Source organism: Amblyomma mixtum, chromosome 10, assembly GCF_055824585.1.
Source record: "Amblyomma mixtum isolate Tamu chromosome 10, ASM5582458v1, whole genome shotgun sequence".
Lineage (NCBI taxonomy): Eukaryota > Metazoa > Arthropoda > Arachnida > Ixodida > Ixodidae > Amblyomma > Amblyomma mixtum.
In genome coordinates this window covers 24,170,493-24,226,489 of record NC_143021.1, presented here as the reverse complement: position 1 = coordinate 24,226,489, position 55,997 = coordinate 24,170,493, and the positions used below count along the sequence as shown (strand labels likewise).

Below are 55,997 nucleotides of genomic sequence, written 5' to 3'. Positions count from 1 at the left end.
CTCCAAGCAAGGGTGAGCACAGATACAAGTAAAAAACAAGATACGCACGAGCGTCATGCAAGAGCAAACAGATTATGCTAAAAAGGAAGCCAAAAAGACAAAGGGTTTCACATACAAAAGGCTCTCAAATTATCAACAAACATTTCTGCATTTGGGCTATTCACTACACACTTCGGCAATTCATTCCATTCTGTAATCGATTTGACAAAAAATTAGTGTTTAACTGCATTAGAGTATGCACGAAACTCTCTCAGCATTTTTCCATGGCTATAATTTGTACTTGCTCATAAAACAAGAGTAATATAATCATGGGTGTTTATTCTAATCAGGTTATATTATATAATAGGTACAAAAATTTCAACCTTGCTTCAGTGTGCCTTATCTGGAGAGGTTCTAGGCCAATAGAATTGATCATTGCTGTTACACTATCTGTTCGTTTGTATCTATTGCAAATGAAACCGACCGCTGTCCTTTGCACTCTTTCTAATGAATTGCCGAAGTGTGTAGTGAATAGCGCGGATGTAGAAACGTTTGTTGATAATTTGAGAACCTCAGTGAATGTCTGAACGTAAACAAAGAGCGGTATAAAACAGAGTGTTAGCATTGAAAATCAAGGTCGAAGCTGTAAGACGCTCAGTGGTGGGGCCCTCTGGCTATAATTTTCACTCAGCATGAACTACTTTTTAAGCACGGATGGGGTCAGAGTGGTTTACTTTACCAGCTGCATATCATACCACCATATGTCATTATTGCTTTTCGAAGTCTCGGAACGAGTCATAGGACAAAAATGTGCCAAGAGGTAGAACAAAGTTCAGGAAGTTGCCAGTCAGGGCAGTTAAGATTTGTCACACTGAGATATGCCTGTGTTCACTTTAGCTGTATGGTGAACTACTTTTTGGGCGCGGACTTAGCCGGCACCTACAGGTGCGCTAGCTTTTGCAATGTTCGCTGCTATGTATGAAACAGAATATAGAGACTGGGGAGCCGTTGTATGGCACCACCGTTGCCTCAGCGGAACAGCTCCGCCCATGGCAAAATGCTCGTCAGAGGAATGAGGAGGGAGCGGCGTAGCCGGTTGTGCTCAGCGAGAATGCCTCTACCCGTCGTTCTGCGGTGCGGCTTTCAAAGCTTAAATAATTGCACGCAGTTTTTTCAATCAGGCAATCTCGAAAAAAGGAAGAGCCTTTACAAGACAAGCCATGTGTACGACATGCGCAAGTGTCAAGGTGTGGTCATGCACATATTTGGTAAGTGCACACCACAGACAAAGCTGAATGCGCCCAGCTAAGATATGGACTTGGAAGTAAGTGCAACTGCATTCCTTTGGGTTACCACTGTAATACACAAAACGGATTTCACATGCTGCATTACTTCCTGCATGCAGTTGGAGGCGTCAAGGAACATAATTGCACCAATATGCTCCTGCAATGCCGGCGTGGATGACCGATGCAAGCATGCTGTGGGGCTCCATTTCGCCGTTAATAAAGAAACTGCGTCGTGCACAAGCACCAGTTGATGTTGGGGGGCGCCTTCTAAGAATATTTACCTGTAAAGGAAAAAGGCTGTGCTCATGGGACGATGGTACATAACCTCATTACTTATGGCAGAATCAAGGTGAGTTTCACGGTAATGCAAGGGTGTTCACAACAGCCACCAGAATGCGTTTCTAGAATAAACACCGCTTGGCAGTGAACAATTGCTTCATGCAGAAAGGCAGTGCTTCATGGCTGAATTGGAGGAGAGAAGCGCGTTGCCAAACTTCTCTTGCTGTTCCTTGAACAAAAATTCCTATTGGGCGCACTCAAGTCTGCTTAGGTGTAGTAATGCGAAAGCATTTCTCTTACTGCTGCCGATTATGTTTCTGCGTGTTCGTCACTTCATGCCTTTGCCATTTCTAAATCGTGTTTTCGCGTTAACTTCGGTTCTACCACATCCGAAGACGTGGGTCCCGTTGCTAGAGCGTCTAGTAAGCACACCAAAGTACTAATTAATTAGTTAAATTGGATGTATAATTAACAAATTCATTAATTAAACCAGCAGTTAGATTAAACTCAATGAATGTGAGTAATTTGGTAATTAAGATAATTTGGTCAATTTAAATGCCAAGTTAATTACTATTTTGTGACTCAATGTAATGTAATGCAACTCAGTTTATTTAATTGAGAAATTAAACAATTTATAAGTTCAGTTAAATTACCACTTGATTTGTTGAGTAACTGATTAATTCGACTAATTAATTTTTGCCAAATTAATTATTTAGCATTTTAATTATCTTACTGGCCTAATTGTTCATGGCTGATAAGAAATAGTTAATTAATAAACTACTTTATTAATCCAATAATGTATGATTGATAGTTCGTGCGGACATGCTCTGATGACGCACTCTGCCGACAGGTCCTGTACACACCACTAATGAGACAAGAATTGCTTTCGCATTAATAATGCGTGGAGGTCCTCTGCTAGCATCCGAAGAGTTTCCCTCAGTTCCACACCCGAATGGTGCCATCGCAATTTTTGTTGCAAAGTTTTGAGATTTTTGCTGCTCACATTATGACTTCCTCGAGAACGTGAGCATTGAGGACCTGGAGTGCACATACTTGCAACTTTTTATTAGAGGAAAAAAAAAAGTGTAGCTTGCATTTTAATCAGTCAGCGTTTCGCAAGCAAAAGGGATATATTGTATTTAAATGTGTATGCAAAATGTGCCAAAATGGGGAACAAATGAATCGGTTTAGAAGCGTCTGACAAGTTTGCGTAGCTCTTAGTGCAGCCAACAACATAACACATCTGCCTAGACTTCGTTTCACCGGACAAACTCACGCACAACACCACCTAAATTAAGAGCACTGAAGCAAACTCCACAGAAACCAACGACGGACTGCGCACTCAAATGTGCTGCCTGGCACCGTGGCCCATTCCGGCGACGAGGAAAGTGCCGAAAGGTGGCGCCACCCGTCCAGCTGTCTGGTTCCTGTAAGTATGCCTACCCGCTGACTTACAAATAAAATGAGCAACCTTCTGGTGCTGCGCGCCTACATTTTGGTCAGACTGGTGTCTCTTGTGGCACTGCAGATGAAGGCATGTTCAGGTGAAATGAGCAAGTCTGCAAGCAAGCTTGCATTCACCTCTGTGAAAGTTTCTCATTTCGTTTGTTGTTCATGTTGTTCATGGCTCCTTCCACTCGAACCACAATCATTTTCAGCTCTCCCACAGTTACTGCTCGTTGCAGTGTAGTTTTTTGAACCAATGTTTTCAGGCTTCTAATTAGACCTTCATAAAACCCTCCCCACCATGGAGCACATTCTGCTAAATTTTTCCGATGAATTTGAAGTCTGCTCAAATAATCCTGCACCTGGCTGCTGGTGATGATGTTGAGTGTCTTGTTATCATCCTTTTCCGCCCTTTTAAAAGTCCTGGTATTGTCAGAATAAATGACCTCAGTCATTCCTCGCTTTGTAACAAATCTTCGGAAGGATCGCAGGAAATCCTTTGTGGATATGCTGCTTATCACTTTTAGATGTACTCCTCTTGCAACTGCACAGGTGAAAATGGCAACACATTGCTTGACTTCTCTGCGGCCGTCTTTTGCGTTCAGTATGCCTGTGAAGTCTATGCCACACACTTGCAAAGGAAACGCTTGTACTATGGCCCGGTCTGCAAGCAGTAGAGAAATCACGTGGCTCATTGGCCTGGCGTTGTGTCATTTGCAAACGCCTTTGTGGAGAACACGTTTGACAATCTAGCAGCCTTGAATGGTCTAATACTTTGTCCGCAATCTTGTGAGAGTATCTCTAACACCTCCGTGTAATGTTAGCATACAGACATACCTGACAAGTAAGTCAGTGAAATGCCCATCTTTTGGTAGCATGATCAGATGCTTGCTCTTTACTGCGCTGTACTCCAAGCATCCCTTTTGAGATATAATACCTTGCTCGACCGTGAACACATCTTGCCCATGCAGCGCGAAACTGTCCTTTGCTCGTATTGCTTCTTGCATGCTGCCAGTTGGAAGGTTTTCCGGGGCTCTTTTTACCAATCAAGTTTCAGCTTTGCTTAATTTGAAAGCTGTTAACAACTGTGCCAACTTCTATGTTCTTGCGTTGTGTATGAATCTGAAAACCCGCGCTATGATGCGCAAAATCTTCATTTACAAGCTGTACTTCTCAACGTCAGCGGTGCTAGGCCTCTCTGTTACTGTTTTGTCAGATCCTTCCTCTTTGCCGCATTCTTTGCGAGTGACCTCGGTATTTGTGCTGATTCTTGCTCCTATTAACGAGGCATTAATTTGTTGGTGCTGATTTCATGTGTCAGTAAGTCTACTGGATTATCTTCTCCTTGAACTATTGCCAAGTTCTCTCTCTCTGTCTTTGCATTCATCTCTCTTATTCTGCTTTATGCAAATTTTTCTTTGGAGTTGATGCCTCTGGTCCAATGTCAGACTGTCGTGGAGTCAGTCCAATAGGAAATACTTTGCACTTCGCCAGCGTAGTTTCTTCGAATGTACTCACTCAGACGTGCTGCCAAAAGCACTGTCATTACTTCTAGTTTTGCTTATGTTAACTCCTTGAATGGAGCAATTTGAAGCTATTTTCTCGTCTCTCTGTGTCCATTGTCATATGACATCATGCGTATGCTGCTCTTCCATATGCTTGCAGACATGCATCGGCGAACACATGCAGATTGTTTTTTACAAGACATTGTGTTTTATCTATGCAGCAACGTGGCAGTATTTTGAGAGCTCGCAGCTCTTTTGCTTCTTGGAGCCACTCGTTCTATCTCACCTTTCCTTCCAATGGTAAAATGTCATTCCAAGATGCCTTGAGTTTCCACAACAGCTAGAAACCAATTTTTGCTTAGATGAATCATCATCATCATCATCATCAGCCTGACTACGCCCACTGCAGGGCAAAGGCCTCTCCCATGTCTCTCCAGTTAACCCTGTCCTTCGCCAGCTGCAGCCACCATATTCCCGCAAACTTCTTAATCTCATCCGCCCACCTAACTTTCTGCCGTCCCCTGCTACGTTTGCTTTCTCTTGGAATCCACTCCGTTACCCTTAAGGACCAGCGGTTATCTTGCCTTTGCATTACATGCCCTGCCCAAGCCCACTTCTTCCTCTTGATTTCAACTAGGATATCATTAACGTGCGTTTGTTCTCTCACCCACTCCGCCCGCTTTCGATCTCTTAACGTTACACCTATCATTTTCCTTTCCATAGCTCGCTGCGTTGTTCTTAACTTAAGCTGAACCCTCTTTGTTAGCCTCCACGTTTCTGCCCCATAGGTGAGTACTGGTAGGATACAACTGTTGTATACTTTTCTCTTCAGGGATATTGGTAAGCTACCATTCATGATCTGAGATAACCTGCCATATGCGCTCCACCCCATTCTTATTCTTCTGATTATTTCCCTCTCATGATCTGGATCAGCTGTCACTACCTGCCCTAAGAAGACATATTCTCTTACTACTTCCAGCACCTCGCTACCAATGGCGAACTGCTGCTCCCTTGCTAGGCTGTTGAACATTACTTTGGTTTTCTGCATGTTAATTTTTAGCCCCACCGTTCTGCTCTGCCTGTCTAATTCATTGATCATGCTTTGCAGTTCTTGTCCTGAGTGGTCTAGCAAGGCAATGTCATCAGTGAATCGCAAATCACTTAGGTATTTTCCATTAACTCTTATCCCCAACTGGTCCCATTTCAGGCCCCGAAATACCTCCTGTAAACAGGCAGTGAATAGCATAGGCGAGATGTGTCTCCCTGCCTGACACCTTTCCTTATTGGAATTTTATTGCTGACTTGATGATAAATGGCGAAAGTATAATCCAAGTGGGTTGAAAATCTTTGCAGTCAGTTAAAGCACTAACGTCTCAGTTACATTGCCATGAGGGAGCTTTGTAACCCACTTGTTCACTGGGAAAGATAGTGTGGCTTTGTCGTGATTCCATGCACAGAGGTGTTCTTATATGCTCGTGTTTCTTTATGGGACTCATCTTTTTCTTTCTCGTCATATATTTTGTACAGATAATCTTCAATTGATGTCCATTTCCTTAAATTCATTGATCCTCGCGTGAACACTTTTTTCGCCTCTATGAGCAGCTTTATAGCTTTGACGATTGTCTATATTCCAAGAAGTACATCATCCACTTAGTTTGCTCTCTCGAGCTTCATCATTATATCAGGGAAATTCCTTCCATATCTAGTTTAGGTGACATTTGATTGTAGCTAAAAGAAGAAATATACCGTATTTTCCGGTGTGTAAGACGCACCTGCCGTATATGTAGGCTGTCATTGAAAAAGTTGGTATATAAGACAGACCCGTGTATAAGACGCACCCCAATTTGCCCAGTTAGGCTAGTGAGACTTAATTAAACATGCTTGCGCGACCATCGCGAAATTCACCGTACCTGTGAGAAATTCTTAAGCAATGCTAAGTGATCGAAAAAGGCAACACTCGCACCATACCCCCCATGTTTTAGCAAGAAAAAAACTCTCCCATATGCCCATAACAACATTTTATTTCTATTTATAACCTTCGAAGTCTTCATCTTCAGATGTGCTATCAAAAAGTTCGCACATTTCTGGAGGCAACGTGGCTGAATCATTCTCTTCACGCTACATACACGGAGCAAACAAAGTTGCAAAGGGTGGCTAAAAAAGAACGCCGGCTTGTCTTGACAATGGCGAGAAGCGCGACTGTCTCCATCTTTTGGCATTTCGCATTACATTATGTGGTGTGCCATCATCTCGCCTCTGTACGTCATTGTCGTACGTTGTTGATGTTTTGATTCTTGGACTATCCAGCCTATCGTTTCCAAAACCACAATCTTTTCTCTAGTGCACTCTATCCTTCCGGTGAAAAAATCTGAGTAGAAATCAGAACCGATGAGCCTAACTGTTGAAGCTGTACCCACTGGCCCGCTTAAGTTATCAGCAATTTCAATATGCAAGCTCTATAATTTCTAAACCAGCTCTATGGGAGGTGCACACAGCTCACTGTGTGAAATCACATCAACTTGCTATGCTTGAATTATTATGGCTTCGCTACTGCGATTTGAGGAAACAGTCAAGTGAACGGCATCGACTAACTTGACTTCTAATTTGTGCCGTCCAATCGAGTTGGTTGGCAGTATAGACTTTATAGACATTCTATGGCTGCAAGTGGGTCTCAAACACATGGTGACGTGAAAGATCAGCTTCGTTGGCCACTGCATTAGACCACTACGTTATCGCCAGAGCCAAACGTCACGCGTGTTACACTGCCAGTTTCGCACTCTGTGCTTTGGATGTCGTCGTCTTCAACAACTTCCATAGATGCGCAGTGGATCCAGGACGCACCACTATCCTAGCGCCCTCTTAAACAGAGCGCACCTAATTCGCATTTGGTCTAACCACGCTAAGTCGTCCGTTATTTTTTTTCTTCTGATCTGATGACCTTGAGCGACACATAGACGTAGCATGACGTCCTCTGCAGCATTTGCACTGAACTTGGACTTTACAAAAACATGCCACATGATTGGATCGCATACATCTGAAACACACTGCACTTTCGCTCTACATCCTTTTCCTGTCTTGATGCAATATGCTGTGACGGCAGTCCTCATGTGCGTGGCTAGATGGACTGCAGAAAACGCATGCCCTTTCTGATGCACTGTGGAAGTTGGACACTGTTCAAACCTCCCTTAGGGCACCTCTGGCAATTGCCATCATTGCTCGTTCGCATTCGGTTTCTTTGCGACACTTTACTTGCTCTTTAAGTAACAGTGGAAAACGTTTCAAGCATGCTGCTGTCTTCTTGGGAATGGGTTCATCCATTGTATCAGTCCGTGAAGCTCTTGGATGCTCTTTCTCTTTGGGCTTGAACTCCACTGCTAAGTCTGAAGGAATAACCTTTCAGCATGGGCATAAGCATTGGCAAATATTTGTCAGCTGCCCGCAGTGCCTCCTGTGCTAAAATGTAAACTTAGACTTTCTGAACAATCTTTCTAAGTCCCTCCGTATCTTTTTTCGAACAAGTTTGATCGATCTGAAGCAGTTCTTTCATGTGAATTTCGACTGCCTGCTCTTCGCTACCAAACGTTTCCTTCAAAATAGTTATGGCCTATTCATAGTTGTTCTTTGAAAACTGAAGGACTTCAATCATAGCAACTTCTTTTCCTGTGAGTTACTTCATCAAATAATTAATTTTTATGCGTTACTCTTCAGTCTAAGTCTAAGTCTAAGTTCAAAACCATTGCCACTAAAGCTTATCTCCAGCAAATTTTATGATCTCATTTTCGGTAGTTTTAGCCATTTGTTTTCTGTCTGACTTGCGTTTTGTGTCACAGTTTGGTCTGTCTATTGGTGATAATGCTACGCTGCATTCATCCGATCACGTGCATTGCCAGCTGCGACAGTACAGTTTGGAACTTCATGTCATAGTCAATGTCTCTTTGAAACTCCACATCAACTGTCTCTTCGGTCAAAAACTGGTCCATTTGCATGTTCGCTTTTTTAAGGCTCTCCGCTATTCCAGTCATCTGCACATGCGTTGTTGTAAGTCTCCATTAACTGGGGAGACATGGGAGAGTCCTTTGCCCTGCAGTGGGAGTAGTCAGGCTGCTGATGATGATGATAATGGTCTCCATTTATCAACATGGCTACTGATCTGATCTTCCGCTGTTGTCACCAGCTGTGTAATCTACATGTGTAACACCTCCCACTTCCAAACTAAGTCCTTGTTCATGATTGGAAGGGCACGATATTTGCTTACATATCAGCAGCTTTGTTATCCATTCGGTGTGCATGGTGGTTGGCTGCCATGTCTCCGCCAGGTTGTTCGGCTGCTCCTCCGCTGCACTCTTCACTGCTTCGTCGAGGCAGGGTCCTTGCTTGCAGTCTGGGGGGTGTTATCCTGGTCACGGCACCATTTTGTAAAAACGAGGGGGCCGACTGCTTGCTTTGTATGTTCTGCTTTAAAGGCAGAAAAAAAAAATCGCCCGTGGCAGACACCTAGATAAGGGAGTAATTACTCATTGGCGTCCACCCAAGCGCAGCCATACGGCTACAAAGGAAAGCTATACAGCTTGTAGCCTTATGGCTACGCTTGGGTGGATATCACTGAGTAATTACTTCCTTATTACAAATATACTCCATCTTGGGGGATTCCCCTGAACACTTGACGAGGCTCTTAGATGTCTTCATCTTCATCTTAGCCTTCGCTTTCTCTTCGAAATGTTTTACTAAGCAAAATGCTAGAGGCCCATGTACTGTGCGATGTCAGTGCACGTTAAAGAACCCCAGGTGGCCGAAATTATCCGAAGTCTTCCACTACAGGGCTGCTCATAGCTCGAGTCGCTTTGGGATGTTAATCCCAATAAACGAAACGAAACCAAATCCACTAGCGATCGTTCCAGGACATCTGAAATCTTTACTGTGCCCATCACAGGACCTCTGAAATCTTGACTGTGCCCATCCTGCAGTATTGGAGGCCATGAAGTAACAATTCAGCAATGCACTTGTGTTGCCTTGTAAGCGATGTGCATGTCACACATTGACAGCTGGTCTAGCGGTGCTTTGTATTGCTAACTCAGCGCTGAAACCTTTACCACTAACTCGGGCAGTCCGTGAGCTGCTATAGTTAGAATATAAGCCCAGTTTCATGGAAACAATAAGGTGTGTATAAGTCATGGAAAGCACTTGTTTATTGCCTTTTGTCATGTCACGGAGGTTGATACCATAATTAATACTGCTAATTTTCTGCAGTGTAAAATTTTAAATTCTTTAAATTTGTAACAAAAACTGCAATATTCTGCAGGAAATGCAACACTTAAAATAAACATATAACTTCATTTTCGAAACATGCCTTGCATGCTCCAAGTGTACAATCATGGACAAAAGTTTGCAGGAAAAAAAAAAACTTTTTGTAGTGCGATTAGGCACAGCAGGTCAGCAAGTGCATAGAAGCATGAGGAGACGCACTCCATTTGCTGGCTGAGTAGCGAGGCAACAGAAAAATAGTTTTTTCTTTCTGCGAATACACATCCCATAAACTTAAGTCCATGACTCTACCTACAATAAAATTGAATATGGCCATTTCAATCTAGCGTCCAGTAGTGCTTGGCATTCTCTTTTCTTGAAGATTGGTGCTTGTTTGACACAATGTTCCGCAGTGACTGAACGATGTGTCTGATGATGTCTTGCTGCCTGTTGTGGTTGCCTTGCCCACAGCAAGGACGCAGCCATACGAAAGATTGGCAATCGCCTAATACTACTCATTTTCATTCCTGGACAGCCTGCTTAGGAACATATTTTGTCACTGCTATCGTTATTCCTTTCAAAAGACTCGGGTATCGTCTGAAAGAAAAGTGTGAATGCTTTGTTGCCCGAGCGGCCGCACTCTGCGTGCCTGCTTGCTCAAGTAGATGAGGGAGCAAGCATCTCAAGGCATCAGCAGAACTTTGTTCATTACCAGATTCTGGCCTTCAAAACAGTTTACATGATTCATGTAATCCCACTCCCTTCATCTTGTCATTCTTACTGATGTCCACATACCCGCCGTGTTCCCTAGGTTGCAGGTTTGATCCCAGCTACGGCGGCTGTATTTTAATGTAACAAAAAACACAAAAACACCGATGTGATGTACAATGTCAGCGCATGTTAAGGTACCTCAGGTGGCTCCATTACGGCATCCCTCAGAGCCTATGTGTCGCTGTGAGGCATTAAACAGCACAATTTTCAATTTTTTTTTCATGTCCACACAGCTACAACATTAGTAAAAGAGAATGTGGCTGCTAACACAGTGCTGTGAAAGCTGCTCAAGTCCGTGACTTTTCGCGGAATTGCGGGAAACTAGGTGCTTTTGACCATAATCTATAGTTTTGCGCTCATAGAACTTATAGATGAGATACAGACCAGTGACTGAGGCATGCCCTTTTATAATTGCAACTTGTTCCTTTGTGGTAATGGTGCAGTTTTCCACAGCACTGCACCAGTCTCGCACATCAAGGCAGCATTTATCATTGTGAACAATGCATCTGTGTGGAAGTCGAAATGAACTCTCTTATCTTTTCCTTGGAGTTTTTCGAAATTGCGCATATATCGATGTGTGTGGCTATCTTTTTGTCTGAAGCTTAAAATGGCACAAATAATGGCACAAAGTACATAAAATAGCACTTGTGTGCGTTGCTTCTTTTAAGCATAGTTCGTGGGTCTGTATTTGTATTTTATAGCTTCGGAGGGACACTAAGGGCGACTCCTTCGTGAAAATCGATTGTTTGGCTATTTGTCAGTGTACCCCTCCCCCTGTCCTTTCTACTATCCCCTCACCTCTTTCTTTTCACTTCTACGCACTGCCTGCTATCCTTTATTTCCGCTGCCCCAGCTCAGGTGCTTCCAGTCACAATAGCAGATGCCAGGGTAGCAAAAATTCTTTTACCTTCCATATTCAATGCAAATAAAAGCCACTACTACTACTATTTGTGGCCATGCTGATGCTTGTTTGGAACCAAAAGTTGTGTTGCCTGCTCAGGATATTGAATTGAATTCAAATTCGTGATGTCAACAAAAACGACTTTGTGGTCACGTTAGAAAGCGAATGGCAGCTAGGGTTCTTGGAACTGTAGATTGCATGGTATCCTTGGAGTGCTTTTTGGGTTCCCTGAGTGCCTAAATCAATGCATGCTTTGACTTGGAGTCCTGAAAGAAGGAGCGGCCGTAGAGGATGACTTGGAATTAATATCGACCGCTTGTCATTTTTACAGCACTAGCTGTTAAAGTCAATGTTCCTATAGTCGGATACAACTTGAGTCTGCCGTGAAGCTCCGCCCACATTGAGCCTCCGCGCACAGAATTCCTCCACGCCGAAAAAGTAGTCCGCTGCTTAAACGTTTCTTGTTACCTAAAAAAGCAGCTTACCACAAGAAAAAAAAATTATGAGCTCTAGAATTTTAATACGCGGATTGTTTGATATAGTCAGATATTAAAAAGCTGGTTTTGCTTACTGTTGCGATTGGCCAGCAGAGTACGCCGCGGCCCAGTGTTAGCAACTGCTGTTCTTTTTTAAAGTTGTATCCTACTCTAGCCAAATGGGAGCGATCACGTGACCATCTCGTGCACATACCCAGTTCCAAAAACAAACAAAGCGAAAGTTCCCGGAATGGTTTTTGTTAGTATACTAAGCCATTTAGCGTCCTTGCAGGCGATCGAGCGTGATAGGTGGTGGTGGGGGACCACGCGCGGTCATCTCGCGCAGATTCATCTTTCTGTACGCTGCAGTCATCGCGCGCCAGCGGCTGATTTTCCGAAATGCCGGATGAGTAAAGGGCATTCACTTTTTTTAACCTCCTCGGACATGACAGAGCACACGAGTGGCCTTCACATTTAGCCTCCATCGCGGCCGGCTCCAGAGCAACCGAACGACGTAACCACCGATACACCATGGTTACAGGTACCACTATAGGTACCGCCAACGAACTGCAATGCGTGAACGGGTCATAGGCAACGGAAATTTGAAGAATACATGTACGGCCGATTGCCCCAGAGTGTATCAGATACGGGCTATTAAGGCGTTTTTGTGCAGGTGGGCGCTGATAGAGAAACATGGAGTCTCGAGTGGTGCAGCACGCCATGCGTGTGGAGACCACATGGTTGACATGGTACAGACGCGCACGCAGATCAACGTGGGCCAGAAAAATATAAAGAATATAAAGATACCCACCCGTAGATCTTTGTGATAATACGAAGTGGTCTCAAAGGTACGAACCGTATTTTGCGTATGATAGCGTCGGCTGCGGGGCTGTCGTTCGCGCAATCGCAACGGTCGTCGCGGTACAGTGGTCGTGGCGCGCGCGAAGTGCGGACGCTTTCGAGTGTTCGTTTTGTATTCTGTGTAGAGTACTTCGCATACGCATCACGTGTACGCTTTCAGCGAGTCATTGCGGCGCTCACGTGTCTGCCCAGGATGGCCACCTACTACGGCGTAACGGACGACCTCGTCAGGTGTCCCTACTATCCGCAGCACGTAATAAAGCGGGGCAGGCTGGACATTCACGTCTCGAAATGCCGCAAACACTACCAACAGCAGCTACAGCACTGCCCTTTTAATAACATGCACGCTGTGCCAGGTCCGGAACTGCACACTCACGCAGCCAGCTGTCCAGACAGGCCGGGACAGGCCGCGACGCTAGAGGTCCGGGAATTCAACGAACGCTGTGCGCGCGCCTTCCCCGTCGACCCCGAGCCCAAGGAACGGCGGGATGTGGAGGACACCCCCAGCGCCAGTTCGGCGGACCATGGTTCCGCCGAGCGGAGAAGCTTGGACTGGCCGCGGAGCAGTGCGGCCGACCATCCTATGCCCGTCGCGGACCCGAACTTTCCGCGACTGGCCCGCAGCAGATCCGGCGTCAGCGGGGCACCGCTAGCCCAAGAACAGCTGAAGCAGAGGCTCAGTGCTCTGGGGCGTGGTAGGCCGCTGCCAGAGCGCGGCCTGCGCGACTAAACCAGCGTCGGCGACGGGGGACCGCAGCCCTTCCAAGCAGTTTTTATATTTCAACACTTCAAGTATAGAAGAATAAAGTTTGTGTTTTATCCTCTCGCTGCTGGCAAGTATTATTTCGTATTCTTAGAATAGTTTGATTTTCAATCCTATAGTGTTTATTCCTAAACTACTTGCAAGCAGCCTTGCTTCTCGGCAGCCAAAGTAAAAACAATGTCCCATAAATTTGTGTTTGCATAACGCAGTTCTCAGCAAACCAAAAACCTCTCAGAGACGTCTAGCTAGACGTCTCTGAGAGGTTTTTGGTTTGCTGGGTTGCAGGACCCACACAAACAGGCAAGGAAGGAAGGACTGACTTGGCATGAGATGATTTTATGAATACTGTCAGTCCATCTGCATGGCCATTACAAAATTAAGTTTAAAGAGCTGTCAAATTCTAGGTAGGCCAACTCAGTGCTAATGAAAATGGAGCATGTCTGCAAAGCATCAGTTAGCTAATAATTGCACTCGGTGTGTGTTATGCTTGGGAACAGCTCTCGGCAGCTATGGAGCTGAAGTTACAAGCATGTCTCTTCACCTTCTAAGCCTAATGGCTGGCTCATGAGAACAGCACACATTTGGAAGCAGTCGCTGCACATTTGTGGCTGCTTCTGCATGCTCGCAAAGTGTTCTGTAAGTATAGCACTGACCAGTCGAAAAATTGGTACTAACTTTTTGATGTCATTTATATGAAAAAAAAAAGAATGTATATTTCTGGAGTGAGCCTGCAGTGCTGAAATCTGAAGATTTTATAGTTCCTTGATTGAAGACCGAAATGCAAGTTCGAAATACAGTCCTGTGTGTGGTCATTGGTCACCAGTACACAAGGTCAACAGGTGCCTGATCACTGCTGGTTAAGCTGCAGTGAACATGGAGCCCTGTAGCTCTGTTATGTTTCAAACAGTAGGGTGAAAGAATAACAGGACAAGTACTGATTTTGTAATCCTGTATGTACTGTTTGAAATATTGCTCTTACCAATTAGCCTAAGTTTCCATTTTACATGTCAAGTGCCACTACACCTTGCTTATCATGGCTTCGACTAGCTGTGTGTCGGGTAGCTTGGATAACTGACTAATCATACAGGAAAATATATGGATGCTCATCTGGAAATTTGTGGAAAAATGAATTTAAATAATCCCAGTTGCAAGGATGTTACTGAAACAGAGCCTGGAGAAGTGGCGTTTGCAGAAAACATGCAAATGCTTCGTTTTAAAGTTTGATGCAGATGGTTCTGTCAAGCGCATTTACATGTTGCTGTTATGGCCGTTCCATTATTCATGCAGGTTTTGTGGTACATTTACAAGTGTGTGGGAATGACTTAGCTGTTTGCAACAACTGGAAATGCAAAATATGGCTTATGGTTTATGGACATTTGACACCCCAAAGCGACTCTGGCTATGAGGGACACAATAGTGAAGGGCTCCGGACATTTCGACTACCTGAGGTTCTTTGGCGTGCACTGACTTCGCACAGTACATAGGGGAAATGCAAAATATGTAATTTAAGGTAAATTTTTACTTCATGGCATCCAATCTGTCCCATTAGATTTCCATATTTATTTATTTATATACCTACATTTACCCACAGAGGCATTATAGTAACTGGGTTCAACACAATATATTTCGTAGCTTTTGAAGTGAGGGAAACAACGTACAGAATAGTGCTAGCATTATTACAGGATAATTAAAACATTCTGGTAAGAACATAGGAACAGCATGCACAGAAAATGTCAACGTAAATAGACACTTGAAACAAAAACTAAAAAAGTTTGGTAATATCATGGCACACAACAAATAAATAAAATTTAAAACATCGGAGGGGAATGAATGTTTCATGCAGAAGTTGATATATAGAGCAGCGATATCAGTACCAATCAAGGGCAGCCTTTAATGATGCAGTAGCCAATGTAATCTGGACATGAATAAGAGAGGCAGTTGCCCACAGCAATGGGACATCCCGCCAGTAACGAAAGAGGAAGTAGAGAAAGCCTTAGGAGCAATGCAGAGGGGGAAAGCAGCTGGTGAGGATCAGGTAACCACAGATATGTTGAAGGACAGTGGGGAGATTGGGCTAGAAAAACTAGCCACCCTGTAAAAGCAATTCCTTATGTGCTTGAGCGTATCGGCAGCTTGGAGGAATGCTATATCATCTTAATCCATAAGCAAGAAGACATCAAGAGCATGAAAAATTAAATCGATCAGCTTACTGTTCCTTGTTTACTAGTTATTTACTATCAGGACAACCTTAGACTTCAATAAACCAAATGATGAGGCAGGCTTTCGTAAAAGATACTCAACAATAGACTATATCACATTAAGATGGCTTGTGTAAAAGTGACAATCACGAAGATGGGACAAGCACAGGATAAGACAGACTGGGCAAGGTGACAATGATCTAACTTGCCCAGCAACTCATCTTGCTGAGTAGACTATATTCACACTGTCAACCACGTGATAGAGAAATTCTGCGGAAAAGTAGCCAACCCCTCTATATATCGCCTTCGTAGATTATGAGAAAGCTTTTGACTCGGTGGAAACCTCAGCAGCCATGCAGGCATTAAGGAATCAGGATGTAGATGAGCTGTGTGTGAAAATATTGGAATGCATAGCTACCATAGTCCTCCATAAAGTCGGCAATAAAACTCCAAAAAGGAAAGGTGTCTGGCAGGGAGACACAATCTCGCCAATGCTATTCACTGCCTGTTTACAGGAGGTACTCTGAGTCCTGAATTGGGAACAGCTGGGGATAAGAGCTAGTGGAGAATACCTGAGTAATTTGCGATTCGCTGATGACATTGCCTTGCTAAGTCACACAGGACATGAACTGCAATGCATCATCAATGAGTTAGGCAGAGCAGTGCGGTGGGTCTTAAAACTAGCAGGTAGAAAACCGAAGTAATATTCAACAGTCTAGCAAGGGAACAGCAGTTTGCAATTGGTGGCTACTCAGGACATGAACTGCAATGCATGATCAATGAGTTAGACAGGCAGAGCAGTGCGGTGGGTCTTAAAACTAGCAGGTAGAAAACCGAAGTAATATTCAACAGTCTAGCAAGGGAACAGCAGTTTGCAATTGGCGGCTACTCAGGACATGAACTGCAATGCATGATCAATGAGTTAGACAGGCAGAGCAGTGCGGTGGGTCTTAAATCTAGCAGGTAGAAAACCGAAGTAATATTCAACAGTCTAGCAAGGGAACAGCAGTTTGCAATTGGTGGCTACTCAGGACATGAACTGCAATGCATGATCAATGAGTTAGACAGGCAGAGCAGTGCGGTGGGTCTTAAAACTAGCAGGTAGAAAACCGAAGTAATATTCAACAGTCTAGCAAGGGAACAGCAGTTTGCAATTGGTGGCTACTCAGGACATGAACTGCAATGCATGATCAATGAGTTAGACAGGCAGAGCAGTGCAGTGGGTCTTAAAACAAGCAGGTAGAAAACCGAAGTAATATTCAACAGTCTAGCAAGGGAACAGCAGTTTGCAATTGGTGGCTACTCAGGACATGAACTGCAATGCATGATCAATGAGTTAGACAGGCAGAGCAGTGCGGTGGGTCTTAAAACAAGCAGGTAGAAAACCGAAGTAATATTCAACAGTCTAGCAAGGGAACAGCAGTTTGCAATTGGCGGCTACTCAGGACATGAACTGCAATGCATGATCAATGAGTTAGACAGGCAGAGCAGTGCGGTGGGTCTTAAAACAAGCAGGTAGAAAACCGAAGTAATATTCAACAGTCTAGCAAGGGAACAGCAGTTTGCAATTGGCGGCTACTCAGGACATGAACTGCAATGCATGATCAATGAGTTAGACAGGCAGAGCAGTGCGGTGGGTCTTAAAACAAGCAGGTAGAAAACCGAAGTAATATTCAACAGTCTAGCAAGGGAACAGCAGTTTGCAATTGGTGGCTACTCAGGACATGAACTGCAATGCATGATCAATGAGTTAGACAGGCAGAGCAGTGCGGTTGGTCTTAAAACAAGCAGGTAGAAAACCGAAGTAATATTCAACAGTCTAGCAAGGGAACAGCAGTTTGCAATTGGTGGCTACTCAGGACATGAACTGCAATGCATGATCAATGAGTTAGACAGGCAGAGCAGTGCGGTGGGTCTTAAAACAAGCAGGTAGAAAACCGAAGTAATATTCAACAGTCTAGCAAGGGAACAGCAGTTTGCAATTGGCGGCTACTCAGGACATGAACTGCAATGCATGATCAATGAGTTAGACAGGCAGAGCAGTGCGGTGGGTCTTAAATCTAGCAGGTAGAAAACCGAAGTAATATTCAACAGTCTAGCAAGGGAACAGCAGTTTGCAATTGGTGGCTACTCAGGACATGAACTGCAATGCATGATCAATGAGTTAGACAGGCAGAGCAGTGCGGTGGGTCTTAAAACTAGCAGGTAGAAAACCGAAGTAATATTCAACAGTCTAGCAAGGGAACAGCAGTTTGCAATTGGTGGCTACTCAGGACATGAACTGCAATGCATGATCAATGAGTTAGACAGGCAGAGCAGTGCGGTGGGTCTTAAAACTAGCAGGTAGAAAACCGAAGTAATATTCAACAGTCTAGCAAGGGAACAGCAGTTTGCAATTGGCGGCTACTCAGGACATGAACTGCAATGCATGATCAATGAGTTAGACAGGCAGAGCAGTGCGGTGGGTCTTAAATCTAGCAGGTAGAAAACCGAAGTAATATTCAACAGTCTAGCAAGGGAACAGCAGTTTGCAATTGGTGGCTACTCAGGACATGAACTGCAATGCATGATCAATGAGTTAGACAGGCAGAGCAGTGCGGTGGGTCTTAAAACTAGCAGGTAGAAAACCGAAGTAATATTCAACAGTCTAGCAAGGGAACAGCAGTTTGCAATTGGTGGCTACTCAGGACATGAACTGCAATGCATGATCAATGAGTTAGACAGGCAGAGCAGTGCGGTGGGTCTTAAAACTAGCAGGTAGAAAACCGAAGTAATATTCAACAGTCTAGCAAGGGAACAGCAGTTTGCAATTGGTGGCTACTCAGGACATGAACTGCAATGCATGATCAATGAGTTAGACAGGCAGAGCAGTGCGGTGGGTCTTAAAACTAGCAGACAGAAAACCGAAGTAATATTCAACAGTCTAGCAAGGGAACAGCAGTTTGCAATTGGTGGCGAGGTGCTGGAAGTAGTAAGAGAATATGTCTATTTAGGGCAGGTAGTGACCGCAGATCCGGATCATGAGAGGGAAATAACTAGAAGAATAAGAATGGGGTGGTGCGCATATGACAGGTTCTCTCAGATCATGAAAGGCAGCTTACCAATATCCCTCAACAGAAAAGTATAGAGCAGCTGTACCTTACTGGTACTCACACATGATGCAGAAATATGGAGGCTAATGATAAGAGTTCAGCTTTTGAGGATAACGCACTGAGCTGAGGAAAGAAAGTGATAGGTGTAACGTTAAGAGATCGGAAGCGGGCGGAGTGGGTGAGGGAACAAACGTGGGTTAATGACATCCTAGTCGAAATCAAGAGGAAGAAATAGGCTTGGGCAGGGCATGTAATGCGAAGGCAAAATAACCGCTGGTCCTTAAGGGTAACGGAGTGGATTTCAAGAGAAGGCAAGCATAGCAGGGGGCGGCAAAAAGTTAGGTGGGCGCATGAGATTAAGAAGTTTGCGGTTAATGGGTGGCCGCAACTGGCAAAGGGCAGGGTTAATTAGAAGCGCATGGGAGAGGCCTTAGCCCTGCAGTGGGCATAGTCAGGCCGCCAATGATGATGATGAAAAATCCTTGATTGTAAAATTTCTGCTCAATAACAAGATTTGTATCCAAATTTGAGGGTAAAAAATATTGCTCTGTTTTTACTCCGGACATTTCAGAGAATAAAACCCAAAAATAAAGCACACTATTTATAACTCCTACACAGGTGCGAAGTGTTCAAGAGGTATTTCGAAATGCTAGGCGGATTCTTGCTGAGCGCGGTGCCCGACCCATTGGGAACTACACAAAGAGTGCAAAAACCGGCTACTTTTTGCATGCTCAAAAAGTACATGACAGAGACCATGAATATACTTCTGCAGTAACAACAAAACTGTTTTTTTTTTTCAGGCGTTTTTATTTATTTATTACCTCAAAGGCCCCGGTTGTGGGGCATTACATGAGGGATGGGAGATTATATGGGATTATATGGGAGATGGGAGGAGATTATATAAAGATTACAGAGTACATAAAGATCAGGATACATAAAGATTACTGATTACATAAGGATGGCCTCAATATTTTTCTTGAAGTCGATGCAGTTGACGATGAGTACGGCTTCCGGCGGCAGATCGTTCCAGTCCCGAGATGATATGACAAAAAAAGAACGGAAATGAGATGTAGTTCTTGCAGCGGGCGGGTATACGGTCTTGATGTGGTTGTTGCAGCTAGAAGGACGATGAGCTGTTGATATGATAGATGATCCTAAAGGTGAATGATAGAACTTGTGGAATAGGCATAGTCGAGATATTTTTCTTCTAGTTTCAAGGTTAGGCAAGGATGCTCTGGATTTTAAAGAGGACACGCTAGTGTAGTAAGAGTAGTCACAATAAATAAAACGGATAGCGCGGTTTTGAACTTTTTCAAGGATTATAGAAAGGTTAGATTGATGAGGATCCCATACTGCTGATGCGAATTTTAGTTTAGGTCGGACGAATGTTTTATAAGCTAATAATTTGATAGAAGGGGTAGTAAAACGAAGATTTCGACGTAGGAAGCCAAGGGTGCGGTTAGCGTCGTTAGCGATGTTCGTGATATGCGAAGACCATGAGTTAAGGTATGCCAAGATACTTACAGGAAAGAACAGATGGTACTTCAGAACCGAAAAGAACATATTTTGAGGGAATATCGCAACACTGCAACTTCTCGCAACACTGCAACTGCTGAGCCATTGTGGTGTGCAGTAGGGTAACAAGCACCACAACAGGCAACCTGGAGGATCACATTCTGACCAATGTCATGACACTGCTGTGTACACTAGCTGGCTATTGTCATGCAACAGGCCATGTGATGTGGTTATGATCCAAGTCTGCTCTGGAAGCTTTGCATTTGCGAAGATGGGTGGGGGGTAAATATAAGGTGATAAAAGTGCTATTGTCGCTTCTTTATTCCACAGAAGGCCAAGAATTCTGGTGGCCTATTTTCTTCACTCCCCCAGAAAAAACTTTCCGGAGAGAAATGAAATGACTGGTGCAGTTTTGCTGGGCCAAACAGAGCTGTTGCAGTAAAATGAAATAAAAGGCAGAAAGGGAGGAACCGATGCCAAGTACTGCTGCATCACCTCTGGTGGCTGCTGAATGAACAGTGCAGAAAGTGCTTCGAACTAATTTATTAATATCTCCCATATCAGTTAACAGCCCACGTTAAACAGGTGGCAGCAAGGCATCAATTAAGCCACTGTGATCTCAATTTCTGACAACCTCCGTTACATTTTCGTAACGTAAATGACAGAACCAACTACGATAGCTTTCATGGGGCCTGCACCCATAGCAGCCTTAACCATGGCAGAACTTGCCTGGCGTATGCAAACTTCCGCTCCAGCTCTGTGTCAGTCACAGTCAGAGAAGTGATCAGCTTTTTCAATTCCTCATCCTCAACGCCAGCGGAATGGCAATGTTTGCGACAGTCGTCCTGACTGCGCGCAAACTTCAAAAGCAGTTCTGGAAGACACACACAGTGACCTTTAGATAATAACAGTCTGCACCCACAGTCGAATGACACAGTCACCTACGCGTCATGACAAATTTATTGCTCTCCAAAAAAACTGCTCATGGATATTCATGACCCAACAGAATTCCCTATGCAACGGACGTGTCAATTTGTTGCCGTAATAAACAAAGCATTTGCTGCAGTAAGACATGTAGTATATACTACTAAAGTTGGCATGACGCGAGCAATTATTAAACTTATACCCGCAAACAAAGATTCGAAGATGCATGCGAGCTGAGTGGCACTCACTGAACACAATTCTACTCTCGAATAAAATGCGTGTAGCAAAGGGGGTGGAGGACGGTGCCAAGCAATATCTTGCAATTACGAAAAAGAGTTGAAACAAATTCTAAGGCAGAGCAAGACCCATTACACACGCTCAATTGGTTGGGAGGGCTGAAATAAAGACCATTCATTTCGTACAGACCTTCATATGAACCGCCGCTTCATCTTCACCGCCCTCACGCCCTCATCATCGGCCATTCCTTCAGTTTCCCACCGCTGTGCAGCAGGCCTAGTTTTGAGAACTCTATGCAACGCGCAGCTTTCCCTCTAGAGAACTGAAAGTTATGAAACTGACAATTTTTTATTGATTATAAAACATTTTATTCGCCGGAAGGAGCTTGGTGCTAAGAGATCATGTTAAGTGGTCGCGAGTACAGAGCCCTCGACGACTTCATCAGCCCACTCCACCACCAGCCAGAACTTGCATACTTGAGTTGTGGGGTCAGATCTAACTAGTCAGCACGTATGGTCTCCCGCTGCTCGGGAGGAGGATCGGTAACTTCCGACAGTTGCATTAATCAGAGAAAACCGAAAAAAAATTCCTTCGGCCTAACGGCCCGCTTGTTAGAGCTCAAAATTTGCACAAGGGTGACATCTGGCAGTCATTTTTGTTTTATATTAAGTTTGGGTGGCGTACATGCCTGATTAGGTCAAAATTAATAGGAAATGTTCACAGTCTGTGGCGATGGTGAAACAAAACTGCGAGCTTTCGCAGTATACTGACATCGGTAGCGCCATGACGCTGTTGCAGACGAACGAGCACTGCACCGTGCAGGGAGGCTGCAGAGGAAATCATGGGAGGAGCGAAAGGTGCAGGGTGGGGGGGCATTTGTGTGCAACATTTTCAGTGCCAAATTTTGATAAAATAGCTGAGAAAGCACTTTCAAACGAACCGCGCAGCCGCTTTCAGCCCTCTTGCGTTTCGCCGCAGCCTCTATGGTAGAGCGCTCGTTCCTCCGGCGGGCACAGATGACGCTACGGGTACGACTGCTGCAAAAGTTTGCCGCTTCGGCCCGCCGTCACCACACACGATGCTGATTTTCAATTAATTCTGACCAAATCAGGCAAGTACCGCATCCAAACGAAGTGTAAAGCAAAGCTGACCACCAAATGCCACTTTGGTGCGAAATTGGAGCCTGAGCAAGCAAGCGGTTAGGCCGAGATAATTTATCAACTTTCTCTGATCGACACAAGAGTCGACAGGTCGCCCGGGGTTGGCTCATGAGGGTAGCCATACAGAACACCTGCAATGAATTCCAAGAGTGAGTGATGAGGGGCTAGTTGGTACGACATGATTATCTGAGCTTGTTCTGTTTGCTTCTCTCCTGTGTCCAGTCCCCTGCTCAGTTTTAGGTGTTGTAATCGACCTACAAACAACTGAATGAAACTAACAAGGAGGAGAAGGAGATACACTTTATTAAAGGAGAGGTTTTAGGAGCGGGTTGGGGTGGTTACCCCCTCCCTGCGGTGGGATTCTTTTTTAGGCCGGATGCCAGGCGTCCGACCGGTGACGTCGTTCGGAGACCTCTTCGGTCCGCTCCATGACTCTGAGTTGAACCTCCAGCCCTCCGGGTCCGAGCTAGGCAGCGTGGCCTCCCACTGCGATAGGGTAGAGAGCTGTTGACTCTTCGAAGGCTTGTCTTGATTACATGAGAATAGGATGCATGGTGCACATGTTTGCCTTTTGGTGCTCACAGAGTGAACAAACGGGGCTGAACTACTCTGAGAATCGATTGCAGTACATGTACAGATTAAAGAAAATATCCGTTTGGAGCTGCCGCCAACTGACTTGTGTTTTACTTAGAGATATCTGTGGGGTTCAGGGAAGATCTTAATTTCTTCTTGAATGGGTTGCTATTTCTTTGCAAGATATGTCACTCTCTCCTTGGCCGACCTGAGCTCGGGGCAGCGCACTTCTCAGTTAACTACGAAGCCTCGGGCAATTTGGTGTGCCGCCTCGTTTCCAGGATATGGTCCGAATGGGCGGGAACCCAGACCAATGTGATCTGGCGGGTAATGAAGATGTTTTGTAAGATTTTGATGACTGCGGAGTGGGCCCTTCCTTTGGCAAAATTCCGAATTGCGGTCAGAGTCACTAATGATGTATTTGGCAGTGGTAGAGGTAATGGCTAAAGCTATGGCAGCTTTTTCGGCCTCCTCCGGGAATTTTGATTTATCGATCGTCGCTGATGCACGGAAGAAAACCTTGGTGATCGATGACTGCCAGGGAAAAGGTGTGTCTGTACGCATGTTCCATCACGTCCATTTGCGTGTACGTCTTTCTGAACTGAAAATATTTCGTGAAGTTTTGTGCCCCAGCCTTTCTTCTGTCTTTATCCTAGTTTGGATGCATGTTTTTTTGGGCAGAGGACGGACTTTTAAGTGTTCGTGCACGTGTCTTGGAATTGGCAAGGTGTGTGTACGGATACCTTCATATTGTACTCCTGCTTTCTTTAGGATGAAATGTCCCGTTGCAGTGCCTGATAGTCTCATTTGTGCGGTGAGGTGTGCATCCAACATTTCTACTAAGGTGTTATAAATTCCTAACTGTACTAGTTTTTCATTTGGAGCATGACAGGGGAGGCTGAGCGCAATTTCGTGGGACTGTCCAATTAGAGAATCCATTTAGTCTCTTTCTCTGACTATGAGGGTGATGTATGGTGTAGAGTAGATGACTCTGCTGAGAACGAAGGCAGTCCTTCGAAGGACTGCCTTCTTGCATGTTCTTGTTAGTTTCATGAAGCCGAGACCATGAAACAAGAATACGCAGGAAGGCAGTTGTTGAAACCGCTGCCAAAATGCCATCCTTGGTTGCTAGATCTATATGGACGGAGGTGGGAATTGGAGTGAAATTCATTATTTTTCGTAGTAGAGCAATAAAATTTAGCACAGTTATTGGGGATTGAACTGAACGACCAAATACAAAGTTTCATTGATATATCTCCAGCAGTTTTGACATTGAAAATTTTAATTTGCATCATTGTTATACTCAACTTGCAGAAAGTCTTGCGTGAAAAAAAAAAAAAAAAACACGGTAGAAGCTCACAGCTGCTTTTATATTTTAGCCAAATAAATAGTTCATGCAGTGACATTATCCAAATATTTTTATCACCCTTATTTTTTTTACACAGGACATTATATCCATGTTTGAAAAATGCAGTCGCCATCAACATGCCAATTTACCTAAACAGTAAAAAAAATGAGATAGCTATTAAACATATAGAAATGTCACTGCACAGAGAATTTACTAAGAAATACAATGCAACAAACCTCACGCAAATCCCACAAGTCATAGTTGTTCTATGCTTTTTGCAAGCAGGACAGTCGGCTCAAAACTCACTTCTGAGAAAACTGGCTCTAAAGTTGCACAGCCACTACATGTTCTTCAAAATGCCCCGGGGCTGTGTCTTTGCTTGCAGGGGCCTTTGGTCTATCATTTTTTTCTGCACAGCGTGCTTTATTTTTTCTTTGTTAGTCCTTTTCCTGAGCTCTGTGAAGGGCAAGGCTACCAGGTTTGATGCCCACAGACTAGCATACTTCAGTGTAGGCAAGCAAGTTCCCAAAGTTGTAGCGTGCAACTGCATCATGGACTGCAGTCTCCACTGCAAACAATGAATCATGCTCACCTCTTGAAGTCATTGACCAAACGACAGAGGCTTTCCGCAGCATTATGCGTCCTGTTGCCCTTACAACGCTCCAGCTGTTGCGGGTCAGACGGGCCTTGGTAGACAGGTAGCAATGCCTCTGCTACCCATCTCGGTAGCTTGTCCTGTGCTGACCTATGCCTGCTAAACTGTCAGGGCCATGTGGGCACAGCTCATGATGAGGCTCGTCATCTGTAGAATCACCAGGGTGTAAATTTGGGTAACTCCGTCGACGACACCGCGCGAAGTGTATTAGGGACGCTGTACCTTTGCTCCTCAGCTGCTTCGAAGGACACAAAACGTGGTTCCAGGTGTAGTACCTGAACGGTGCGCTTCTGCTTAGGCAAAAGTTCGCCGTCGCAAAAACGGAACTTTGCCCGGGTCGGTACTGCATTGCGGTATCACGCCTACCCTTTGAGAATGGCGCCACAGGTTCCGTTGAACTACGCAACTGCGGTTAGGCAAACGTTATTAAAAGGTCCCTAATTTAGCAAAACCTTTGTTCAGTTAATCATAATGCCAAACGCCGGATTGAGTGTATTACATAAAATTGACATTGCCTCAAAATTTGCGAACTTTTAACTGACCTGAAGTAAAGCCAAAAACAAGTCGTTTTAAGACACTGCTGGATAAATCCACAGCCAAATTAGCCTGGCGTTTGCGCATGTGCTGTGTGCTCCCTGTGCTCGAAGCGCTGATTTTTCGACAACATACAAACACGTGCTTGGACATGGCCAGCGTCGACGGCAGACTTATGAAGGACAAGAGCCAGAAGCGCGACAGCAAACGCTCGAAAGACCTCCTTAGAAACGAAGTCATCACACGTAAGTCTGAAAAGCGCTAGCAAACCGCGCGTGAACGAAAACGCGCGCGCGCTGAAGGCTAACGTGTGCGCGTCAGCATTGTGCATGAATGCCGACGTGTGTGTAATTTGCGCTTATTCATGAGTTAATGCTTTATTTTCCGACGCTGTCCGTAGGTGAAGACCACATCCGCTCTCTCGTGCAGTCCAAGGGGCCGCCGAAGACGTTTCAAGTGACCAGTTCCGGTGAGTGGACGGTCCAAAATTAATTACTACCGCGGAATTGCCATACAGAGACAAGACGAACGCTGCAGTTCGTGCGCACGATCGATGCAGCCTCATGGAAAGCACGCCCCTGTGCAGGATGTTGGGTTCTTTGAACGGCCTTTCCGCCTCGCAAGACTCTCGTTTCCCCCGTTGCGTCAAATGTCAAATTACAGAGGCGTAAAAGCGCCATATATTCTACAGTGCTTCATCAAATGACCGGCGCCAGCTAGTGCTGAGGTAGTTCCAATCGATCATGTGAATCTTCAAGTTTGGCCGGATTCTGTCGCAGAAAAGCGGAATAGCAAGCTTAATTAGCACAAACTCTGCACTGAATGTAATTCGTGGCGTGTTACATTTCGAAACCTGACTTTCCTTTTCCTTTTTTTTCCCACGGTGACTTTTTTCTCTCAGTGAGTTAAAGCCATACCATCACAAAGGGGCCCCAGGCAACATTTTTCGTCCACTTTGGGTTTCAGGTTCCATTAAATAAATTGTGATCATTCAAAACTACACAAAATATTAATCACCAAGTTGAACTGCCTGGGTGCTGTAATAGCTGACAGATATATGGGATAGTGGGTTGCCACTTGCCCATTGGCCACGTTTTCTTTGTTGCTGTAAAGGCTTCCCTCTCTTCCAAGGCCTTCAGCCTCCAGAGCTGTCATTTTCTGGGAGCAATCCACCATGGCCACCTGTTCCATGCTGGCCAGTCGCAGTGTATTGTGGGCGCGACTGTTGCGGTGCTAAATGCGGGCAGTTTATCCCTGATTTAACAGCTTTTGGTTAAGCAGTTTTAGTTAAGCTTATATACTGGTTATGGAACATTTAAGCTGAGATGAGACTGGACTGCCTGTGCACGCCGCATGTGGCCAATCTAAGCCTTGCTCACACAGCTTCAAATGGGCTGAAGCGCGGTGGCTCAGTGGTTATGGTGCTCGGCTGCTGACCCGAAAGACGCGGGTTCGATCCCGGCCGCGGCGGTTGAATTTCTTTGGAGGAGAAATTCTAGAGGCCCGTGTACTGTGCGATGTCAGTGCACGTTGAAGAACCCCAGGTGGTCGAAATTTCCGGAGCCCTCCACTACGGCGTCTCTCATAGCCTGAGTCGCTTTGGGACGTTAAACCCCATAAACCAAACCTAAACCAGCATAACAGAACTTCCTCTTTATGGCACCAACAAATGGGGCCTGTAAGCCCCATCTCTTGGATGCTTTTGGAATTGTGTCTTTCTGCGAGTTCACTTCTGCTGCAAGTGAACGGAGTGCATGTTGAGACGTGCTATGCTCAGTTTTGTGTTTCAGTACTGTGATTGAACCAGAGCTGTTCCGTATGGCAGACTGCTACAGTGCAATGGCTGAGAGATGGCATTCACAAGTGCTTGTGTACTCGTCCTGCGTCGTCACTGGCACGTGCATGCTTTGTTGCTGGTGTTGGTTGCTGTGTTTTGTTGTTGAATCGGGATGAGGATGGATGTCGTGAACACTGTTGTGAACTCGTATGGAAGGGCTGTTTTCATTGTACTAAACTTGAAGCTAGCAGGTCACTGAGGCCTGATAATATTCCCAATATATTCCTTCAGAGATATACCGGAGCAACTACTAATGTTCTGGCTGTCATATTTTATGCCTCCTTGCTAACTGGGAGGGCACTGAATGACAGCTTATTCCACTCCTTGGCAGTTTCCTTCGCTCACCGGCTCAGCTGTTCTCTCGCTGTTCTCCAGCCCTCTGGTCTTCCGTTACTCATTTCTCAGGAAGGGTGGTAGTTCTGGTCTCGCAGGAGATGCCATTGACTTGGCCTGACAAATGCAGCCGAACTCAGGTACCAAGTGACAAAATGGGGAGGTTGTTTGGTGTCTAGCTTTCTCGGGTCGCAAGCCAGAGAATGGGTCTTAGTCAAGGATTCGCTGAACAACTTTTTACTCTAAGAAGTGATACAGAGGAGTTACAAATCATTCACATGAATACATGCAAAGCATTCTCCAAAGCAGTGCAATACATGGAAAGCAATACTTGACAGAGGTCACAATTCAGAGAGAAATATTGCAACCATAGTGCGTTAATGCATGAGACAGGCAAACGAAAGCAACAAAAGTTGTTCACCAGTCCGATGAATGGGAGCTCACGGCGAGGTCGTCTCCAAGACTAATGCGCTTTCTTTCATAGGTTTGTGGCTGAGCATCAGTGCTGTAACACAGGAGTCGTGTTGGAGGGCTTCTTCGAAGCTAAAACTATGGCATAAGCTGACTGCCGGTGCTAAACATTCTCCATTTACATTCTGTTAGTCACTTCATGTCTAGGCTGGCCTACATACACATAACCTCGACAGTACAACCGTTCTCTCAGCCTCATGCCAAAGCCCGCTTTGCCATTTGACAGGCGCCGAAGGATTCTCCACAAACTTCTAGTTTTTTTGTTCTCCGGTTGGTCACCACCCCTTCTAGACAAAATGAAGAGGGCGTCACTGAAAGAGACCCTGAAATGATTTCGATGGGCATATTCTAGTGAAACAGATCTGTAGAGGTGTTCTTTGGGGGAAATTTGGAAGCTCTGCATGTACCTTATAATTTAGAAATTTTTTTTTTGAAATCGCTGCTCGCAGTAGCTTGTGACCGGTTATGGCAACACACCTCACCGCACGTCCCCTACCCCGATGACGTGAGTGGACAGACAGGGTTAGCTTGAACGCTGATGCTTCTGCCCACTGATGTCATCGAGGCAGAGGACGCACGGCGGTAAGACGTCGCCCTAATCGGTCACGAGCAACTGCAAGCTGCGGTTTTTAAAAAAATATTTCTGAATTATAGGGTCCAAGCAGAGCTTTCAAATTTGACTCGAGTACCCACAAAGACCACTCAACAGATACGTTGCACTAGAATATGCCCATCGAAATCATTTGACAGTCCCTTTAACACATGCAAGGCTATATACCCTCCATCAGTGGTTAGTGGATTTCTATCCGTTGTTCATTCGATCTTTCTGCGCTGCTATGGCGTAAGCGAGCGTGTTTTTGTTTGCGCTGTGCTTGATTCATAAATGTGTGGTGAATTTTGTGACAGTGGCAGAGTACAATGAATACTCCTGGAACTAAAAGGGTGGCATCATTTGCACTTAATTTCTTTGGGGGAAAAAAAAAGACCTTATGTCTTTTTTTTGCTTCCCACACCCTGCTTCCCTTTTTTCTTCTTGGTGTTAGTGCAAAACACTTCCTGAAACACCGCTCCTTTCCTTTTTCAGCATCGATGAACGATTGCTGAACTGGTGGTGCTACTTAAGGGCACCTACATGTGCTTTCCACATCCTGGTGTTTTAGCTGCGACCACAGTTACCGGGAAAGGTTGCCACATACCTCCTTCAGTCACCAGTGCTGCTATCATGGTAGCTGTCTACCTGAAGCCAAGACAATGGCGGAACACTAAACGCAGCTGCAGTTGGTGTAGCTGTAGTTTGCTTGTTGGCAGCTTGGCAGTTCTTTCTGAGAACTGATTATTGCGCACAGCCAAAGCGACAGATGTTGGTGTGATGGAAGTGGAGGCAAAGTAGAGTGGACCTTTCATGCTTGTTAAATTTGTTAAATTAAACTTGCCGCTTACATTAGACTTTGCACTCAGTTACCACAGCGGTTGCCTAGTGGTTTGAGCATTCACGTGGCATGCAGCAGGTACGGGGTTTGGTCCCCACTGCTGCTGGGTACATATACCAGTGGTAGAGTGGGTGCAAGCTTTCCCCTGGCGTGGTGCTCGGAATCTCCAGGGGGAAATGCTTGGGAAATGGGACTTTGGCCCCACCTTGAGCCAACTTTGGGACTATTTGGCCACGGATGCTCATGTGCCATAAAAATACACCACTACCACCACCATCATCATCATAAAATCATCATCATCATCACAATGTATAAAATTGCACCCTTTTCTGTGGAATATACTCTTTCGTTATGTGTTTTATTTTCTGTTATCTGTGTTTTTTTCCCATACTCATGTAATTACTTGCAAACAACAGTGTTTTTAATGTATACCATTCCATTTGTATTCGCTTTTACTATGTGCCCATCCTGTAAAAATCCCAATGGGATTGACAGTATCTGAAATAAATAAAATAAATAAATAAATACTTTCAAGTTGGTGTACACTCAAGAGTTGTATGGAGTGCATCTGCTCTGCATATACATGGCTCGTGGTCATCATAACTTGAAGGAGTTTTAATGATTACGGGCTGCTTGAATTTGAGCTGCTTCATAGGCAGAGTGGAGGTGTTCGTTGTCAAAGCATAGGGTCAGTCACACTTAGAGGGAACATGGCTCCGCGTGGCCACGCACCTGCGGAGTGCCATTGAATCTAACCTGTTCATGGCTCAATACAGAGTGCCGCATGAGAAGAGGGTGCTCGACGTGGTGGTTCATGTCATCTGCCCCTTTGCACGGGTCTGCCACCGGCTTGGTTGCAATAGCGCTCCATGGGCCAGATCCTACTTCGGTTCTGTCTCTGAACCGTTCCTTTACGGAGTGACGTAAAAATGACGACAGCAAACTACGTGCGGAAAAAGAAGGGAAAGCCAAGGGCCAATCGGCAAGCTCCCGACCTCGCGAGAGCCCGGCCCACGACTGCCTGGATTTTTCGGGGGGCCGTACACTAATATATAGGTTGGTTTTAAAAAGAAATCAAATATAACAAATAAATAGTAATACATATTATTTAATAAGAAGTCGCAATACATGCCAGAGAGTGCAGTAAACAACTATTTTGAGGTTTCTTTTAGTGCATGTTTCTCCTTCATGTCGGTAGATGGTGTCGCATGTGCGCACACGGCACCATCTGTGTGCTATCGGCAGCGGTAAAGTGAGCAGTGGTTCCCGCAAAGAGGATCTACTTGCCGTGGTTATCCTGTGCCGGCAGGCGGAACGGTTCCTTTCGGCGCCATGGCCACGCCCCGTGATGTAGGCGAAAAACGCGGAGCTGCCTCCGGAAGTTTTTCGTTACGCCGGACATGACGCTGGTTGGCCAATGAGAAGGGGCGAAAGGAACTGGTTCCCGAACGGAACCGCAGTGGGATCTGGCCCCATGTGTTGGCAGCCACGCGGAGCCGTGTTCCCTCTAAGTGTGATCGACCCTGTACATTGTAAGTCATCTCAATCGTTTCTTTGTGCCTAGCCCTGGCCCAGGTGAGGTCCTTCCTTCCGAAGCTGGCCGAAGCAGAGAAAGCGAGGCTGGAGGCTGGCTGTGACGACAGTGTCAACATTGAGGCGGAAGATGCTGCAGGCGAGGGGCCGTTCATCGAGATGGTGAGGCATGCTGCGTTGATTTTGAAACGGGCACTATGTGGGACAAAAAGCAAGAATACTGTTAGTGAATTGGTGGCTGTATCTGCGCTAAATTTCGGCCACTGTGTCAGAAGTTGTAGTCATCTCAAAAAGCTCTATCAAGGAGTCTGTGAAATTTTCTTTGTAAAAGTGTCATCTTTACTAGAGAATTTGACAGCATTCTGGCTAACTTCTGGCTATCCTGTGGTCAGATATACATTGGGCAAACGGGACGTTGTATCAACACACGACTCGGAGAACATCTCAATTCATTAGAATCTAGTCGCTCCACTAATCTAGTTGATCATTGCCGAGAGTGTCAATCATGTTTTCCGTCCTTGCATTTTGCTGACATTTTGTACAAACACCCCGACCAGTTGACCAGGGAAATTATCGAGGCCTACAACATGGCAAAAAAAGCAAGATTGTGTGTCAGCAAACCATCCCTGCTCCTGCGTGACTGTGAGGTTGCATATCTGGACATCACATAGTAACACATGCATTCTGATTTTGGTGTTTTTTTTGTTTTCTGTTTCCTTTTATAAGCGTGTTTTCTGTGATTAAACTTTAGTTGAGAGTCAGCGCTTGTTCCTGTGTATTCTTCGTCTAGTCTCCGTTTGTTCGCACTGTTTTTTTGCATTATGTATCACCAACTCGCCCGCTTATCTATCCTGTTAAAACATTTGCTGTCGTAGACGCCCCCTGAAGTCTTCTTTCTTGCTGCTTGAAACTGTCAGTTTCTTTCTAGAAACATGAATTTGTCTTAAAAAGCTCAATCAAGGAGTCTCTGAAATTTTCTCTGTAAAAAAGCTGTCGTCTCTACTAAATTTGCGGGGATACGGTGGATGCAGCTAGCAAAGGACGGGGTTAATTGGAGAGACATGGGAGAGGCCTGCAGTGGGCGTAGTCAGGCTGATGATGAAGATGCTCTGAAGGCACGCTTTGCCACATAATTTCAGTAATTGCATGGAATAAATGCGTGGCTATTCCAAAGTTATTAAAAAAAAGGGGGGGCACACTTCTTTTTATCAATAATTTATTTTTACTAACTGCCCCTGTATTCAGCTTTCGTGTGTAGTTACACAGGTTCTTTGTTAGCATACCATTCCAGATGACAAATAAGCCATTTGGACATCAAACTCTAATGGGAACATAATGAGTGAGTCAAGATTTTTATTCTTGATTGAATTAACAGCGCCAATAAGTACTACTTGCAAGCATGGACACACCCAGTGCAGCGGCACTCCAAGTACCACTCGAAGGCACAAGGCAGCTGACCATGACACCATCACAATCAAAAGGCACTATTTGCTTGAAGTGCCTCTTTTGAGGGGCATTTGCCACTTCGTTCTGGATTTGTACCTGATTATAGTTAGCCACTGTTAGCTATCTATCTGGCCATTCTAAAATGGTGAAGGGTGAAGCTGCCCTTCCTTGTTTTTTACTGGCCAAGACAAATTCATTTTTCTATAAGGAAACTAACAGCTTCAAGGAGCAAGAAAGAAGACTTCAGGGGGCGTCTACGACAGCAAATGTTTTAACACTAGCATGCAAGAAGTTAGCCAGAATGTTAATCCCATCTGCCCACCTAACTTTCTGCCGCCCCCCTGCTACGCTTCCCTTCTCTTGGTATCCACTCCGTTGCCCTTAAGGACCAGCGGTTATCCTGCCTTCGCATTACATGCCCTGCCCAAACCCACTTCTTCCGCTTGATTTCAACTAGGATGCCATTAACCCGCGTTTGTTCCCTCACCCACTCCGCCCGCTTCCGATCTCTTAATGTTACACCTATCATTTTTCATTCCATAGCTTCAGAGCAGCCTAACTCTACTTGTTGGTGGTGGCAAATTTCAGCTCTTCTGGGCTTTCCTGCAATGTCCTTGTTAGTTTTGCTGCACGCTAGGATCTGTGCATCTCTTTCCTGCATGACGTCCAATGGGGTGACCCTGGAGTGCGCTTCATTCTTATTGAGTGAGGGCTGTGGAGAATAAGTGGCCATTCTGGTTCGGCTTGCAGTATCTCACTGCTCGTTCCAGTTGATTTGATCCGGTAGGGGGCAGCACAGGTCAAAGCCAAGGACCGGCACTGCCGACTCTGAGTGAAGGATGTAAATGGTCTGAGGCCTTCTTTGAAAGAAGAACTGTCTAATTACGTTATGTGCAAGGAAGTGGGAAACTGCACAGAATCTACACGCTTGTTCACCAGGTGCCGGCATTGTACCGGGTGTTTCAGCGAACACTTTCAAAAAGTTTCAAAAATGGGCTTTCTGGCACAGTACTATTACCAGTGTTGGCGGACAACAGAAAACTGGTGAATCGTCTTAGTCTTAAGTAGTAAGCTGGCTAACTAGTTTTGATAATTTACTTTTTAACTAGTAGAGTTAGGTGCCTAGTTGCAATTTGAGATTTATAGCCGGCCGTTAGTAAAATACATGTCTGTTTTTAGAATTTTTAAAATGCAATTAGGTACCATTGGTGTCGTGACTTGTCAAAATTTAGCTTTTCCGACTAGGTGCGTGTACTGGAGGAGTTGCTTTGCCTGCATGCTTTCGAAAACGCATGTATTTCTGCACAATGCAGCCAGATTTTGTAGAGCTACAGCAGCGAGGGTAATCGCGTTTTCGAAATTTAAAAACTGATATGGCTACAAATCTCTGATTTCTACCTAGCTCTACTAGTTAAAAGGTTCATTATTAAAAATTAGTTTACTGGCTAACTATTTAAGATGATTCACCGATTTTCTGGTGTCCACCAACACTGGTAATACTATGCTGCAAAAGCCACATTTTCACCCCAAAAAGCCTATATTTGAAAATTTTTGAAAGGGTTCGCTGAAACACCTGGTATAGTGCCGACGCTTCGTCACGTCCCTAGAAATCCCTAGATGAAGGCCAGGCTTGCTGAAAAGGGAGCTTCTGGAAATTTCTATTCACTTGCATGTCATACTCGGCCCTCCACCAGTGTCCACACCATGGTGAGGCAGCTGGTGGCATGAATGACTTGATGCGCAGGTTTGAAGACTTGAGAAGTATTAATAAGCCACGTAAGTGTGCTGAGTGTAGTCAGGCTGATGATGGTGATGAGTGGCCACAGCGAAGACATTTTATTATTTTTTATTTCTATTTATAAATACTGTGGTCTTGAACAACAAGACCATCGCAGTTGGGTACATAATTTGTGCAACACCAAAGGACAAAAAAAAAATAAAGAAATACAGCAGACAAGGCGTCACCAGCAGCGAAATTACTACACACTGTACTGTATCGTTTCACAACATTAGAATACATACACTTAAGTCATCAAGCCAAGCATATAAAGCATATAACATACAACATTCTTGCAAGAGAAAGAAAATAGACACATCTGAGCTTCATGAAACAGTGATTACGGTCTAGATACCCATCACTCTACTACCTGGGAGCAAATGGGTGTCCTTGCTGCCTGTTAAGGTGGGGAAAATAAGTTGCAGAACTAATCCCAGGCGACGGTGAATGGGAATAAAGTTGTCCAAATTGTATTTCTTTTTTATTTTCCAGAACTTTGCCGTTGCTGGCCTGGTGTCCAGCAGTGATGATGACTCGTCATCCGGTTCAGAAGCCGAGCTGCAGTCCAGTTCTGGATCTGAAGAGGAGCCAACCGTGCAAGTTAGGCCTAAGAAAAAGGCAGTTCGCCGGTGTCCTGCCAACGGTTCTGCTCTGATAAAAGAACTCCCAGGGACAGATACAGGGCCAAGGCCGGGCGGTTCGTGAGTGCCTTTGTGGGTGCAGTCTCCTGCAGTGACTCGTGGAGTTCCGTGGAAGCTGTAACCCGCAACATAGGCTTTCTATGGCATTTGTGGCTGCTGTACTGCTTGTAAATAGAGGTGTGTGTAAGGATCCAGGCTCCCACACATTGAAGTCACATTGTCTCGGTCTGGTAAGATGTCTGTCTGTAGGCCTGTCAGCTCAGTGAGGCTGGAAACATCGTGCTCCAGAGAAGGTGTAGTTTATCCCACAAAGTGGTAATTCTGGGACATGCTTCCTTTTGTTATTGAACTGGGAATGCGCATTTCTTTTAGAGAAATGCAGTGTTCTGCAACTTTATCATAACCGTTTTGAAAAATTCTCCCGCCTCAACTAGAGGCTCGTTTGGGATGGAACCGCGCAAAAATCTTGCTTATTGTTGTCCCCTTTGTTGCCCTGCCGCGGTGGCTCAGTGGTTACGGCACTCGGTTGCTGGCCCAAAGGATGTGGGTTCGATCCCGGCTGCAGTGGTCGAATTTCGATGGCGGCGAAATTCTAGAGTCCCGTGTCAGTGCACGTTGAAGAACCCCAGGTGGTCGAAAGTTCCGGAGCCCTTCACTATACGGCATCCCTCGTAGCCTGAGTCGCTTTGGGACGTTAAACCCCCATAAACTATAAACCTGAATGTGCTGTATTCTGCTACAGAGAGGAGCTCTTTAATGAAATTATGCCAACGTGCCTGAATATAGGTAGTTGCAATTATGTGAACTGAACTGCAGCCAACGTAAGATGGTGGGAGCAGCGGCCTGATTAGAAGGCCATAGCTCGCATGTTTACTGTATGTGGTATGAAAAGGTAATGAGGGCCATTTATGAAGTCAAATCTTGCTTCACCCACATGCACTTGTTTGTGGCTGTGAATGGAACGGTGGTGCTGCTTTATTAAAGCCAGTATTATGTAAAATGACCTTCGCGAACGCATGAACTGGGAAAGAAACTGCACCCCCAATGCATGTAACATACGGCTGTCTAGGTCGTGCTGTTTTTCTTACTGCTGGGCCAGCCGTTGGAGGTCAGTGCTTGAAGCATGTGGGGGTGCCTGTTCCTAGCTCCCATTGTTGCTGCTCCACTTCATATTTCACAGCAGCAGCTGTGTGGATGTTGTTCAACGAAATCATGTCGGCAGCATTGTTGGCATGGTGTACGCGTTCTGCACATCCCATGACTCCTCCCACCATATGAGGGGAATTTAAAAAAAAAAAGGCGGGAGCCGGACGTTAATCCGATTTAATTAGGGAAATCGGCCGCACAGGGCAATAAATTGAAGTTTCTAAGAATGCTGGGAACGTGTAGGTCGAGTTCCCGCGGCAAAAAGACAAGTTCAGATTCCTCTTCAGTGCACCATTAAGAGGGAGGTACCAACTGAAGTGGCAGAATGGATGCCTGTGAAGGTGAAATGGTTGGTCATTGGGGTGTACGAGGCTTGAAGATCGAGTTACCTATCTCGGTAGCTGCCAAGCACTATTTACTCGAGCAGGAAAGAGAGAATAGATCCAGGTGTGTGCCAGATGCTTCAAAAAAAAAAAAACCAGTATGCTACTTGCTCGTGAAACTGAAATTGGTTTTCTACTCATGTGCTTTGAGGTAGTGCTCAGGATTTCTTTGAGGTCTGGTCAAAAGGCAGCTTATATTTTGAAGTGCGCAATTTTTTGGGTTTGCCTGATTTTAGCATAGAGCTCCTGCTGCAAAACATAGGCAGGCTGCTTTAAATTTATTTTGACCTGTTGGAAAACGTGCATCAAAATGCTCATGACTATTCCCACCACTGTGTAGTTATTAACTAGGGGTGTGCGAATATTCAAACTTTCGAATACGAATCGAATATGTTTGATATTCGGGTCATATTGATATTCAAGAAATTTATATTTGAGATTTTCTGAATATATTGAAAATTTCCGAATATTCGGACATTTTTTAATATTCTCCAGCGATTGTATAACGCCAACTATCACAAATTTGACCATGGCAAAGGCATAATATCTGGGCAAATTATCTGATAATTGAGTTTAGTGGGTCAGGAAAACAATACAAATGTGTCCGCCTTGCTTTCTTCTCTGGCGTTTATCATGCGGACCAACCGCATTCAGCTGCTGCTAGGCTTGACCTCGTGTGAAATTTCGCAAGTGGGCTTTCTCACATATGATACCTGATGAGAACAAGATTGCCGATCACCCGTTGTGAAAAATCCCAATGACAAAGCACGCTGTTTGTTCTTTGGTCCTTCCATAGTGTGTTATGTACTTAATGCCCACACACACATGGCATTTGTCTTGTTGCCTTCATAACTCCCCTAGCATGAGCTGCGCTATCTTGTTTTGGTCAACTATGATATGCGGGAAAGCGCATTTGCGGAACTTTTCGTATCAGAAAGTTTCAGTACTCGCACACCCCTCGTTGTTACCGATATAAATGCTAGCATAGCTCTACTTTATTGAGAAGTACACAAAAATTTTGACAGCTGTTGTTGGGGGCGGCAAGGTGTATGTTTCTTGGTGCACAATTTTTTAAATTGCGTGCGTCGGTCATTGCGAAATAATGATTTGTAAATAGAAGAACAAAATAAGGCTTCTAATTGTAAAATTTCACAGCCTAGATAAAGTGTAACTATGAGATTGATTCACCACTCTTTTTATTGTTATGCGACAGTTTACACATCACTCTTCCTTTGTATATACATATGTGTATATAAAATTTGTTTTTCAAATAAAGTATGGCCACATTTTCAGTGCTGTTCTGTGCCTTTTCGCCTTATTATTTTGGCGCTCATGCTCTTCTTACAATGTCATCATCATCAGCCTGACTACGCCCACTGCAGGGCAAGGGCCTCTCCCCCATGTCTCTCCAAGTAACCCTGTCCTTTGCCAGTTGCGGCCACTGTATCCCCGCAAGCTTCTTAATCCCGTCTGCCCACCTAACTTTCTGCCGCCCCCTGCTACGCTTGAAATCCACTCCGTTACCCTCAAGGATGCACTAAAGAGGATTCTGAGCTTGTCTTTGTACTGTGGGAACTCCATCTACAGGCTGCAAGCATTCTTAGAAAATTTCAAATTATTGTCCTCTCCGGCCAATTTCCCCATTCAATCAAATTAAATCTCCCTGTTGCCTTTTTTTTTTTTTAACTCACCTCTGAACGTAGGAAGAGCCGGCCATTGCATGGATATGGTGGCTAGACGGGGAGGTGAGAGCAACGCGGTGGGCAGTGCATTGCACCTGCTGACGCAGTAGTTCATCCTAGCGACAGGCGACACTCATGTGGCTTGTTAGATGCCTGTTTTGCCTGTTTTCAGCAGCAGCACTGAAGAATATCGGTCATGTGTTGTGCCAGCTTGTTCGAAGACGTGTTCCTGGATTTCTGTCGTTAGTGTTCTAGTTAACGTTGAATTGTTGTCATGACATGATCGACGATGGATAGGCCTTCGAAGCGCCAGACACATTGCTTTGCTGTTGTGAAGGAGTAGGTTGTGCAACCACGGGACGAAGCACGAAGAAAAGAACACAGAGACACACACAAGCGCTTGTGTGTGTCTCTGTGTTCTTTTCTTCGTGGTTGGTCCCGTGGTTGCACAACCTGCACCTTCACAACATCATGTACCAACTAGGCCCAACCAAAGTTTCATTGTTTTGCACCGGGATGCACAAGCAGGTATGTTTCCTCAAGGAATAAAGACATGAAAGCATCAGTTTTCAGTGCAAAAAATGATAAAGAAAGGTTCAAGGCTTGGCAGCGAGCAATTCCACGAGTGGACAGACCTCTTGAGAAAACTTCAGTGCTGTGTGAGTTGCACTTTGAACCGAGATTCATCGCGCGGGACTATACGCATCGTAAATGGTGTGGTTGTCAAGATTGTCAAGCCGACCGTGTCTCAGCGAAGATGCTCTACCTACAGTCTTTCCCAACACACCTCATTACTTATCAAAGAAGCTCCCGCAAAAGCGTCTGTCAAGGACTTCAAGAGGAGAGGTAGTGGGGGAAAAAAAGGAAGGTAGACGGCGGCGTGTAGCGTGACATGGCTTCGTCAGGTGACGACGGCACCAGTGACGCAGCAGCGGATGACGCAGTAGACTACGATAAATGCTCCCTGGAAAAACTGGACTGCCTACTTAGCGAGAAGCTAACCAGCAAGTACTGGTCCAAAAGTCATCACGAAGGAGCCCCGAGGACTGTGGCATTTAGTGTTTTTGCGCAGGCTGGACTAGGTGCGTGCTTCAAAAAGCTGGTGTTATGTTCTGCAAAGGACACTCATTATCACTGTTCTGTATTTGTGCAAGGTGTGTGCTTGAAAAAAGAGCACCTGCCAGACGCCGAGTCTGTAGAAAAGCTGCTCTGCTCAGTAGATAACATGAACGCGTGCTGCGGTTTGAGAAAAACCATGTGGAGGAAAGATATCAAAATTTGTCTCAAGCAAAGTACAGAATGCACGGGAATAATGTCGACAGCAAAACCTGCTCAGGCGCATCGCTGGATGAAAGGGCGCGCATCTCAGTGCAGATACCTGAGGAAGCTGCTTTTGAATCGGGCATCGTATAAAAGAAGGAACAAGAAAGTGACCCCTGCCTTCAGCGCTGCAAGAAAAAGCTGATGAGACGTAACCAGCAGTTAAGGCATGCAAAGGCAAAGGTGGGTAGCCTGGAGGGAGTTCTTCCAAGGATGAAAGATGAAAATGCTGCCATTTCATCATCAAAAATTGAAGACAGGCTCACTGGACTGCCTGAAAAGCAGCAAGAACAAGTGGGAGCATGCTTCAAAGCATCAAACAGGAAGGGGACCCAAGGCATGCGATACAGCCAACAATGGATACCTGAGTGTATTTTGATGCGGCTCAAAAGCCCGAAGCTCTATGAGCATATTCGGAGGCACAAAATAATGGTGCTTCCTAGCAAGAGCTGCTTGCTTTAATACATGAAAAACTATAAAAGCAGCTTTGGGTTCAATGAAAATGCTTGCCGCAGTTTTGGGAAAAACCAAAACTACGGATGAATATGAGAGGCACGGAGGAATCCTTATAGATGAAGCTCTCGGAGAGCCTGAAGGTCACCAGCAGTGGGTTCATTGAGGGCTTTGTTGATTTGGGGGCCTACACTTCTCCAGACCAAACCATGGAGGGATGTGATCATGGCTTAGTCATACTTTTTCAGCCATTTTCCGGACAGTTCCAGCAAATACTGGGGGTATTTGGTTCTCGCAGCAATGTGAAGGCAGATATCCTTTCAAAGATTATTTTGGATGCAACATTAGCTGCTGAGAAAGCTGGCCTGTTTGTTGATTTTGTCACAACAGATGGTGCTTCGTGGAACCGTATGTGGCGGCAGTTCGGCATCAAAGGAAGCCAGAAAAATACTGTGTGCAAAGTCAAGCACCCACTAGGTGGCAGTAGAAGCCTACATTTCCTGTCAGATTTTCCGCACTTGGTGAAATGTGTCAGAAAAAGTGTTGTGAAGACCGGCCTTCAGATACCAGAAGGAAGAGTGAGGCCCGATGTGTTGAAAGAGGCGTGGAAGTGCAACAACAGAAAAGTTGTCAGACTGCAAGCAATGCCTCACGTGACAAAGGCGGTCATAGAACCCAGTCGGTTTTAAAAAATGAAAGTAAATCATGCCTTCACTTTTTTCAGCGATGAGGTCCTAAGGGGGCTGTCGGCGTACAAAAATGACATTGAAAGTGTGTGTGGCAAAGGCTGCAGTGAACCAACAGTATCGTTTATACGTAGGATGTCTAAGCTCATCTCTGCAATGACATCAAGGTGCAGCCGTGATGCTATGCATCCAAAATTGCAAGCTCTTGGCGAGGTTTATTGCTACGAGGCAGTGCACAGAGACGACGGACAAGAAAAGACACACAGCAAGGCGCTAACTATCAACTGAATTTTATTTGGGAAAAACATCTCTTAAATATCGCTGTTCTGCCCGTCAGTTGGTTGCACATCACGTGGAAATGGTCGATCTGCAAACGTGTCAATGAACGTGAATTCCTTATCATGCAGAGGCAAGGTCGTACTGCTAACGCATGAGTCTCCTCTTTTCCTTATATGATACGCTTCTGCGAGCTCTCAGGTCACTTTATCTCGGTGCCTGAACAGCACCACCGCCCTGTCAAGGAGGGGCGAACATGCTTGGCATGAACTGCAATGCTCGGCTAAGTTCCTGAAAGGCCGACTATGTTTTTCCACACGTCAGCGGAATGCTGTATACTACGCCAACGGCACATGAGACATATCAAAACTGGCGCCGGACGCTACAGCCTGTATTGGCTCGTGACTGCCCTTCTATAGGCCCATGCGCAGATCCGGCCAAGCTTCTTTAGAACGGAAGACACTACTTCAGTTGATAGTTAGCGCCTTGCTGTGTCTTTTCTTGTCCGTCGTCTCTGTGCGCTGCCTCGTAGCAATGAATCTTTACCAGCTAGCCCAAGTAGCCATTCTTGGCGAGGTGGAGAATTTTCTTCGCTACCTAAATGCTTGGGAAGCAGAAGTAACGCTAGGCTTCATCAGTCAAGGAACTGCAGAGGGGCTACGTGTCACGTTAAGCAGTACGATATCAATCCTTGACTACATCGCAGGAAAGTTGGGTTATAAATATTTGCTAACGGCACGTTTCAGCCAAGACCCACTAGAAAATATACTATTTGGGATTTTAAGACAAATGTCCAGAAGTAACGACCACCTGACCCCCACCCAATTCCTGCTTTCAGCAAACTGTCTCTCTTTTTGCAGTTTAGCAAAACCACCAGGCAACGGAAATGTGTCACCAGCCGCAATTAGGGGTGTGCGAATATTCGAAATTTTCGAATATATTTCGAATATTATACTTTTAGTATTCGAATTCGATTCGAAACCCAAGTATTCGTGTTGTTTAGAATATTCGACCCGACGCGAATATTCGTATCTAGCCGAATATTCATTGTGAGCACCGGCGTTCATTTCGGTCCGCAAGCCCTATCGACAGATACATAACAACATGGCGGCGCCTACACGGAAGGAAAATTCTTTCTTCCTCCAAGGGCCATGCCGTAGCTGACTGCACTGGTGAGCATGTTCGTGGCTATACCTGCGAAGCTGGTATAGTCAGAGCTGTGCACGAAGTACCTCACAATACGTGCCAGGTCAGTGCCAAGTGAGAGGGCATTTTCTGTGGCTGGAGGAGTCGTTTCAGTTAGAAGAGAACTACTTCTGCCTGACCATGTGGTGCAGCTGGTTTCCCTTCACGACAACCTTTTATCTTCATCGCAGCAACGCGCTTTTGTGCTGATGGCAAGCTGGCCTTAATCAATGCTGTGTACTAGCCATCCTCTCTGATATTTCTACTATTCTAAGAATAATGTTCGAGACTGATACTTTTTGTGCAGCCACACACACCTTTTGTGCTCATTTAATCATCGATAGTTGAACTGTGATGTTCTTGGGTGCCCAAATAAATGTTTTGTAGTGATTAAATGCGTCGTCCTTGATTATTTGATATTCGATTCGATATTCGGAACTTAGTATTCGTATTCGATTCGTATTCGAAAAATTTGATATTCGCACACCCCTAGCCGTAATCAAAAGCCTCTTAAGGAAATCCGAAAATTCAAAGGAAATCCAGTCAAAGCTTGATCAGCTGATGGACATTGGATGCCTTAATGAGGTAAATGAACTCCTTAATGCATGCGATATGATTTCTGACCACACTTCAACAGCTGCTGCCAGAAGTGACTCAAGAATAACTTATTATGTCACCGGCTATGTTGCCTGCAAGATACTTAGCAAGACAAAATGTGAAGAGTGCTCAAGAGCACTGCTGCTCCCTGCTGGGTGTGAGGCACCTTAAGCTTGCCTTACGAAGGAAGTTGACAAGGGTGGATTACTTTACCCCTCTGAAGACCTCCAAGCCTTTATTGCAAAGGTTGAGGACTCGTTCACTTATTGTTTTATTCACAACAAGCTAAAAGCAAACAGCTACCTTGCCTGACACGAAACAGCATAAACTTCGTCGGCTGCCCTCAACACAGAGAAGATGTCACAAACAGTCTGGTTAAGTTTTATACACTAACAAGGCTGCACTTCCTTGTGAAGGCTCAAAACTGTGCAATGCAGGCAAGGAGACAGAAGATGCACTTCCTCAAGATGCGACGTGTTACTTGAGCTTATAATCTTATATTTATGAGTATCGGTTGCTTGTTTGCAAAATCTTCGTGTAGTTTGCCGCATGTTTCCTAAACTCAAATAAAGTTTTCAGCCTAAATGCGATGTATTTTTTTTTTTTTTCAGAAAACTTTGAAGCCTCAAACATATCGTGCTAAATTGCGCTCGACTTTGATTACAATCGACCATACTACTGGGAGCAAGCTGGTCATAACAGTAGGTGATGAAAAGCATTAATTAGCACATGTTCGACAGAACATTTCAGATCCACTCTGGCGCGTGTGATCAAAGGGCAGTGAACCCCAGTCGATAGCTAATTCGAAATATCTGCGTCTTACTGCTAATAACCATGCTGCGAGTTCGATCCCCGCCGTGGCGCCTGCATATTGATGAAGACGAAATACAAACGCTCCCCTGTGCTGTTATCGGCGGTCGTCTACAACGGCGCACGTAGCCCATATTAGCCACCCTACAATGCATCGTTTCACCTCAATTGAATCGTTTTAAAGAGTCATCGTCAACCGCTCATTTTGGAGTGACTTTTGCAGTGGCTGAATTAAGGCGCTAAAAGCGTTTCATATGTACAAGAGGCTCAACTCTCGGTACCCATTCAGGCACTTGTGTCAATGTTTTGTAGGTTTCCAAGAATCTGCCTACAGATTCGCGAAAGTACTGCTGCGCCGGCCTTGCAACGACGTCAGCATGTTGGGCCGCCATGCAGGCCTTCCAAATACAGTGCAATCCCATGAGCATTACTACGTCAAACGGTAGTACACCTTCATTTCGCACTGCTAGGAAACGAATTTCCCAGGGGTCAAGGGGCAGATCTTTTTTCAGTGTTCTTTGATGAATATGTCCCAAAAGAACACTCCTCCCCAGCATTCCAAGAAAACATGTTCAATAGTTTCTGGCTTTCTACCTATAAAGCAATGATCACCCCATGGAACATAGAATCCTTTCTCTGCCATCCAAGTTTTTACCTCTAACGTTCCGGTGTGCAGAGTGGCAGAGCGCGGTTTCGATCCACGGACCTCTGGGTTATGGGCCCAGCACGCTTCCACTGCGCCACTCTGCTGGACGAGGGAGCAGAGAAAAGTTCCACGTATTTAAATTTCAATTAACATATGGCGGCCAAGCTACAGAGCCTGCCACAGAAGAGAGAGAGAAAAAAAAGTAGCAGAGCGTGCTTTCGATCCACAGACCTCTGGGTTATGGGCCCAGCACACTTCCACTGCGCCACTCTGCTTTTTTTTTTCTTTATTGCCTGGCTTTGACACAGAAAATTGGGCAGAACAAACACTCAACAAAACACAATAAACGCTATGTACATACGACTCGTGGTCAGCCAGCATGAATCTGGCTTCGTCAAATTAAAATTCCCGCAAAGTACAGAGCGGCTCTAGCCTTGAGAGTCACTCCGGAGGCTCCGCAGCGGCTTTCTGAATGGCCAGAAACATGTCCATACTTTCGCGAAAGTAAATTCTGGCAGGACTTGCGTCTGTGTCACAATGACAGCCTGCCATTCTGCAGCGCCATATACAGTGGAGGCCTGTCAGCATTATTAAGTCAAAAGGCACCCCATCCTCATTTTCAAACTTATAAAAACAGCAGTTGCTAACACTGGGCCGCGGTCCGCGGCATCTTGTTACAGTGAACTAGAATATTTTCCAGTGAAGCGAGCGGAGGGGGCAGCGCCTTGCTACGCGCGTCACCGAGAGTGTCTCCTGAAGCGGCGGCGCTGTTGTCGCCCACCCTTGAAGGCGGCCGGCGGCGGCGGTTCAGAGCACGCCCGACGGCGCTTCAGTTGTGCGCTGGCTTTTCGTTCAGTGTGGTTGCATTGCACGAGAAACCGCATCCTGTTGACAGCAGCCGTTTCTTATATTTTTTTTTTCTGATTTCCCACACCTTGTCAAAAATATTCGAAACAGTCTTATTGTCACAACTTTTGACACCCCCGATGGAACGGTTTCAATGCAATTTGCTCGAAAAGCTTTCGAACTGGACAGAAATGCTGTAACAATGAAAGCAGTGTCTGGCATAACTACCGTGCACATCAGCCCCAACAATTTCGAAAAAATGCGGGCAAGTTATGCATTCCAATTGTTCGGGCATGGTCCTTTGCGAGCCTTTTTTCTTTACCGCACTCAGCTAGAGCAGAGCTGCGGTAAACTTGAAGCTACAGAAAAGTTTTTCATAAGAATGAAGTCCTTCATTGCTGTGATGACTGGCAGGTATACAGCTGAAGCCCTCAGGCCTGCTTCTGATGGTGTGAAGTTAATGAAGGAAACCCTAGGTTTCCTGGACACCTGGGAGCGCCACGCTGATAAAAAAAAAATTCTGAGCGAATCTACCGCGGAAGGCCTAAGAGTCACGCTAACAAGTACTCTTGAGCTCCTTCAGTACTTGCACGACCAAGTTGGCTACAGCTACCTGTTGACATCACGACTGAGCCAGGACAAAGTGGAGAATTCTTTGGATTGGTAAGGCTTTCATCTGGCTGCAACTCCCATCCAACACCACAACAGTTTGTTATCACTGTTCACGGCCTCTCTTACTACAACTTGGCACACAGCGTTGCAGGTGGAAATGCAGAGAGCGACATATTAAGTTCTCTTCTTGACGCGGGGGACAAAGAGGAAACTGCAAATCAGCAACTGATGGAGAAAGTGAAGGTTTGCTCCGCAAAAGAGGGACCGTCGGCTTTATGTGGCAGTACAGCTGTGCAACATGACTATAACATCCAAAGAAGTGACTCAAGGTTGATCTATCACATCTGTGGGTACGTGGCAAAAAAGTGCGTGCTACCGACAAAATGTCCTGCATGTATCGATTGCGTCTTATTGCCAGAAGAGCAAAGGCGCCGCATGCATGCTGCAGAATTTGTTAAACATATTGACGAAGGAGGCTTACTCTACCCCTCGGTTGAACTGTTCCGTTTCATCACAAGGCTGGAGGACATTTTTACGAACTGCTTTAGTGCGCGCAAAGTTCATTCCGAAAGTGTCATGGACATATATTACACATGATTCATTCTGCTGCTCCTTTAAATGTGGGATGCAATGCACATGCTGAGAGTATCACTCCTCGCATAGTGAGTTTTTATATTACTACGCGGCTTCATTTTTTTATCAAAGGACTAAACAAGTCAAACATGCTGTCGAAGCGAAAGGCAGCGCAGCACCTCAAGCTAAGCAGATTAAATTAGCTATATTTGTAGACTGTTTGCTTCATGCATTGGAGCTTTCAAGTTGATCTCAGTGAAAATTACGAACACCTGCATTAAAATCGTATTAGCAGTTTTTCAACTGTTTTTTGCGTCAATCGCTTTTATGGTGTATACCATATGTGTTGACTGAAGTGCATTCTCGTATCAGCATTGAATAATTAGTTATACACACCTAATATTCGGTGAATTTGTGTCTTGGTTCATAATGAAAACGGTATATATATATATATATATATATATATATATAATTTTAATCGCGTATATCCCGTGAGAAATGGTCCCACGAATAACTGTTACTTTGCGAAATTTAGTGTCTCGAAATATGTCGGAACTGCGACAGTTTGTAATACTTAACTAAAAAAAAAAGACGTTTACAGTGCGCTCAATAGCCTTTGTCTGTTATTGCTTGCTATGGCGGGATCGACATTGTACACTCAATTCAGTAAACATCCGCACATGCCAAATATCTTCAAATATTAAAGACATATAGCAAGCGCAAAACAAAACTACGTTAAACGCGCAGCTAAATAACGAAGCAGGCTTTCCAGTCTCATGTGCTGGCATCGCACACTGCGGAGGCGAGCCGAGCGTTCAAGGGTGGTCGATCGCAGCGCCGCCGCTGCAGGGGACACGGCGTGCGTCAGGCTGAGAGGCGCGGTCGCGCCACTGGAAAATATTCTAGTTCACTGTAATCTTGTATTACTCCGCTGGCCAATCGCAACTGTAAACGAAATCAATTTTTTTATGCTTGACTATATCAAACAATCCACGTATCAAAACTCGTAACTTTTTCTTGTGCTAAACTTTTTGTTTACGTAACATGAAAGGTTTCAGCCACAGAACTTTTTCGTCGTGGAGGAATTCTGCGCGCGGCGGATGAATGTGGGCGGAGCTTCATTGCAGACTTAAGTTGTAAATTCTTTCTTTAGGGCTCGCTGCAATACATCCCAAAAATAAACCCCTTCCCAACAGTGTAAAAATACATGGTATATTGTTTCCGGCTTTCTGCAAATCAAACAGTGAGATCCCCAGGGTAAAAAAAAATTCCTTTCCCTCTAAAAATTTTTTGACCGGTAAGGTTCCGGTGTGCAGCTTAAAAAAGAAGGTTTTTGTTCCTGGCGGCACCTGCATTTTTTTTAACTCTCTTTAAGACATCTCTGCCTGGGCCTCCACTGTACAAGGCCCTGTACAAGGGCACTGGGAACGCTACATCGCACAAAGCACGGTACAGTTTCTTTCGCTTCACAGTCGACAGAGTCATTAGAAAACCGAGTGGTAAGGAACCTTACACTGGCAACGATTTCCCGGTAAAAACCGCTGACCCTACTGTAAACCTCAGCAGTTCCGACAACGCACTCCGGCAGCAGACGCCGCAGCCTACCTTGGCATACGGTGCGCAAAAACGGGCCTCTTGTGTCCCGAAAAAACAAAAAACGATTGACCAGCTGCCGCTAAAACAAATGGCCCAGTCCCAGCCCGCCGTCTTGAACCCGTCGGAACAGGTTGGTCCGGCTGCAGCGCTCGATCCCATTCAGACGACCAGACGAAGACGGCGAAAATTCGGTGTACCTTTTGAATACTTAACCGTCTACAGTGCAACACCTGCATTATGTACCAGAGCCTGCTGATAAACAAGTTGCAAACAGTGGCTTTGGCAAAAATCGACAAGTTCGTTCCTTTCCACTTATCGCTCTCTTTGACCTGTCCTGTCCAATACTGTTCACTGTCACGGCAAGCATCGAGCGGAACGCCCAAGTATTTATCTGGTGTCGTCGTCCAAGGCACACTGGCAAACCGTTCAGGCGTAGATGCCCACCTTCCATGGCAAAGCCCGAGGCACTTCGACCAGTTAACCCCGCTTCCAGTAGCTTGGCTGAAGTCGCGTACACATTGAACAGCCTCGCTAATGCCTCCCTCGTCGACCGCAATCACAGCAATGTCGTCCGCGTACGCCAAGAGCTTTACTTCAGCTGCTTCTAAACTGAATCCGTTAATACTCCTGTTTTTCAGTATCTTCAAACAAAGGGTCTCCACATATATACAAAATAAAAGGAGGCTGAGGGGACAGCCCTGGCGCACCGAACGCTGCACGCTAATGGGGGCCCCCAGACTCTAGTTAACGATCAATCTCGTCGTGCAGTTCCGGTATGCCAGGGCCACACCCTCGCGGATAACAGAACCAACATTAACGTGGCTGTTACAGTTTCGTTTTCTTGTTTGTGTTGTGGCGCCACCCGGTGCCGACGGGATAGAACTTGCGAGGCAGCAAGGCAATAAAAAGGACACAGCTCTAGGAGCAGTTGTTCGTTGCGCAGTGGAGCGCGGTGCATCATCGTCCGTTTCTTCGAGCCTAGCCGCTGTCGGCGACCGCCGAACCGGTCCGCCTCTCGGCATTGCTCGGTCCACTAACTCGTTACAAGTTCTAGGAGCAGTTGTTCGTTGCGCAGTGGAGCGCGGTGCATCATCGTCCGTTTCTTCGAGCCTAGCCATTGTCGGCGACCGCCGAGCCGGTCCGCCTCTCGACATTGCTCGGTCCACTAACTCGTTACAAGTGGCGACGAGGATGGGATCGGCGCAGTTTTGGCACACCGAGAATCTGATGGTCGAGAACTGCCCATTGCTTTTGCCTCCAGATGTTTGTCTCGTGCAGAGCAAAACTACAGCCAACTCGACAAAGAGGCATAGCCTTTGTATTTGGTGTTGAAAAGTTCCACCAGTACTTGTGGGGCAATCCTTTCACTGCTTATACGGATCACAAGCCTCTACTAGGATTACTGAATGATGACAAACCCATTCCAGTGCAAGCATCACCACGACTAGTCAGATGGGCATTGAAACTTTCTGCATACAAGTACAAGCTTGTGTACAAGCCTGGTCTGGACTTAGGTCATGCGGATGCTCTCAGTAGGTTGCCGTTGCCTGCAAACAACGTGGATCTACCTGCACCTGCTGAAATGTTCATGCTTGAACAAGCATACCCAGGACTGTTGTCACCTGCCATTGTGGCACAAGCTACAAAAAAGGATCCATTCCTGAGCCATGTAGCTCTTGCTGTCCTGCGAGGGGAAAAACTTCCAGCAGGACCAGCAGGAAATCCATTCACAGCAAGGAGCAGCGAACTCAGCCTCCACGAAGGTTGCTTGCTGTGGGGTTCCCGAGTTGTTATCTCAAAATCTTTGCAAGCCAAAATCCTAATGATACTTCATGCAGGGCATCCTGGCATTGAGAAAAGCAAGACAAATGCCAGAAGCCACATCTGGTGGCAGGGAATTGATGGAGACATCGCTAAGAGTGTAAAGAGCTGTGAAACCTGCCAAGCTTACCTGCGTGCACCGCAACGCATTCAGCACACGCCATGGCCGTTTCCACAGAGGCCCTGGTCAAGACTTCACGTTGACTTTGGGGGCCCATTCATGGGTCATACATTCCTGGCCATTGTTGACGCCTATTCAAAGTGGGTCGAAGTTTTTCCAGTGACGTCAACATCAGCGGATGCTGTTATCAATGCTTTGCGAACAACATTTGCGCCGCATGGATCTCATAGTTTCCGACAATGGGCCTGCCTTTGCAAGTGATCAGTACTTGGAATTCCTGGCACGTAATGGAATACGTCGCATGCTCGTGCCTCCTTACCATCCAGCTTCGAATGGTGCGGCAGAGCGCGTCGTACAGACTGTCAAGAACAAGATCAAGAAGAGTGGATCTGGATCTTTCCAAACCCAGATTTCGCGGTTCTTATTTCACTACAGAACCACACCACATGAAGTCACAGGCAGAGCACCGTGTGAAATGCTCATGGGAAGGATGTTGAAGACACCTTTGGATGTTCTTCGCCCAAATCTACACACTTCAGTGCTGCTGAGACAGTTGAAGCAGAAACTACAGGCCGATAAAGGGTGTCGTTCTTCTCCATTGCCGAATGTGGGAGACAACGTAGTCGCAAAGAACTTTCGTCGAGGGCCACCGTGGGTACCCGCACGTGTCACGAGCACCACAGGTCAGTCAGCAGCTACAGTCTGTCTCAGTGACGGTACTCTCTGGCATATGCACGGCGACCACCTACGTCCTCAAGTCGAAGAAATCGTTGAGCCAACCACTGAACTAAGGAGGCCTGGACCTACTGGAACACAGGGCGTTTCCAGCCACCCATCAACTGAGTGTGACACCAGCTTGTCTGTGGACTGTGACCTCACCGTGAGTGCTACTAGTGGCACAGAAGAGACAACTGTGACCGTTACTGGTGGTACAGAAGAGAGTGCTATGAACTCTCCCAAGTCAGCGTGCAGCACGCCTCAGTTGCGAAGAAGCATAAGAAGCCGCAAGCCAGTGCAGCGCTACTCTCCATAAAGCTCTTCTTGAACAAACTAATGGGGGAGGACTGTTACAGTTTCGTTTTCATGTTTGTGTTGTGGCGCCACCCGGTGCCGACGGGATAGAACTTGCGAGGCAGCAAGGCAATAAAAAGGACACAGCTCTAGGAGCAGTTGTTCGTTGCGCAGTGGAGCGCGGTGCATCATCGTCCGTTTCTTCGAGCCTAGCCGTTGTCGGCGACCGCCGAGCCGGTCCGCCTCTCGGCATTGCTCGGTCCACTAACTCGTTACAGTGGCCTAATACTGCAAACAAAAGTTCATGGGCAACGCAGTCAAAAGCCTTTTCTAAATCGATCTGGAGAATAGTCAGCTGTCCATTAGTGTCATCACAGGATTCTAAGACACTGCGCTCAACGTGAATATTTGTAAAAATGGACCACCCTTTAATCCCGCAGGTCTGATGCGGACCAACCGAGTAATGAATCACGGTCTGCAACCTTCGCGCCAAAACCTTCATATAAATGTTGTACTCGACGCTAGTGAGTGCTATCGGTCGGTATGCTGTTACCAGTCGTAATCTGTCTATGTCGTCCGTTTTGGGAATCGGCACAGTATGGGATGAACCATAGGACGGAGGCAGTGCTTTTACTTTAAAGGCTTCATTGAAGATTACTTTCAAGACCGGGGAGATTACATGCTTAAATTCTTTGTAGAATGCCGCGCTGAACCCGTCCGGTGCAGGCGACTTACCTGCGTTTAAACTGTCTATTGCTTGCTCAACTTCCAATTGAGTTATCTCCTGCTCTAGTCTGTCTTTAGTTTCGTCATCCAGACGCGGCATCTCGGCTAGAAACGCCTCCTTAAATGTGATAACATCTACCGGATGCGATGCGAAGAGCGCCTGGTAATGCTCGAAAAAGGCTGCTTTGATGTGATCGATATCTGTTTTTGAAACACCTCCCCATTCTATTTCGTTAATGTGATTTCTTTCGGCACGGGCTTTTTCTAAACCAAGCGCTCGCTTCGTTGGCGCTTCCCCTGCAGCTATGTCTTCCGCCCTTGCCCTCACCAGCGCTCCCCGATAACGTTCTTCTTCGGTAAGCTCTAGCTTTTGTTTGGTTTTTCTTATGTTTTCTGCCCATTTACCAGGCGCTTGGCATTCCTGTTTTAGCATCTCCTGAAGCAGTGCCTTTAGCTCCATTCCTGTTTTTTTCCTCATGACGTATACAGGTGGCTTCTTTCTATGGCTTTTAATTTTAAAGTTTCTTTAGTGAGCTCCCACTGCTGCCAAATCCTCATGTTGCTACTTCGTTCTATACTTGCTATTTCTTCCCTTACAGCTCGCTTACAAAATTTGTCCTGAAGTAGCTTGTCGTTGAACTTCCACATTTCCTACGAAAAGCCATTCCCCTTCTTAACGATTACTATGCAGCATTGAGCCAAACAGTGGTCAGAAATAGAAACCGGCAGTACTCCATAACTATTGCATTTAGGTACAGTATCCGCGGAGGCATAAATGCGGTCTAGCCGTGCGTGACTTGAGCCCTCGAATCGTGTGTACCTTACAGCACGCGCTCCTTCAAGACACTCTGCCACATCCTCGAGGTTGCAGTTCACAATCATTCGTAACAACACTTCAGTGCTTTGTCTCGGAAACCTCGGACGCTTGTCTTGTCGCGCGCACTAAGGACACAGTTGTAATCGCCCATAACAATGAGCTGTCTGTCCGTACGAAGCTGTTCTTCGATATTATCAAAAAACGCAGCTCGGCCATCAATCGCATTAGGTGTGTACAGGCAAACAATGCGCCAGTCAATGTTGCACAGCGAAAAATCGGTAGACACGTATCGACTCGTCATGCATGAATGATGGCCGTGTACCTCTAGCCCCGGCAACTTCTTAACGAAAAGAGCACAACCCGCCGATGTGCCAAAGCGTGGCTAACGACGGCAAAATATCTAGACGTGAAACGTCGCATCATGCTCCCGGTCTCTTCCCCACCGTCGATTTTAGTCTCCTGCACTGCCAGTATATCAATATCTTGCTCCGTTATAAGTCTGTACAGCTGGCTTTATTTTCTTTTACTTGCCAGGCCTCTGACGTTTAGGGTGGCGACCTTAAGCGGAGTTGCAGAAGCCATTTTAACTCAGAAAGAAGAGACCGAAAGCACGGTGCTTACCTCCCGCGCCTAGCATGTCGCTAGACAATGCCGTCGCCACCGGTGTCATCCGGCGCGGGCACGTGCTCCTGGTCAGGAGGCGCCTTGTCGCCGCCACGCTTGTCGGTCTGCACCTTTGGCCGCAGCCGCAGTCTGGGCCGTCGTGCTTGAGGCGCCTTTGCCGGTGGTTCATCGACGCTAGGCTCTGTTTGTTGTCCCCGTCGGGCTTGGTCTCGGCGTGCGGACGCTTAGCAGGGGTGGTCACGCCGGTGCTCATGCGGGCGTCGGTCTTCTCGTCGCGGTTCTCGCTGGCTGCCTTTGTTTCCGCGTCCACGTGCTCTGGGGGGCTCGGGTTATCTTGGGCGTCTCCAGAGGCTTCAAAGGTTGGTCACAAATGGGCGACCCGCTCTCCTGTCCGACAGCCGTGTCGGTGCTGCTGCTCGAGACAGCTGGCTCAACCCCCGCTGATTTTCCCGCGTCGTCCTTACCGCTCGCTGCTTCCTCCGCTTCGACGACGTCCATGAGCTCTGCGAGGTCGCTCGCCGCTACACGCCCAGTAGCCGACGCGTAGGTGCGCACGCAGTCAGCCTCGGAGTGTCCATAGCGTCGGCACTTCGAGCGTCGGCACCTTGCAATCACGGCGAACGTGCCCCGTGCCACCGCAGCGCAGACACTGCATCGGCCGCCCGGGCACCACCACGAGAGCCAACTCGCCAGCAACTTGAACCTGGTGGGGCAGGTCGTCCACCTTCATGCTGTCACAAAATTCGGCGCAATTTTGGAAACAACGGAACAAAAGCAGCGCCGCGCGAGCCCAACGGGGGAGAAGGAAAAACCCCCGCTGAGCACGTGGCTCTCTCTCCGCCCCACCACCGCTCACCGACACGGCGTGCGCGGAGGGAATGAATCATCCATGCCGATTTCTCTAGAACATCCGAGTTGCTTCTACAGCTGACGGGGGGAAAAGGGGGAAGCCTTGCGTGCACTAAGACACGTCCCCCTCGCCCGTCGGCGACGGCGCCACGCCAGAACACGCTCGAATCTTCGAGATGCGACCCCCGACCTCTGACCAATGGGGACGCGCGGCCGGTGAGAAGAGGGAAGGGAGACAGCACTGCCGAAGCTGAGTGTATGTGCGCGCCTACTTTGGCGCGTAGAACAAACAGACGTGAGAGCGAGCCTATAAAAGAAGGACGTTCACCGCTGTCAAGTCAGTCCGGACCGCCGTTTAAGCTTCATCGAAGCGCGCCCGTTCGACTCCCGGGAAAACACCACTCGGCCAGCATCGGACCAACGAGGCAACGTTCGCCAGTCTGTGGGACGGCATCGTCGTGGAACTCTGGTCGTCGGTCTGCCGCAGTGCCCGGTGAACAAATTGTGTTTTGTTTGTTTACCTCTCTCTCGTGTGCTAGTGCAATTTAGGTGCAATATTGTCTTTGTACTGTACTCTCTCTCTCTCGAGTTTCTTTGCACGCGTTGCATTCTTTTGTTAATCACTTTGTATGTGTTTGTACTAGTGATTGTGAAATCCTCTGTATCGTCTCTTTGCTGTATAAGCTTTGTTTTGTTTGTGAACCTTTGGCTCCGACCCATTCTCTGGCTTGCGACCAGCGAAAGCTGGGCACCGAACGCCCAAAAACCACTTGTCACTTGGTGGCTGGTCTCCGCTGAGTTTGTCACGCTGAGTCGAGGGCATCTCCTTCGAGTTCGAGACCGCTACCCCCACGCGCTCTAAGGGTGTCTGGGAACTTCCCACGTAAAAGTGCGCGAAGTGTGGGTGACAATATATTCTGGCGTCCGCGACAGGACGTTTGGTGTTTGTAAGCGCAGAGAACGGAGAAAGAGTCGGAAGGAGTTTACGAAGAGGTCGTAAACGAGTGTTAGCAGCAGAGCGATATTGTGAGGTGCCGCGCTGAAGTGGTTAGTGAGGTTCACCGTGTAGGGGTACTCATTGCCTTAAATGTAGAGTTCGGTCTGCAGATATGAGCTTAAAAGAGCTAAAGGAGCTAATAGAGGTCGGTCTCCAGATGGGGATGACCGGAGCCGAACTGCGAGAATGGGTGGACCAGGAAAGAGAGAGGGCTCGAGAAGAAAGAGAGAGAGAAAGACAGCGCGCTAGAGAAGCCGCTGAGAAAGAGAGACAAAGAAAACGAGAAGAAGCCGAAAGGGCTTTTGAAAGAGAGATGGCAATCCTTCAGAGGAAGCTTGCCGAAGTTCGGCGTTTGAAGAACGTCGGGGAGCCAGTGGAGCTTACCCCCGGAGAGGCCGGGTGGAAGACTAACGAGTCTAATTTGTTGACAACCACTAGTGAGTGAGTTGACACTAGTGAGAGTGAGGTTGTGGAACAGCCAGTTCCTACAACTGAAAGCACAGAGAGTGAAGAACAGACCGAAGTGTCGCTTCCTCTAGAAATTGATTGTGTAGCTACTACCGAGGTAGTAAGCACTGAGAAAAAGGCCAACCTGACGCTTGAGTCAGAGGGCACCTTAGGGCTCTCGCCTGAAGATGAAGAAAGTTCGAACTCTACCGACAATTAACTGGGCTGCACACCCGAGAGTGGCAGTAGGGATCGTGAGGTAGAGCGGTCAAATGTCGCAGAGAACGAAAGCTCTGGCGGAGTAATAGCTGAAGAGAGCGCACTTAGTGAAAACCCGGAAACTGTTCCGAGTGAACCCTCGAGCTGCGTGGAGGCTATTGCCTATGGGGAAAGCGAGGAATATTGTGCCTATGAGGAAGGCGACGAAATTTTTTCCACTGATGAAGGAGAATGTGCATTGGAAGGAGAGGAGCAGACTGGGGAATGGTTTGCTTACGACTGCACTGAAAGTAACCACCTTACGGAAGGAATTGGGGAAGAAGGACTGAACAGTGAGCAGAA

General features: G+C 46.1%; 1 protein-coding gene and 1 pseudogene across 1 annotated transcript; both read left to right on the top strand.

Moving 5' to 3' along the window:
- The first annotated feature begins 25,798 nt into the window (after nt 1-25,798).
- Nucleotides 25,799-38,033, top strand: LOC149325388 (uncharacterized). Its single transcript, XM_089562889.1, has 4 exons — nt 25,799-25,989; nt 26,145-26,213; nt 31,380-31,510; nt 35,064-38,033. Exons 1-4 carry the CDS (start codon nt 25,830-25,832, stop codon nt 35,274-35,276), a joined length of 573 nt encoding a protein of 190 aa, XP_089419015.1. The 5' UTR covers nt 25,799-25,829; the 3' UTR covers nt 35,277-38,033.
- LOC149325387 (uncharacterized) lies at nt 36,684-41,170 on the top strand (annotated as a pseudogene).
- Nucleotides 41,171-55,997: the final 14,827 nt, after the last annotated feature.

Excerpts from the sequence above, each read along its gene's own strand:
- LOC149325388 (XM_089562889.1), top strand. The coding sequence starts at position 25,830 with ATGTGCTGTGTGCTCCCTGTGCTCGAAGCGCTGATTTTTCGACAACAT. Across the intron at positions 25,990-26,144 it reads TAGAAACGAAGTCATCACAC|GTGAAGACCACATCCGCTCT; the intron begins GTAAGTCTGAAA and ends CGCTGTCCGTAG. Across the intron at positions 31,511-35,063 it reads AGGGGCCGTTCATCGAGATG|AACTTTGCCGTTGCTGGCCT; the intron begins GTGAGGCATGCT and ends TTTATTTTCCAG.